General features: G+C 44.0%; 1 protein-coding gene across 1 annotated transcript; it reads left to right on the top strand.

The window, feature by feature from the left end:
* Positions 1–16,294: 16,294 nt before the first annotated feature.
* On the top strand, positions 16,295–71,789 carry SMYD2 (SET and MYND domain containing 2; the record flags this gene model as incomplete). Its single annotated transcript, XM_080698503.1, has 12 exons — positions 16,295–16,467; positions 39,246–39,309; positions 51,335–51,445; positions 53,828–53,888; positions 54,580–54,704; positions 59,584–59,651; positions 62,267–62,369; positions 64,636–64,746; positions 66,160–66,280; positions 67,552–67,729; positions 69,917–70,025; positions 71,709–71,789. 12 exons carry the CDS (start codon positions 16,295–16,297, stop codon positions 71,787–71,789), a joined length of 1,305 nt encoding a protein of 434 aa, XP_080554629.1.
* Between the last annotated feature and the right edge of the window lie 300 nt (positions 71,790–72,089).

Raw genomic sequence — 72,089 nt, 5'->3', positions numbered from 1 at the left:
ACAGGCAAAATCCCAACATGACAAAATCAGAACTAAAGTAATCGTGGCTGGGGGAACCTGCAAGTGAATTATTATGATCCCAGGTCCTAAAAAAAAATTATTCTTCTCTGGTTCTGTCATCTGACCCCACTGCAGACTGGCTTTTGTCCACTTCACAGCACTTGGGCCATTAATGATCTCCTCCAGGCCAAAATGAATGTTCCCTCTTCTCCCCTCATTCACTTTAATCTATTTGTTGCCTTTGTTCGACTCAACCACTATCTTCCTCCTCCTCCATAAGCCTCTCTTCTCCTAATTTTGTCTGATCCTTTAGTATTTCTTTTCTTTTCAATTTCATAACATATTTTTAAAATATAAAAATGAACATGATAATTAGAGAAGAAAGAGAGGGAGATAAAAAAAAAAGAACCCAATTCAAACACTATTATTTTATTGTATTTTTGCTTCATTTTTTTTCCTGGTTGGTTTTTATGTGTTATGAATAGGATTTTTGTATCCTTCTTTTTCTACTAAATATTTTCTTTTAATTATTTCACATGCTGCTATCCAGTCTTTTTAGCCTCCCTCCTTAGTTCCTCTTAATACTCTCCACTCTTTCTTTGACTCTTACTTTCTCAGTCCATTCTCTTTCCCCACAGGAATTCAGTCCTTGGCACCCACCCCCATCAAATCCACTGATAAGACAAAAGCTGTATCTAAAATTCTCCTCTCATGTATCTCTTTTGTTCTCATGATCTGGACATCATTTAAAAAAAATAGGAACCACCACCAACGTTCCCACCAAAATATTTAAACAAAAACACTACTCATTCTGGAATTTAATCTGGCAATTCACATCAGAGATAAATTCCCCGAAATGCCTAAAATATATCTTTTCTCTGAATAAGTCCCAAGCTTTTTCTTCAGAGTATAGAGAAAAGTGACAGGAAGGTATAGGCACTTAATTATTAGTTTTGAGCAGGATAAAAAATAGAGTACTATTTTTCAAAATCGATTCTAGATTAGACTAGTAAAATACTAGATGAAGAAGGGGGTGATTCCATGAAAACTGGTTGGTAAATCAGCTGAGAATCGTGGGACATGCCTGTAATGGCAGTACATGGGAAGCTGAGACAAGAAGATTGCAGGTTCAAGGCCAGTTTCAGAAACTTAGCAAGACCTTCAGCAACTTAGTGAGACCCTATTTCAAAATAAAAAATAAAAAGGGCTAGAAGTGCACCTCGGAGGTAGAATATCCCTGGTTTCCATCCCTAGAACAACAACAACAAAAAAAGTTGGGAAAACCTTAAATAAAATTAAAACATGTTCTTTAAGACTTTTTGCAATCATAAAATAATAATCCCACCACCTACATAGTTGGTAGATGTTCAGAAAATGTTTTCTTATTATATAAAATACACCGTGGATCTCCAGAAACAATTGAACCTATTATACTAATACTACTAATTGTACTATAACACTTACCAACAGAAAAACAGTTCGGTCATGAGCTATTTAAACTGGCTATTTAAAGATTGTTTTCTGGGCATGGTGGCACACACTTGTAATCCCAGCATTCGGGAGGCTGAGAATGAAGGATCGCGGTTCGCAGACATCCTCAGGTACTTAGTGAGGCCCTCAGCAACTCAGTGAGACCCGGTTTCAAAATAAAGAATAAAAAAATCGGGTAGGGGGCGTAGCTCGGAGGTCGAATACCCCTGGGTTCCATCCCCAGACTCACAAAAATAAACAAACAAACAAAGGAGAGGAATATACAATGAGTTAAATTATTTTTTCTATCCTTTCTATGGGCTGTAACTATTACAATAAATATGCAAATAAAAAAGATATATTTTATGTTACTTTTACAGGATGTATCAAGTTTATCAGTGTGTGTATGCTTTATCCAGCAATTTATTAGGATTTACCTTAATAAACTATTCGTGTGTGTGTTTGTGTGTGTGTGTGTGTGTGTGTGTGTGTGTGTGTGTGTAGTTTTAGAGATTAAATCCAGGGCATTCTACCTCCAAGCTACACCTTACTTCTTTTTTTTTTTTTTTTTTTGCGGGTCTGGGGATAAAATCCAGGGGCATTTGACCTTCGAGCTACACCCCCTGCCTTATTTTTTATTCTTTATTTTGAAAGAGGGTCTCACTAAGTTGCGGAAGGTCTCACTAAGTAGCTGAGGCTGTCTGCGAACCGCGATCCTCTGGTCTCAGCTTCCAGAATGCTGGGATTACAAACCTGTGCCATCAGGCCTGGCTTTACTTTCTTATTTTGAAGCAGGGTCTTATTAAGTTGCTAAGGGACTGGTTAAGTTGCTGAGGCAGCCTTGAAAGTATGTACCTCCTATCTCAGCCTCCCCAGTACTGGAATTATAGGCAGTACCATCATACCTGGTTTAGTCTAAAAAACTTTTTTTTTCTCTAAGTACTGGGGATAGAATCCAGGGGCATTCTACCTCCAGGTTATACCCCCAGTCCTATTTTTTTATTCTTTTGTGTGTGCGTGTGGGTCTGGGGATGGAACACAGAGGCATGTGACCTCCGAGCTACACCCCTTGCCCAATTTTTTATTCTTTATTTTGAAACGGGGTCGCACCAAGTTGCAGAGGGCCTCACTAAGTAGCTGAGGCTGTCCGCAAACCGCGATCCTCCAGTTTCAGCATCCAAAATGCTGGATTACAAGCGTGCGCCACCACACCCGGCTTATTCTTTATTTTGAAACAAGTCTCACTAAGTTGCAGAGGGCCCCACTAAGTACCTAAGGCTGGTTGGGAACCTGTGGTCCTCCTATCTCAGCCTCCCAAGTAGCAGGATTACTAGTGTATGCACCACAATGCCCAAATCAAACTATTAAAGAATGTAGATAATGCCTTACCTTGACAGAGATGCTTATTTCAATATCAAAATAAAATTTAAAAAGTGGAAAGCAGCACCATCCAACGAAAACAAAGTAGTTAAATAGATGACAGTACGTTATAGAATATCACAATCACAATATAAAGCCATTAAAATGATGTAGAAAAATATTCAATGCCATGGAAAGGGATTTACAGCCGCCTATTTTTAAATTGAAAAAGCAGGCTATGAAATAGTATGCACAATTTAATTACATTTTGTTGTAAAATATTTATTTGTGGGCGGCTAAGACAGGAGGATCACAGTTCATGGATAGCCTCAGCTACTTAATGAGGCCCTTTGCAACTCAGTGACATCCTGTTTCAGAATAAAAAATAAAAAATAGGGCTGAGAGTGTAGCTCAGATGTAGAATGCCCTTGGGTTCCATCCCAAGTATCACAGAAAAAATGTATTCATGCATAAAGAAAGTATAGAATAATCTGCAACAAAAACCTTACTTTGGCAATCACTGGGTTTTTATCTTTTTCAAACTTTATAAAATTCATATAGTTTATATAACTAAAACCAGTGGCCTTGTAAGTTTTTCTCATAGTTCCTTAGTACTCTGAGGAACAAAAATAGATCATTTACTGCTGGGCGTGGTAGCACACACTTGTAATCCCAGCATTCAGGAGGCTGAGACCAGAGGATTGTGGCTTGCAGATAGCCTCAGCTACTTAGTGAGGCCCTCCACAACTTCGTGAGACCCTGTTTCAAAAAAAAAAATAAAAAGAATAAAAAATAGGGCTGGGGGTGTAGCTCGGAGGTAAATGCCCCTGGGTTCTATTCCTAGTACCACCCCCCCCAAAAAATAGATCATTTATGGTCCAAGAAAAATAATAGAATTAAACTATATCAGTAAGTATTTGGTATTTGCTTAATATGGTAATGCTAGTAACACTAGCATGAAAAATGCCTAATCTCTTTTCCACAAATAAAAAAAGATGGTAAGGACAGAAATAAAAATCTAAAATACCTTCAAATAAATAATTTTCAACTTAATTGCATGAGGCCTTATATTTCTCAGTACATAGTAGTCAGATATATATTAAATCATGTCGACATATTCCAGTGCCTATGACTAAATCTTAAAAGAATTCAAGATAATAATTCTGAACATTTAGCATAACTAATTTGAAGATACAACAATCTGTGTCAAGAAATTATTGAGTAGTCTGTAACTCTACTACAATGTCATTTTTATCAACCATGCCATTCAAATCCAATGTATATAATGTGTATGTGGGAAGTACTAAGGATTAAACCCAGGGGTACTGAGCTACACCATCAATCCTTAAAAAAAACTTATTTATTTATGTATTTATGTATTTATGTATTTATTTATTATTTGTAATGCTATTTTAACCCACAGACATTTTACCACTGAGCTACATTCCCAGCCTTGTTTGTTTGTTTGTTTGTTTGTTTACTGTACTGGGTATTGAACCCAGGAGTGTTCTACTTCTGAGCTATATATATATATTTTTTTTTTACTTTTAGTATGAAACAGAGTCTCATAGTTTGCTGAGGCTGACTTCGAACCTTCAATGTCCCTATCTCATCCTCCCAAGTACTGGGATTACAGGTGTGCATCACCATAACCAGCCAATTTTATTTTTTATTTGGAAACAGGGTCTCACGTTGAAAGCTTTGCGAAAATGCTGAGGCTAGCTTCAAACTTGCAATCCTCTTGTCTCAGCCTTCCAAGTACTGGGATTATAGGCATGCATCACCATGCCTATATTTCTTTACTTTGAAATAGGGGCTTACTAAAATACTTTGCCAGGGTCTCAAACCTGATCCTCCTGTCTCAATCTCCCAAGTAATGGAATTACAGCTGTGTAACACCATGCTTGGTTAATAAACTACTTCTTTTTTAAGGTGGTGGAAACCAGAGAGGGTTGACAATTTCCATTTTGTCTAGAACATTGAAAAGAATACCATGTACAGATTCCATTATTTAAGAAGAAAAGACATTCTAATCTTGAAAATGTCTTGATCTCAGACTTTTTCTTAAAAAAAAAAAAACCTGGTAAAATGAGTCAGGTTAGCTTTATAAATATAAGTAACATTTTGTTCAGACTGGTGAAAATTTTAGCAAGGATTAGTATACCATTTCTTTTTTTTTTTTTTTTTAATGTGGTCCTGGGGATAGAATCCAAGGGCATTCTACCTCTGAACTACACTCCCAGCCCTATTTTTATTCTTTATTTTGAAATAGGGTCTCACTGAGTTGCAAAGGGCCTTACTAAGTAGCTGAGGCTGTCTGTGAACTGCGATTCTCCTGTCTCAGCCTCCCAAATGCTGGGATTATAAGCATGTGCAACCATGCCTGGCTACCATTTCTTAAGTGGCGCAGTTATCTAGTAAAAAAAAAGTTCTCATTAGAAAATGCCTCAGCCAGGTGTGGTGGTACATGTTCGTAATTCCAGCATTTGGGAGGCTGAGAGAAGAGGATAAAGGTTCACAGGCCCTTTGCAATTCAGTGGGAGCCTGTTTCAAAATAAAGAATAAAGCTGGGCGTGGTAGTGCCTGTTTGTAATCCCCGCGCTTGGGAGGCAGAGACAGGAGGATTGCGTAGGTTCGAAGCCAACCACGCATGCTGGTTTAGGAGACCCTGTTTCCAAATAAAAATGTAAAAATAGGTCTGGGAGTGTAGCACGGAGGTAGAAGGGCTTCCAGGAACCCCAGTACCACCAAAAAACAAAGAAAGAAAGAAAGAAAGAAAGAAAGAAAGAAAGAAAGAAAGAAAGAAAGAAAGAAAGAAAGAAAGAAAGAAAGAAAAATAGGGCTGGGGGTATAGCTTGGAGGTAGAATGCCCCTGGGTTCCATCCCCAGTACTGCAAATAAATAAATAAATAAATAAATAAATAAGGCCTCAAGAGCTGGGCTCAGTGGTTCAGGCCTGTAATCCCAACTACTTGAGAGGCAGAGGCAGGAGGATTGCAAGTTCAAGGCCACCCTCAGCAATTAAGACTGTGTTTGAAAATAAAAAATATAAAGATTTGGAAGTGTAGCTTAGTGGTAGAGTGCTCCCTGCAATCCCCTGTACCACAAGGAAGGAAGGAAGAAAAAAGGAGGAAGAAAGGAAGGAAGGAGGGAGAGAAGGAAGGAAGGAATTATCAATGTGAATGTTAATATAATGTACAGGAAAGGGGAGGGAGGGAGCTGGGGAAGAGGACCAAGTGCTGTGTGTGTGTAGTTCCTACACTCTGAACTACATTGTGATGTGAGACTACAATGCATCAATAAAAGTATATTAAAAATTAAAAATAGAGCTGAGTGTGGTGGCACACGCTTGTAATCCCAGTACTTGGGAGGCTGAAACAGGAGGATCTGGGTTCACAGCCAGGCTAAGCTACTTAGTGAGGCCCTCTGGCACTTGGTGAGACAGCCCTGTTTCAAAAATAAATAAATAAAGCATAAGCCGGGCATGGTAGCGTGGGTTTGTAATCCCAGTATTGGAAAGCTGAGACAGGATTCCAGTTCACAGAGAGCCTCAGCTAGTGAAATCCTTTGCAACTCAGTGAGACTGTTTCAAAGTAAAGGATAAAAAATAGGGCTAGAGGTGTAGCTCAGAGATAAAATGCCCCTGGGTTCAATCTCCAGTACCACAAAAATAAACAAACAAACAAACAAACAAATAGGAAGGGAAGGAAGAAATTAAAAGAAGGCAGAGAAGAAAAAAAGAAAACATTTCAAGACAGACACCATGCATATTTAGTCAAGAATCCTGAAAGCTGTTTATAAGCAATTCGTGTGAACTAGGTTTAATGTTATTTCAGTGGGGCAGAGGCAGGTTTACCTTCCTTCCCATGTTTCCCAGAGTTCAGTCATTCATGTCTTGTCTACACACCTTTGTCATATATGCATAACGCTTCTACTATTACTTATTCAATATTTTTTCCTTTAAGTCTACCTTTGGGAAAACAGTATTTATAAAATCAGGGGTTTGATGGGCTAGCTGTTCAATAATTCTGCCACTTCAAAGGATCCTGTAGATTGGACCTACAGACACTCTCTGGTCTTACTGCTGCATTCCACTGAGGCCCAGTGCATTAAGAAATGTGTCCATAGATTTATATGAAGAGGATGGCAAAGAAGTTGATGATTTGAAAAAAGAAACACACAGTAATGCCCAGGATATTCTGTTTCTGGACTATCAACTTATTTATCTGTGAGTTAAAAATACAATTCCAGTGATGCTGAAAGTTACCTGTCCCTACTATTACTACATTTGCATTTTTGTTTTGTTTTGGCAGTTCTCATTCTCATATGGCTTCACACCATTTGCTTTATATTATCCATCCATCCAACTAATATTTATTGAGCACCTACCTTTCATCAGGCACTACCTGGGGCTACAGCACTGAGCAAAACAGACAAACATCCTTGACCTGATGAAGTTTTACAGTATAGTCGATTTTTACAGCTAAGTATATAACATGTTTCTCTTCTAGATTAAAATTTTCTCTTCTAGATAAAAATGTTCTTGCTCTAATTTAATTTTGGGTCCTCCACAGCTCCTCATGGAGTATTTTGCAGCGTTAAATCAATAAACAAGCTGGGTATGGTGGTATACATCTGTAATCTTAGTATTTGGGAGTCTGAGATAGGAGTATCACAGGCTTAGGCCAACACTCAGCAGCTTAGTAGACTCTGTTTCAAAATTAAAAAATAGAGAGGTTTGGAGGTGTAGCTCGGAGGGAGAATGCCCCTCGGTTCAATCTTCAGTACCAAAAAAAAATCAATAAATGATTAAATAATGAAAGAATAGCCAATTTTTTCAGTTGTATTATCCTTTGACCTAAAAACTGCCTTATTATTTTTTATTCCTCCCCACATAACCTATTTTTTCTAGTTTTCAATTTGTCTGATTGCAGTTCATAAATGTGTAAAAAAAGAAAAAGATGTTGCTTATAATATCATTGCTTATAGCAAATTATAGTAAAGAAAAACTGGCACTGTGAGAAAGTTTTATCTGCTGCAGTCAAAGTGCTATATTTCAGAATCGTGTGCCAGTGAAATAAATGCTTGAATTCATTACATCTTATAAAAAGAATCCTTTAGAACATATTAAGGTAAAACATTTGTTTGAGCACTAATTTCCAAAACAATTCAAATCATTATTTTCGTAGCTGTTTTTATTTATTGATTGTTAATTTAATTACTTCATTTATTTGTTGTGGTACTAGAGACGGAACCCAGGGGCCTTCTGCCTCCAGGCTAACATTCTAAGCCCTATTTTATTTTTATTTTAAAACAGGGTTTTGTTAGGTTGATGAGAGTCTCACTACTTACTAAGGCTTTCCCTGAACTTGTGACCCTCCTGTCTCAACCTCTCAAGTACTGGGATTAGAGATATGCGCCACCACGCTTAACTCTATGTAGCTGTGTTTTTTGTTTTTTGTTTTTGTACTGAGGATTGAACCTAGATGCATTCTGCCTCCAAGCTATACCCCCAGCCTGATTTCATTTCTTATTTGGAAATAGTGCTCACTAGGTTGCCTTGCTAAATTGTAGAGACTGACTTGGAACTTGAGATCCTCCTGTCTCAGACTCCCAGGTACTTAGATTACAATCCTGTGCTACTACACTTGATTTATGTATCTTTATTTAAAGATAATATTGTCAAGCCAGGCATGGTGGCACATGCTTATAATCCCAGTACTTGGGAGGCTGAGACAGGAGGATCCAGGTTCACAGATAGCCTCAGCTACTTAGTGAAGCCCTTTGCAACTCAGTGAGACCTTGTTTCAAAATAAAGAATAAAAAATAGGGCTGGGGCATAGCTCCGAGGTAGAATGCCCCTGGGTTCCAATCCCAGTACTGCCCCCCCCAAAAAAAGATAATATTGCCAGACATGGTGGTGTACAACTATAATCACAGTACTTGGGAGGCTGAGACAGAAGAATGGCAGGTTTGAAGCCAGCCTCAGCAACTCGCTGAGGTCCTTTACAACTTAGTGAGGCCTTGTTTCAAAAATATATATATATTGGTCTGGGAGTGTGTAGCTGGAAATAGAATGCCCCTGGGTTGATCCCCAGTATCTATCTCTATCTCTCTCTCTCTCTCTCTCTCTCTCTCTCTCTCTCTCTCTCTCTCTCTCTCTCACACACACACACACACACACACACACACACACACACACACACACATATATATCTTAGGAGAAGGAAAATTTACAAGTCTAGTTCAGGGTCAAACATATTAGTAAGGGGGCTTTTACTTGGGTCTTTGTTGCCTTTTTATTCACTTTTTAGTATCCTGTCAGAACTATTATATTGCCTGAATTGAGGACAAAGTTGGCTTAAGCTTTTTTTCTTTTTTTCCTGCCAAATAAGAGAGAACACGGCCAGTACTTTAGGCATTGATTGACCTGCCCTCAGTTCGGTTATTTACGTACAGTTTCTCTGGCTTTTTCTTTTCTACTCCCTCCCTGATATAAGTGGTTTGTTCTGGGGCAGTTCTGCACCTGAGCGAGTGCTGCAGTGCAGCTGAGATGTTGGTGTTGTGAATTATGCATGAGGTGCTAGGCTCTTGCTGCAGCTCAGCCTGAAAGCAAAGGTTGATTGCTTTTTTTTTTTTTTTTTTTTTTTTTTTTTTTGCGGGTCTGGGGATGGGACCCAGGGGCATTCGACCTCCAAGCTACAACCCCAGCCCTGTTTTTTATTCTTTATTTTGAAACCGGGTCTCACTGAGTTGCAGAGAGCCTGGCCAAAGATTGATTTCTGTTAAGACCACACCTCTGCGTGCTGGCAGGAGAACCCGGCATGAGCACCACCAGCAGCGTCCTGAGTGGTGTAAACACCAGGAGAAACAAGGCCCCTGGATACCACCAGCAAAAAAACTGATGTCACTTTTTATCATTGTTGCTGCCTCAGAATAAAGATTCTGATGAATATTAATACCGTCTGTTTAAACTCTTCCTTGATTTGATACCTAGAATTGCTTCTTCATTGTTTGGATATGTTGTAATTATCTCATCTTAGTGTATTGTTTTGTTTGTGGTACCCAGGATGGAACCCAAGGGTGTTTTACCTCTGAGCTACAGTCTCAGCCCTACTTTATTCTTTTGTTTTGAAACAGGGTCTCACTAAGTTGCTGAGGCTGGCTACAAACCTGTGACCCTCTTGTCTCAGCCTCTGAAATACCAGGATTACAAACATGTGCCAACACGCCTGGCTACTTCCTTAGTGAATTTGCATGTTTACTCAATCCCACTTTGGGAGTGCTTTTTCTCTCCCTCGATCTCTGCTCTTTTTTCTAGAAAGAGCTAACACATCAAGTTCTCAGAGAAACTTCCCGCTGTTCTTTGCTAAGTCCTCTATTAAAATTGTTTTATAACCTGCATTAGTTTCTTGTGGCTGCTGTAACAAATTACCACAAACCAGAAAGCTTAGAACAATGGAAATTTATCCTCTCCAAGTTCTAGAGAACTAAAGCCCGCAGTTGGCATCACTGGGCTGAGATCAGGATTTCAGCAGGGCGTACAGAGCCTAAACCTGCTCCTCACCTCTGCCAGCTGCTGGTGGCTGCTGGCATCATTTGGTTTATCACCACATCAATCTAATCTCGGCCTCTCTGCTCAAATTGCTGCCTTCTCTTCTGTCCAAGTCAGATCTTCCCTCCCCTCTCCTCCATCCTCCTCCTCTTCTTCTTCTCTCCCTCCCTTTCCCCTCCCCACCTTGTGATTACATTGAGGGGCCATCTGGATAATCCAGGATCCTCTCACTATCTCCAGTCCTTTATTTCGCACATTTTTAAGAGCCTTTTAAATCATGTAACACTTATGGGTTCTAGAGATAAGGACCCAGCATCTTTGAATGCCTGATTTACTCCATGTCCCAACTATTTCCAGGCATACTGATGCTCTCACCTTTGCAGGACAGGTGCATCACGACTAAGCACAGAGTATGTACGGAGAATGTGAGATGTGGAGGCCGAGCCCTGTGGGTCTGAGGCGCTCCACTGCTCAGTGTAACCGGTATCTTTCTTTGCTAAGGCTCTACTTCTCTGGGCCAGGGTTATTTCTTTCATGTGCTAATCTGCAGTTGGAAGGATGCTTTGCTCAGGAGCCCATCCACTCCTAGGCTGGAGGAATTACCCAAAGGGGCCTCATCCTGATAACACTTCTCCCTTGTTTTGAGCAAAGTAACTTAGAATTTTTTTCAACCTCTTCTTTCCAAGTCCTGGACAGAAGGGAGTAGGAAATGTGGACTGTGGTCGAGCCCTGGCAGCTCCAAGGCTTCTTTCACGGAATGTGAGAAGGCAGAGCGGCAGAGTGACAAGTATGAGCTGCACGGTGAGTCCTGTCATCGGCTCGCCCCAGCCGCTTGCTGCCATCCCTCAGCCGTTTATTTTAAAAGCGGGTTTCTTCGTCTTTTAAGCTCCTGGATTCGTGGCTGTGGCTTTACTCACCATTTTCTTCTGAAAGGAGGCTGCTTCCTTTCCAATGTTCGCATAGGACAGTCACCTCTACCCGCAGGATTAAGGCTGTGGCAGCCACCGCTCACCGGGAAAAATAATTGTTCTTTTTTTAGCTGTGGAAATCTGTACCCACCCAAGAGCAAAGAGTTACTTGAAATTTAAAAAGTGAACAACTAGATCCCTTTGCACAATTAATGGCTGAAATAGTAAATTGTTTATAGTATGTTGTTTCTCCTCTTCTTCCTCATTTTCCTCCTCCCTCTTCATACTGGAGACTGAATTCAGGGGCGTGTCACCTCTGAGCAACATCACCAGCTATTTTTATTTTGAAACAGGGTTTCACTAAGTTGTTGAGGGTCTCTCTGGGTTTGCTGAGGACGGCCTCGAACTTGTGATCCTTTTGTCTCAGCCTCCAATGCAGTCCTGCATTGGTTTACTTCTATGTCAGTCTTTCATTTTAGTGCTGGTTCCAGCCCTCAGAAATACAGATGTCAAGCCAGGTGTGGTGGCACATGCCTGTAATTTCAGTAGGAGGATGCTGCTGAGACAGAAAGATGGCAGGTTCTCAGCCAGCCTCAGCAACTTAGTGAGACCTTGTTTCAAAATAAAAATAAAATAAAATAAAATAAAATAGTACTGGGGGAATAGCTAAGAGGTAGAATGTCTCTGGGTTCAATCCCCAGTATTACACACACACACACACACACACACACACACACACACACACACAGAGAGAGAGAGAGAGAGAGAGAGAGAGAGAGAGAGAGAGAGAGAAATGTTAAGAATTAAAGCTATACAGCCCAAAAAAGGCATCCAAGATTTGCCTAGGTAGGTGTTTATCCTTAAACTTTACATATCCACCTGTAATAAAACACAGTGGTCAGATAGTCTGTTCTCCATCAGTGTAACAGACACCTAAGACTGGGGATTTATTAAAAAAAAATGGGGGTGAATGGGGAGGGAATTGGGAGGGAATTGGGGAAGGGCTAAAAGAGCGATGTATGCATGTATGCCTCTACCATCTTGTACTCCATTAAGATGTATGCATGAGTACAATGCACCAATACAAAATAAAACTATTTAGAAATGAGAGAGAGAGGAGAGAGAGAGAGAGAGAGAGAGAGAGAGAGAGAGAGAGAGAGAGAAGCGCAGAGAATGCATGCGCAATCCCAGACATGGTGGTACATGCCTGTAATCCCAGTACCTGGGAGGCTGAGACCGGAGGATTGCAGACTTGAGGCAAGCACTGTAGAAAGATTCTCAGCAACCTAGCAAGACCCTGCTTCCAATAAGAAGTAAAATAGGGCTGTGAGTGTAGTTCTGAGGCAGAACGCCCCTCAGTTCAATCCCCTGTACCAAAAAGGAAGAAAAAAAAAAAAGAAAGAAAAACAAAGAAAAGAGGCTTATTTATCTCAGAGTTCCAGAGGCCCAAGAGCATGGCACCAGTGTCTTGTGGCTTCTGGTGAGGACCAGGCACTGCTCCTCATACGGCGGACAACTGGAAGGGTAGGCAGCGCAGGCAGAAGAGAGGTCACTCCACAAGGGGGTCCAGGTGATGTCCCAGGCCCACTCTCTCACAGCTTGCTCACACGAGAATAAGGATATACCCTCAGAGACCTAACTCATTCCCATGAAATATAATGCAGTCTTCAGAGAATCTAACTGAAAAATCTCGAGAAAGACATTAATTCATTCATGAGATGCTGCCCCATGGGCCTAATCATCTCCCAAAGGTGCCACTTCCCAACACAGCCACACTGAGAGGCAATTTCCAACATGCATGCGAATGGGGATAAATCATATCAGACTGCAACACAGCACGTGGCCAAGAAGATCTGATCTCACGTCATCTTGCACGACACTTCCCTTCCAGTTCTGTCCCTGTCATTCTATCTCTTAAGCCTTTCATACACGTCATATTTCTTCTAACCAATACATCTTTGCACATGCCAGTCCCTCTGCTTGGAATACTTGTCATCCCTCCCCTTCTCTTGGTTAAGTCCTGATCATCCTTTGGATCTTAGGTCAAATGCTTCTCTCTCTCTCTCTCTCTCTCTCTCTCTCTCTCTCTCTCTCTCTCTCTCTCTCTCTCTCTCTCCTAGGTTTAATCCTCCAAATGCTGCCTGAACTGTTGGCAGTTTGTATTTATTTCTGTGATGATCTGTCCGTCTCCTCTACTGGGCTGTGCAAAGCTCTTTGAGGGCAAGGAATGAGTCAGTTTTTATTACTGTTCTATCCCAACCCTTTATCCCTGTTCCTAAACCACTAAGTAAGCATGTCATCAGTGCTTATGGGTTGAGTAAATAGATCACAGAATCTTGAAACTCTCTCTGCTACCCTGTTCTCAGACAAGTTATTCAGTTTCATGACCTCATTTTCTTTACTAGTAAGAAAATGCTCCTTCCATCCCCAAATTCCAGGATATTTAGGGCTCTGATCTTGAATCCACATGACCGATCATGTAAACCTAAGAAAGCCAGCCCTCTCTGCTGTCGACCTGCTTCATATCTCCCATGCAATGAAACTACCATATATGCCGAAGACAGAAACTGGTGTTATCCTTGACATCTCTGCCTCTCTCTCTCTTGACTTTGCCTGGTTTCTCACTTCTCACTTAAAATATTTCTAAGGTTTCTTTAACCGGTGGTCCTGTGTTGGGTCTCTTCCCTTCAGTCCATCTGCAATGCTATGGTACCCCTCTGCTCAAACACTTGCAATGGCTCACAGTGGCCCCTGGTGAAACTAACGCCCTTTCAGGGTTCCCGCCTCACCTCCGGTTCCCTCCTCTACCGTCTTCTACTCAGAGCTGCTCAGGGGGCCCCAACTACGCACTCTGATCTTTGAGACGCCCTCTCTTTGTGTGCAGTTCTCCCTACTCAGGGCACGTTTCTGCACTCCTTCCTTTGCAGAACCCTGTCCCTCCTTTAGGCTCAGCCCCAACCAATGATACTTGAATATGGCGACTCCTTGAACACCCCCCAGGCTGAATTTGTCACTTACCGCCTGTATTCTCATAGAACAGTTTTTCACAGCCGCCATAAGATCTACTGGGGTAAGTCTATATCACTCACTTGTTTGCAAAAAGACATCCTGGTTAGGAACACAAGCCTCGAATTCAGACCAGTTTGAAATCAAATTCTGCAATGCCCAGTGTGGTCGTGGAAGACACTGTCTGAGTCTCAGGTTTCTAATGTTGGAATGGGAGACATAAGACCCACCTCTTTGGACTGTTGTTAATGACTTAGCACACTGCCTAGATCATAATAACTAACGAAATTATTATTTTGGTCTTTCTTTTTATCCCAGTGACTGGCCCGTAGTCGGTCAATGGTTTTTTTTTTTGGGGGGGGGGTTGGAGGTACTGGGGATCGAACCCTGAGAGGCATTCCACCTCCAAGCTACACCCTCAGCTCAATTTTATTTTTATTTTAAAACAGTCCTGCTAGGTTGATGAGAGCCTCGTTACTTGCTGAGGCCGTCCTTGAACCTGTGATCTTTTTGTCACAGCCTCCTAAGTACTGGGATCACAGGCATGGGCCACCATGCCTGGCTCTGGCAATGCTTTTTAAAATGCATAAAATAGTATCCTTGATGCCCTTTCAATGAAAGAGTGCTTGAAGCTTTTATTTTGTTATTAATAAAGAAATTTTATCGAAGTGTTCACAGTTCTACTGATCATGGCATGTGCCAAATCGTATCCATCTTTCACTTTGCTAAATTAGTCCTGAAGTTAAAGGGACAGGACAGTTTGAGGCCTTGGTTGTAGCATCTGCTATATTCACTCCTAAAACTTTTTTTTATTTTTTCTTTTAGGTACTGAGGATAGAACCCAGGGGCATTCTACCTCCGAGCTACACCCCCAGCCCTATTTTGTATTCTTTATTTTTGAAACAAGGTTTCACTAAGTTACGGAGGGCCTCACTCAGTAGCTGAGGTTGTCAGCAAACCGCAATCCTCCAGTCTCAGCCTCCTGAATGCTGGGATTACAAGTGTGTGCCACCACGCCTGGCTTAAAATTTGTGATTACAGTAAGATCACATTAATTTTACTTTTATGAGTAAGTAGAGCAGAGACCATTACGTGTGTGTGTGTGTGTGTGTGTGTGTGTGTGTGTGTATTACTGGGATTGAACTCAGAGACATTCTATCTTCAAGGTACACCCCCAATCCCTTTTACTTTTTTGTTTGGAAATAGGGTCTCATCCGGTTGCTAAATCTCACTACTTTGCAGAGGCTGTCCTCCAACCTGCAATCCTCCTGTCTCAAGCTCCCAACTACTGCAATTCCAGGCTTGTATTTTATTTGAAAAGAATAACAACTACGATGTGCACAGGCCTTACATGCCAGGCACCGATCCACCAGCTTCCAGTGTTTTAAATCCTGTGACTCATAACCTTACCGACTTCCCTAAGATCACAGTCGGTGGGCGATCAAGCCCATCAAAACCGCGGCCAACTCAGCAGAGTGTCCCTGCTACGCCTGGCCCTGGCCCCAGAGCGGGTCCAAGTTTCCCTGAAGGCCGGGTTCTGGGGTCCGGCGGGCGGTGTCAGTGTCAGGGGCCGCCCACTGCAGGGTGTACAGGCTCGGAGTTGCCCCGTGCACTTCCTCTTCCGTCCATACAATCAGCTTCCACTAGAGGGTTGGAGGGCGAGCCGAGCTCGCATGCACGCGGCCTCCGGGGGGGTGAGGACCTGGGCCGGCGCCTCTGACCTGGGCACACCAAACTTTTCCGCAGCGGCCGGGGCGGCGGGCAGGGGCGGGGTGTCTGCAGGGGCGCGGGCTGCGGCGCGGGCCCGGGCGCGGCGGGGGGCGGGTGCGGACCCCCGCCCGGGCCGGGGGGGGGCGGGGAGGGCGCCGGAAGCGGGGGGCGGCGGGCTGCGCGGGCGGGGCCTCCGTCCCTTCCGGGGCGCTCCCCACCCCGCCCGCAGCCGGGGTGACGCGTCTCCAATAGCAGCTCCGCGGGCGCGGGCGGCACAGCGGCCGGCATGCGCGCCGAGGGCCACGGCGGCCTGGAGCGCTTCTGCAGCCCGGGCAAGGGCCGGGGGCTGCGGGCGCTGCGGCGCTTCCAGCTGGGGGACCTGCTGTTCTCCTGCCCGGCCTTCGCCTCGGTGCTCACGGTCAGCGAGCGGGGCAACCACTGCGAGCACTGCTTCGCCAGGTAGGCGGCGGGCGGCCCCAGCCCCTGCCCCGGCCCACGTGCGCGGGGACCCCGGCCCAGCCCCCGCCCCGCGCCCCGCGCCGCAGCTTTGCGGAGTTGCCCGCGGAGACCGTGCCAGCCCGGGCGAGGCTCCTGCCCGCGCACGTGGGCCGCCGGCCGAGCCGCTCCCGAGGCTGCCCATGGGCGCGCCGGGCCCCAGGTTCGATCAGCCCCAGTCGGTCCCCTTTAATCGTGCGTCCTGCCGGTGCTTTGTCCCCCGCTGTCCAGGCCCGCCTCCGACTGGCGGTTTCCTCCCCAGGAATCTATAATGAGTTGACCGGTCCTGCGAAGTCCCTGGCTCCTCTGCTTTCCTTCGATCCTTTAGTACTGAGTATTCGGAGAGAAGCCCGGGGCACCCAGAATTGTGAGGGGCTGCGGTGATCAGATACACCCCTCTCTGGCTTGAGATTAGGAAAACGTGGTCGTTGGGGGATCAGGCAAATTGTACGCTTGAAACTATATTTAGTTGTAATAGCTATTGCTACATGTAGATGTCCTTATCTGTATGTATGACATAAACATATATGTTCACCTACTTATAATTAATGACAGTTTCACAGCTTGATGGCACATGAGAAAGCACCATACCGAAACTGTCTCCCTCCTTTTGCAGGTGACAAAACGAAAGCCCAGCAAGAAAGTCTGGCCCAGTGTACACACACCCACACCATCAATTAGGGGAACGAACCTGGCCTCGCTCAGTGCTGCCCCTTTTAAGTCCTTGTTAGGTGCTCAGTAAACTTGAACTCATGCAGGAGACCTGGTGTTGGGGGCAAGTTTGTACCAGGTCTTCCTGGTACAGGAAGGGACTTTGCTTTACTACTTTATTTGAATCTCAGTTTCTTCATCTTTGAAATGGAGATTTCTGGGCTAGATTAAGCAGACCTGAGATCCTGCAGGTACCTTTAGAATACAGGTCTCAAGCCCAGCATATGCTGAAGCACTTAATCTCTGAGACCCCTGTGCCTCACTCTACAATAAGACATAGCAAAAGAAGGGACAAAGGCTGAATATTATAGTAATCTTGCTGGACTCCCTGCCAGAACTGTCTTCCGCTTGGGGGGACCTGGAAAGGAACTAGACACAGAATCATGCCGTGGGCAGCTGAAGGGCTGTATGTGATGTGGCTCTTTGAATTGGTGAGCCAAGAGCTAAAGGGTCATGGCACCACTTTGCGACGTTTGAGTGAAGTGAGCATTGGGTTTTCCCAAAGTTAAAAAGGCTGCTGCGACTGGTCCCTTGATCTTCTGAGCCTTGCTGTGGCTCGGAGTCTGCAGCAGTGTGGGTGTCTGCAGTGGCTGGAGCAAAGCAGGTCACCCAGCACAGAAGGAGCCTCCGTGGGGGTCTAGGCGGATTCCTGGAAGCCATCTTGGGGGAAAAAAAAAGGAGAGTGCTCGGGCAGGTGCATAGTAGGTGCTCAGGTGATGGGTTGCCATTCCCCTCTTCCAGCGAATTAAAGCTCAAATCCCGAATGTAGAAGGGAGAAGCGGAACTGAGAGATGCTTCTCTTTGGTTGTGTGTCTATGACCCCCCTCCCCGCCTTAGACTACATATGTATTTCTTTTAGTTTTTTTTTTATTGGTGCATTGGAGTCATACATCTTAATGGAGTTCAAGATGGTAAAGCATACATACACACATCACTCATTTAGCCCTTCCCCAATTCCCACCCCGTATTAATGTACTGTCGGGAAACTTCACAGATGTATCTGCCTTAGTTATTCTGCCATAAGTCACATGATTTGTTGCCTTTTTTTTCCCCCTGATTGACATATGTTAGTGTTACTAACTGTCGTGTCAGGCCCCTTTCCAGGCTTGCCACATGCAAAGGGAGGGGGATGTGCTCCAACACCCCTACTCCCTTCTGTTTGGTTTAGGTGAACATCTGTGAACACCTGTAGTTCATTTTTCTCTCTTCCTGGAGTCATTCGAAACACAAGAAATCATATTCACAAGGTCCAGGCATTTAGAAATGTCTTTGTGCCTGCTCTATGATTTCTGTTGATTCCAATTCATTTAAAATGGTCTGATCATTCTAAAAGATTTATTATGGGTTTCTTTGTCAATATTGCATATGACAGAGGGGTCAGTCTGTCTAGTTGTATTAAAGGAATATATATATATATGCATATGCGCCACCATGGGTCTCAGAGGAGTAGGAGAATAAATTTATAATTCTTGTGTACAAATCAAAATCTACTACTTCCTGTACACACACCCCAAAGAAAACTACTCCTTATCTTTTGTGTGTGTGTGTGTGTGCCACAGTTTTAATGTCAGCAATACTGTTTGAAACAAATTAGCCATCGAAGATTTTCCATATCATGTTCATTACCAGAATCTTACTTATTTTGAAGGGAAACAATTTATTTCTTCAAGAATGAGTATATTTTGTAGGTTGAAAAATAATGGGAAATTTCTTTGCTCTCTGCAGAATAGCATTCTTATTGCCAGGACAAATGAAAGGCGTGTGCCTGAGAGTTTAAATTAGTATTACATTTTCTCAGTTTGATGGATAGCGCTTGGGAAGATGTGTATCTTTCCTCAGCTGCTAGAAGGCAGCTTCTAAAAATACACATTTCTTCCAGCTGGGAGCTGTCCCTCTCAGCTATCCCTCTTAAACATATTTATTCGCATGCATACCGAGGGCGTTTGGTCATTAACTTTTTGTGGCAATTTTTCTTTTAAAAATATGTAGATGTGTTATATTTCAAACTGAAACTTAGACATGTTTTAACACTTGACGCTCTTTGCCTGCTCTAACCTGATGAGCTGTTTGAGGATTCATTCTGCCTGTGGTTCCTCAGATGAGCATAGGTCTCCCTCATCTTTATTCTCTTGGCTCATGGGATTCCTCTTCTGAGCATGGTGAAAATTTGGAAGGCCTCTTGGCCTCCCTGGAATAGAGCTATTAGAACCCAGTTCCAGTGAATTTCTGTCATGTCTGGCTCATTTACAGTGTTTGTTTTAAAAACAAAAGTGTGTGTATAAGCAAATACTAGGATTAAGATAACCTGTTATAAAGACTTTTTCTTGCCTGGTGTGGTGGGGTATACCTGTCATCTCAGTACTTGGGAGGCTGAGACAGGAGAATTATAGGTTCTCAGCCAGACTCAGCAATTTAAGGAGGCCCTCTGCAACTTTGTTTCAAAAGAAAAAATGGGTGGGGATGTAGCTCAGAGGTAGAAAGCCCCTGGATTTAATCCTCAGTATCAACAAACAACAGTTAAAAAAAAAAAAAAGATTTTTTTCCCTAATGTCCTCCAGATTTATTCCCTAGCAATTTTTATCTTATATTTCCTATTGTTTCACCAAATTGGAGAAATTATTTTTTGCCAATCTCCATCATTATTTGAGGACCATGAAATTGTGATGCTGCTTCCTGACGTTCTCTGAAGAAGCTCTGTTCCTGGCTGCTTGAGGCCATGCACTGAAAATGTGCCCAGGATTGTTGTGATTCAGTTATTCTCTGAGAATTGTCTAAGTGTTACTATTACTTCTAATTTTTATATTTTTGCGGTACTGGGAATGGAACCCAGGGGCATTGTACCTTCAAGCTACACCTTCAGCCCTAGTTTTTAGTCTTTTAATTGTTGAAACAGGGTCTCACTGAGTTGCAAAGGGCCTCACTAAGTAGCTGAGGCTGTCCACGAACCGCGATCTTCCGGTCTCAGCCTCGTGAATGCTGGGATTACAGGCGTGCACCACCAAGGCCAGCTGCTTCAAGTGTTTTTAAATGATCAATGAAAAATTGGACGCATGCACTAATAGACATTGACCCCCTTCTTTTTAGATATACTTTTATTAAACAAGTAGTAAAATTAAAACATACACAGTTTTCACCCAAAAAACTACATTAAAGGATACAAAAGTCAGCTATCCATATATTCAGTAAGGAAATACTGTGTGTGAGTCCACCTAGTGTCACCGTGATGCATACCTGAGAAAGGTCTCTACAGAGGAGAGCGTTATTTTGGCATTGGGGTTCACCGGTCACCTGGCTCCACTGCTTTGGGTCTAAGGCTACTCAAAACATCCTTGTGGTCCTGCTCCCACCTACTAGGAGTCCCTTCAGCTATCAGTGGATTCCTCCGAGGATGAGGTCAGGTCCCTCATGATCCAGTCACTTCCCCAAATCCCCATCTTAACATTGCTACATTGGGAACCGAGCCTTTAACACCAGGAGCCTTTAGGGGACACTTCAGATCTAAACCTAAACAAATTGTGTTCTCACATTTAAGCTTTTCATTTATTTTCAAAATAGCCAAGGCAGGGACTTTGTGTCCGACTGGCCATGTCTGAGTTCCAGCTTCATCTCTTCCTAATGATCCAATGATCATCTTGAGTCAAGCTATTACGTAACCTCATTGAACTCCCAGGTTCCCTTATCTGTAAAATGTGCGTTCTACCTCCCACCTTACCAAGCTAGTCTGATCAAGAAAGAAGTACTTAGTATACAACCCTCGGACTTAGTAAACTGTCAAAATCAGCCTGGACTCTTCCTTCTTCTTGTCTTCTGAGTTCTGCTGGCTAAATGTTGACCTAATTGAATTGTGTTATAAAATATTATAATTTTGGGGACATATATATGATGGGTAGGGGATAATGGGAAGGATATTTGGGAAATGGTTGATTAATGAAATCACCACCAACCTGACCCAGAGCTAAAACCTGCAGTTTTCCACTTTGTGTTCCCTAGAATAATAATGGGTGTTTGAGATCAACTTTCAGTCGTTCTCAGAATTTAATGGAAATCCTACAACATACCTACACAGATAAAGCCTCTTTGAAAAAAAAAAAAACACCTAAAAAAAAAACCTTATAACTCTGAAGTGCTTAGACACTTTTTTAAACATAAAATTAAACAAGCATTTTTAAAGGAAAATGGAAGAAAACAGTATTTTCCTCATAGCAAAGATACCACAACTTTCTTCTACCTCCAGCATGATTTTCAACTCTAGCAAAGATCGATACTCTTAAGGCTTCAAATGTGCCAGGAGCCACAAAATGCACATTTTTCATATGCGGGGACATAATTTATAGAGACTCAGCGACCAAGGCACACGTAGGGAAGCGATGTCAGATGAAAGAGACAGAACAGCAGCAGGATATCCTGAAGTGAAATTCAAACCCCGGCGAGTTAAAGCCACCATCTAACACCTTTCCCTCCCGAAAGCGATTGCACAGAACCCTCTCCATCAAAAAACCCCCTGAACATCCCATATAAAATGGCATTCCTTTAAATCCTACCGCTCTTTGCTGCTCATAGAGCATTTCCAGATACATCCTTATCTTGATCCTTCCAAGGATGGCTGACACAGATGGGCTCTATCCCCGTTTACAGAGAAAGAAACTGAGCGGAAGAGGCTAAGTGATTTCCCTGAATTTCGATTTCACTGTGTTTTTCTTTTTCTCCTAAGGGGTCTGCCCTGTGACCTTGATGAAGAGAGCCAATCTTCCTACTCCCCGTGAGATTTTCTTTCCTGTGTCCCCTTTGGCCTGAGTCCACTGTGCGCTTCACCTGGGCCTTAATCTTATTTAAACCTACTGTGTGTGGAAATGGGGGACTTAACCCATCTCTCAAACCCCCTCAGCGAATACAGTTACTATTATTACCTCGTTTGCTTTTCTCCATTCGCTGATAGGTAATTCATACATTGTTTATGAAAGTTTAAAAAATTCCAATTGATTCAGCTGTCTTCAATCTGTATCTTATACTGATAGGGTTCAGAGATGTTAGTTTTATTTCAGTGCTTTGGAATTAGAGTAAGAGCCACATACGGTCTTTAGTATGTATCAGCTACTGCATAATAAAATGTAAAAGGAACATGAAACTTTGGTCCTTTAGTGCATTTGGACTATTTTTAAATATTGTGCTAGCCGGGCTTGGTGGCACACGCTTGTAATCCCCACGCTTGGGAGGCGGAGACAGGAGGATCGTGCAGGTTCGAAGCCAGCCGCGCTGGCGTAAGAGACCCTGTTTCAAAAATATAAAATAGGTCTGGGAGTATAGCCTGGAGGTAGAAGGGCTTCCAGGAACCCCAGTACCACCAAAAAAAAAAAAAAAAAAAAAAAAAAAAAAAAAAAAAAAAAAAAAAAAAATTGTGCTAGAAGTAAGGCACAGTTCATCATCTCAGTCTTTAAATCGTATGCAAAGGGTTCATTTCTGTGCCTTCTCCTGGGGCAACATCAGCAAATAACCATCTTTTCCTTCTTAAACATATCCATTCCTTAGAATGTCTCTCATTGCACAAGTTGCATAGGTGAGGTTTGGCAATGGAATTTGTGGTACAGCTGTGCCATGAGGCCCCAGTGGTATTATTGTAGGATAAATGTGTTGCATATATCCTGTCAGAAAAAATTTTTTAAATAATGCTTTTAAAAAGCTGGTGTGGCCGGGCATGGTGGCGCACGCTTGTAATCCTCAGGCTTGGGAGGCGGAGACAGGAGGATCGCACAGGTTCGAAGCCAGCCTTGCTGGTTTAAGAGACCCTGTTTCTAAATAAAATATAAAATAGGCCTGGGAGTGTAGCCCAGAGGTAGGAGGGTTCCATCCCCAGCACCACCAAAAAAAAAAAAAAAAAAAAAAGCTGATGTGGCCAGGCATGGTGGCACACGCTTGTAATCCCAGCATTCAGGAGGCTGAGACAGGAGGATCCGGTTTGCGGACAGCCTCAGCTATTTAGTGAGGCCCTTTGCAACTCAGTGAGTTGCAAATTTCAAAATAAAGAATAAAAAATAGGGCTGGGTGTGTAGCTCAGAGGTAGAATGCCCCTGGGTTCCATCTTTAGTACTGCAAAAAAAGAAAAGAGAGAAAGAAAGACAGAAAGAAAGGACAATAAAAAGCTGATGTGGTGGTGTCCACCTGTAGTTCCAGCCACTTGGGAGGCTAAGGCAGGAGATTTAGAAGTTTGAGCCAGCCTGGGCAAGTTAGCTAGAACAAGTCTTAACTTTGTTTTAAACTGGATATGGTAGCACATGCTTGTAATTCCAGTAGTGGGGAGGCTGAGACAGTAAATCAGAGTTGAAGGCCAGTCTCAGCATCTTAAAAATTTAGCAAGAGCTGGGAGCGTGGTGGCTCATACTTGTAATTTCAGTACTTGGGAGGCTGAGACAGGAGGATCATGCAGGTTCAAAGCCAGCCTCTGCTCATTAGTGAAGCTCTCAGCAACTTAGTGAGACATTGTTTCCAGATAAAATATAAAGCAGGTCTGGAGGTATAGCCTGGAAGTAGAAGGCCCCTGGGTTCCATCCCTAGTACCACACACACACAAATTTTTTAGTGAGACCTTGTTTCAAAAATAAATACATAAAAAGGACTGGGTGTAGTTTGGAGGTAGAGCAGCCCTAAGTTCTATCCCCAGTACCAAAAATCCAAATCAAAACAAAACAATTTTTTAAAAGGAAGCTGGGGAATATGGCTTAGAGATAGAGCACCCCAGATTTTAATCTTCAGTACCACAACAAAACAAAAGCTAAAAATAAATTTTCTTTTAGAGAACTATTAAGGCTTACTGCCATAGCTTGGCGGAAATCTGATCTTAAGAATGACTCAGAATTGATGAGATGTTGGAGCCAGGCGTGGTGGCACAAATTTATAATCCCAGTACTCAGAAGGCCGAGACAGGAGGATTCCAGGTTTGAAACTGGCCTCAGCAATTTAGCAAAAACCTGTTTAAAAAAAAGAAAAATTAAAATAAGACTTGGGGGTATAGCTCGGAAGTAGAATGCCCATGGATTCAATCCCCAGTACCACAAAAAATAGCCCCCCCCAAAAAATTGATGAGAAATTGGTACAGCAAAGTTCTGTTTAAGAATTTGAGATAAGTAATTGTAAAGAAAGTTTCTACTGCCAGGCGTGGTGGTGCACGCTTGTAATCCCAGCATTCGGGAGGCTGAGACAGGAGGATCACAGTTCGTGGAGAGTCACAGCTACTTAGTGAGGCCCTCCACAACTTAGTGAGACCCTGTTTCAAATAAAGAATAAAGCCAGGTATGATGGCGTATGCTTGTAATCCCTGTGCTTGGGAGGCGGAGACAGGAGGATGCTCAGGTTCGAAGCCAGCCACACTGGCTTAAGAGACTCTTTCCAAAAATAAATAGGTCTGGGAGTGTAGCCCGGAGGTAGAAGGGCTTCCATGAACCCCAGTACCACCAAAATAAATAAATAAATAAAAATAAATAAATAAATATAAAAAATAGGGCAGGGGGTGTAGCTTGGAGGTAGAATGCCTCTGGGTTCCATCCTCAGATCCACCAAAGAAATGAAAGTTTCTACTTTATTTCAGTGTTACAGATTTACCTGTTTGGCTTAGGTTAATATCCCATTTCTTTTTTATGTTAATATGTAAAAATGGAAATAACCACAAGTTTAGACAACTTCTTTCCTGCCTCCCAAAAAGGCAGTAGGTAATTATAAGCATCTTTTATATCCATGGAGTCATAAATAACTAAATTCATTTTCCCTCTTCCTCACCTTCGTTTTGACCTTCAGATGTAGAGTTGAGGTTATCATACTTCCTAGTTCACGGCACCTCTTACTGACAATCTGCCCCCCACCTTGTGAGTTTGGCTACCTGTCTTTGGAGATTATACACACACACACACACACACACACACACACACACACACACACACACACACATATATGTATATATACATACATCTGTCCTAATCACCCCACCAAGGACTAGACAAACCTAGAACGGGCACCCTGAGTGTACTTGGCTGCGCCCAGCCCTCCTCTGGTGAGCCTGGCAGCTTAGAAGCTTCTCCCTGGTGGAGCCAAGCAGGGACTGCAGGGGACTGCTGGGAGAGGGGTGTGCTGAGGTCTCCCCCTGTCAGGGACTTGCAGGCCGCCTCTGTACATCCCCTGCGCCTTTCCCACCCACATCCCCAACCCTCACATCTTTGAATTTCTAGAAAATGTGCAGTAGTTTAGGGGTGCAGTTCTCTGGCAGGGAATTGACTGAAGTCCCTGTCTTTTCAGGGTTGAACCCCTGACCTTGGCCTCATTAGCGCTCTCTCCAGTCACAAAGCCACACACCTCACTTTGTGCAACTTCTGCTGACTTGCCTGTGCCACCCTCCGCGGCCTCCTTTTCAATTGCAAAGGCGTTCACAGCCACACAATAGAACAGAAGGAAATCAGATCTCTTCAAGACCGCTCTGAAGGACAGGAATATGCAATTTCCGCAGGAAAATAATATCCCCCCAAAATCTCGAAGGTGCGGGGAAACAACTTATCTTTTTAGGGCATGCATTCATTAAGAATCCAGCTGTGTCCCTCAGCATCTTCAATCAAAAATTTAAAAATAGTGTGAAACTCCTTGTGCCCATTTATTAACATAAAGTCTGGGGAGTTTGGTACACAAACTGGAAGGTTTCAGATGACTAAGTAGAAGTCTTGCATGTTTATTATTAAAATGGTCTAGGTTGGCTCTTAAAGGAAACAGCAGGTCTGAGAATTCCTACGTATTTATTTTGAGCAAGTTTAGTCTCTCGAGACCAAAACAAGCGCTTATGCTTACCAAAATAACTAAGATAGCGTTTTGTATTGGCAAGGACATGCTGATAGCACAGGCTTGTCAGTGCCTGGGGATGGGAGTCACCTGGAGGAAAGGAGAGAAAAGGACAGCTCCCTGGGTAAGGGAGTCCACACCTGGGTATGTGGACGTGGGCCTGTCCTGGGGGCAGGAAATATGTCCTGGGGGGACAGAAGGAAATGTGGCTCCTCAACAAGATGAAGGTTTCAACCAAGCCAGATAAAAATCTCCAGGATTTTATATCCTGGCACTTGACAGAAGTTATATTAAAATCTGTGACAAAATTAAATATTTTTGGACAGGAAGGACTTTTTCCTTTTTTCTTTTTTTGATTTTGTATGTGGTACTGGGGATAGAACCCACGAGCATTCTACCTTCAAGGTACCCAAACCCTTGATTTTTGTTGTTGTTGTTGTTTTGTTTTGTTTTGAAATAGAGTCTTGCTAGGTTGCCGAGAGTCTTGCTACATGTTGAGGCTGTCTTTGAGCCTGTGATCCTCCTGTCTCAGCCTCTCAAGTACTGGGATTACAAATGAAGTCATCGCTGTGCCTGACTGTCTCTTCAATATTTGAATACCAGGAATACCATGTTTTGGTGGTATTTCTTACTGGGGTAATGTTTGTGTAAAGAAACACTTGCCCTTTGCCACCTGAAACATTTATTTATTTTTATTTTATTTTTGAAGTGGTTGCTGCATTTACCCTAGAACATATGACTGAGAGTCACTGCAAAGGGGGTCAGCCCCACGCCTGCCTGGATTCTCTTGGGTGTTGAACATTGGGATAAGCATGTCCAGAGAGAATCCTTTTTCTTCTTTTTCAGTTGCTGTGCTGGCAAGCTCTGGGTTTCCACAGGAGTCAGAAATATTGATAGCTAACATTTGCACAGAGCTTTAGAGCTTATAAAATACACTCACAGATGCAGTCTTACTTCGTCTTCTTCAAAGCAGTGATCATAATTATCACCATTCTTTCACAGAGGAGGAAACCGAGGCTGAAAGTAACTTGCTTGAAGATACACAATGAACCTCACAGTAGGGAGGCCGACACCTCTCTTCTCTTTTTGCAGAGGGAGTGTGTATGGCTTCCTCCGCCTCCATCTCTGCTGGGACACGATTCTTTCCTCTGCAACCCCAAAGCTGATAGTAGCTGTGGCTTCCCTCCTCTCTGGGAGAAGCCGGGGCTCCCACGCGCACCCCGCGCAGTCAGTCACACAGGCTGCAGGCCCGGGAGGCGAGGAGTTATTTATTTATTTATTTATTTATTGTGATACTGGGGATTGAACCCAGAGGCATTCTACCTCTGATCTCTGTTTTGTTCTTTATTTTGAAATAGGGCCTCACTAAATTGCAGAGGGCCTCACAAGTTGCTTAGGTGAATCTTACCTTCCCAAGGTAAAATATAATCCCAAGGTACTGGGATTATAAGTATGTGCCACCACGCCTGACTGAAACATTTCTTTAAATGTCACTTTTTGCACTCAAGAATTGAATAGTATGGTATGCTGACTATTGTTGGCAGGACATATTCTTAAAACCTCAGTAGTGATGGACATTTCATTATGAGTACCTGCTAAACTCCCTGGAGCAGGGATTCTGTTTTTTAACTTATTCAAAAATATTTATATTTTTGGAACACTTACTACTGGGTTCTAGGTCCCTAGTAAAAATTGTGGAAAAAAAGAAACAAAAAATCTCATTATTTCTAGATTTTGTCCATCTTTGTTTTACCCATACCTTGGACTTAATGATGTTTCAGCAGATGTTGTGTGGATGGCAATCAGTTGGAAACTGATAGCTGGCCGGGCATGGTGGCGCACGGTTGTAATCCCAGTGCTTGGGAGGCTGAGACAGGAGAATCCTACAGGTTTTAAGCCAGCCTCAGCTACTTAGTTAGGTTCTCAGCAACTTAGCGAGACCCTGTTTCCAAATAAAATATTAAAAAAAATAGGTCTGGGATATAGCCCAGAGGTAGAATGTCACTGGGTTCCATCCCCAGTACCACAAAAAAGAAGAAGAAGAAGGAGAAGGAGAAGGAGGAGGAGGAGGAGGAGGAGGAGAAGGAAGAAGAAGAAGAAGAAGAAGAAGAAGAAGAAGAAGAAGGAGAAGAAGAAGAAAACTGGCAGCTGGGCATGGTGGCACATGCCTGTAATCCTAATACTTGGGAGGCTGAGACAGAAGGATTTCAGGTTTGAGGCCAGACTCAGCACTTATCAAGGGCCTCTGCAACTTAGTGAGACCCTGTTTTTAAAATAAAAATAAAATAGGGCTGGGGGTGTGACTCAGAGGTGGAATGCTCCTGGGTTTAATCTCTAGTACTGTTGGGGTGTCTATTCCTCGACTCAGAAACTCAGGATCAGCAGGGTCCTTGGCTAATGGGATGGGAAAGAATTTCAGCTGGAGTCACTCAGAAACATAGATAGAGGTTAATTAGGTAAGTAGGAAATGCACATTAAAGGGAGAATACGGGTCATCTCTAGAGGAAGAAAGGCCTTTTGGAGCCTGCGGGGCTCTTTTCTTACAGGGGAATTTCTCTAGAGGAAGTTGGTGAGGTTGATCTCAGTCCGGCAGTCTTGAGTCAGTGTCTGGTCATCGGTGGTCTGGTCAGCTTTAGGGAGGATGACCTCAGTCTGGGAGTCCCAAAGTGGTTTCTGGTGATCTGGTTGTTCTTAGAGTTTTTGGGCTGATTGAAGTCTTCATTATCTGATCGACAGGTAAGCTGGAGAGTATCCTAAATTATATGTTTCTCAAGGTATCATATCTGTCTTGTTTACAGTACACAGGACAATTATATATATTATACTTTATATTTTTTTACAGTTCACTCTAGGATGTACAGATTTCCTAGAAACTTGGAAGAGACAGGCCCAGGAACGAGAACTGGTTCAGGGGACTTTAGCACCAGTTTCCTATATTAAAATTGTCATTTACCTTTCGTTTCTGTTCTTGTCTGTCTCCTTTTTATCTATTTATTTCTTGTATCCTACATCAGTACCACCACCACCACAACAACAAATTGTTAATCCATGGATGTCATGAAGAACGTTCTGTTAATTAGAGTGCTTAACCACCACACCCTGGCCCCTGACTTACACAAACTAAAAGAAAGCTTTAATCAGATAGCACTTAATTCTGATAAAGTTGTAACATTCCTATAACACCCCTAAATTGTGTTAAAATAGCAGCAGCTCTGCATAGACATATTTTAGAAGGTAATAAAATGTAGCTTGCCCATTGCACATGAGTAAACTTTTGTGTGTGTGTGTGTATGGTATTGGGATAGAACCCAGGGCCATTCTACCTCTAAGCTACATCCTCTGGGCCCTTTTTTTTTAATTCATTTTTTGGAAACAAGGTCATATACACACACATACATATAAAATAAATAAATTAAAAATGGCATAAGCTGGGCATGGTGGCACATCCTTTGTAATCCCAGTACTTGAGAGGCTGAGGTAGGATCGCAGGTTCATGGACAGCTAGTGAGAGCTTGTTTCAAAAATAAAGAATAAAAAATAGGGCTGGGAGTGTATTTCAGAGGTATAATGCCACTGGATTCCATCCCCAGTAACCCCCCCCCCCCAAAAAAAAGACATACATATAAAATAAAAAGAGAAAGACCCAGGTGAAATTGCATTTCTTACAAAATTTTCTTCTCAGTATTCCAGCTCACAAACTTTATTTTATTTATTTACTGCTTATTTTTACAATAGCTTACTCCTTACATTTATTGAACATGCTGTTATTCTGGGACTTATGCTTTTCAGGGACTGAGAGACAAAAAAGACAAACGCATCTGTAAGTGTTCTTGCCCTGTGTCCAGGAGTGACTTCCTGCATTCGGTGCTGAATCGTTTTGCCTGATATTTACTTACTTACTTATTTATTTATTTGTGGTACTGGGTGTGGAAACTTTTCTACCTCCAGGCTGTACTCCCAGACTTATTTTGTATTTTATTTGAAAACAGGGTCTCACTGAGTTGCTGAGAGCCCCACTAGGTAGCTGAGGCTGGCTTCAAACCCGTGCGATCTTCCTGTCTCAGCCTCCCAAACACTGGGATTACAAGCGTGCGCCACCACGTCCGGCTTGCCTGATGTTTATATTTTCCACTCTCATGTTTCCCTAAATAGTTTATGTTTCACAAAACTCATTTCCAAGAGCCTAACACAGTACTTTGCACATTGAAAATAATACTTTCTGAATAGAAACTACTTGGCTATGATAGAGTACTGTTACCTTCTTACTGCTTCCTAAGTAGTTTTATATAGTATAAAAATGTTCTCCATTCAGAAGTACACATGAAATCAGTAAAGATTAAAAAAAAAAGTTTGTTAAATCTATTGAAATATGTGATAAGTTTGAATTCTCTCTCTCTCTCTCTCTCTCTCTCTCTCTCTCTCTCGTGTGTGTGTGTGCACGTGCGTGTGGTAGTGGGGATTGAAGTTAGGCCCTTACACATGCAAGGCAAGCTCTATCATTGAGCTGCATCCCCAACGAGTTGAAAGTTTGAATTTCTAAGATGAAATTCACAGTTGGGGTGATTCACCTAAACCAGTTGGTGATTCAGTATTTTATGATTGGTCTATAGGAAAATAAAACCAAGGAGATCAGAGTGTGTCAATTCTTAAAATTCTTCACATCGTGATTTAAAAGGTCTCTTTTCTTGAGAGTAAGACTCAACAGGTCTGCCTGGAGCAAGGTTAGTACACGTGTTTGGCTGCAGAGAACTCATCCACGTTCTGGGAACTCACATTTAGCATTAGGTTACGAAGACATTTTTATGGCAGTCTGTGTCTACTTTGTGAACAGAATGTGAGAAACATCACTGGGAATATTTTGAGTTTTAAAAGAATTACATTCACATTACTTTTTCCTTGATACTTAATCAGTTGAATTTTGTGCAGGTTGGATTAACAGTGGTCATAAGAGAATCTAATAACTTGGCATTCATTCCAGTTTGCTCAGGGTAACATTTATGATTTATGGTACCATTGGAAGAAATGGTGGGTGTTACTTATTATTCCCTTTGTGAGATAACTGTAAAAACAGACTTTACTCTTCTCTTACCTTTCGACCACTTCATCAGTACACATTAGAGAAGTAAAAAGTAGCTAAGAAGCATCGTTCTGATCACCAAAATGAAGACGCAGAGTATTTACAGAGGAAAGCATGAACATTTAACAGTGCACACCTTCATTTTTTGAGCAAGCTGTAATCGTTCCTGAGATTACATAGGGCCTACAAGATGAGGTTTGCATGTAGGCATCATCCCATGGCTGAAAAGAGTAACTTAATGTTCAGTGTTCCATAGGCTAAATATCTCTCTCCTTTATTTGTAATTTTCATGGTTTTTTTTCCCCTAAGACAAAGGCAAATTTCCTCTCGGCCATAGCCTGTATTAAAATAAATTCTAAGGCAGAATCATCATTTTATAACAAGGCCAATCTTTACCCTGACCACCAAGCCCAGCTTTAATTCCAATAGTTGGGCAAACCTATTAGTTGCTACCTTACTGTCCTAAATATTTCCTGCCTCCCCTAGAGGACGTGGGCTCTAACTTTTTAACAAGCCTCAGAACAAAGCGTGGTGCGGAGCGAGCTAAGGTTTCGCACGGCTCTGGAAAGAAGCCCTGCTGCGCATGGGTCCTGTTCACCGTACATGGTGGATTAAAGTGATGTGTGGAGCATCTTTCTCTGTCACACAAAAACCTGTAGTCTGAGTGTTATCCTTGTCCCCTGACCAGGGTTATAATAGGGTTCTGCCACAATTCCTCCAATTTTTATTTCTCTCCAACAAGAGTGGAGGTCTTGCTGGTGTGGCCACCCTCGCGGGGTGGGAGGCTAACTTTGTTTCTGATGGTCTTATTTCAGCCTATGGTGAAGTTATATTGCGCTGCTGGGCATTTTCCCCCCCTCCCTTTCTCTCTTTCATTTGGTTAGGGCTGCCTCTGTTCGGCAGAGCATACTTGTTACTTCTTCTGTTACCGCTAGTTAAAAGTAATTGTTATTGCAAGCCCCCTGTATGCCAGTATCATTTTCTTTCATGGTGAAATCCACTAAGCATTCAGTAGCTGAAAGTAGGGAGCTTATAGAATCAAATCCTTTTTATCTAAACCAACAGCCCCTGCAGCAGCGCATTATTAACTAGCAGGAGTTGTTAATTACGTTTCTAACTTGTTGATCTTCATGGCTTCTGATTTTAAAGGCAAGGAAATTAATCACTGTGTGTGTCTCCTCCAATAGAAAATAACAAGAATGTGCTCCTCTAAGTTCTGTCTCCATTGCTGATCATCAAACCCTTGCATTTTTCTATAATACTTCTTTTCCCCCTTTGTGGACACAGCCATTTCTTAAGTTCAAAGAGCCTTTCTATTCGCAGCAGGATAGACGGTTGCCCATAAAACAAAGCCTTCAGAAGCAAATCCTCTATTCCTGAGTCTGAATGAGCTTGTATTGAAGATACGTTAGCAGTTGACATTACTTTAACACACACACACACACACACACACACACACACACACACACACACCTAATTAAAAGTGCAGTAGTAGTACTCAACATTTATTGAATATTTACAGGGGTCTAAGCAATGTATTAAACACTCTGCTTTTGTTTTTTCACTTAATTTCCATAGCAAACCTACGAGGTCTGAGCTGTACCTTTATTTTACAGTGGAAGAAACTGAGATTGAGAAAGGATTGATAATTTGCCCACAGGCACAGAGCACATTCAGCACCAGAAAGAGAAAAGGATTAGAGAAAGGGAGGTAGAAGAGTAACTCAGCACATTCTTTCTGAACTGTGAAGTGGCACTAGGAAGAGGGCTCACTTTCCTAACACTTGCACCTGGCTTCTAGAATACTTTCTGTTGTGGTTAGAAAATACGATGTCAGCCACTTCATCCCCACCTAAACATTCATCATTGAGACAGACGAACAACCAGATACATCCCGTGGATGCCGTTCTTTCTTAAGAAGTGTTACACAGAGAACAGTCTGCACCAGTACACCACTCAGCCGAAAGCTGGCACCACAGGCTGGTGGCTGGGCATTCTGGAAACACATTAGAATTTCCTGGGAAGTTTAAAAATCCCAAAGCCTGGCTCAACACAGACCAGCCACTCAGGCTTGATGTGCCCTGTCCCGGGCTGCCAGGGCCGAAAAGGCCTGGGAAAGGTTATTAGAGATTCACTCTTTTCATTTGGGGGTTACTGGGAATGGAACCCAAGGACATTCTACCTCCGAGCTACACCCCTAGCCTTATTTTTTATTCTTTATTTTGAAACAGCGTCTCACTGAGTTGCAAAGGGCCTCACTAAGTAGCTGAGGCTGCCTGAGAACCGCAATCCTCCTGTCTCAGCCTTCCAAGTACTGGGATTACCACATCCGGCTTAGTGATTCACTCTCAACTTTTTGGTTCCATTTCTTTTACGTTATTTTATTTATTTGTTTTAGGAAAATTTCATTTTCTTTGTTTGGCATAGCCTTTTCCCAAACCTTTTGGACAAATCCCATCAGGTTACATAGCAGATATAAGTTTCAGGGCTGTGTCTTCTGTAGGCACAGGGTTTATTGCAAATGTCTTATGTATTCCTTGTTGAAAATAGCCCAGATGAAGTTTCTCTCTGGCTAGAATTCCTTAGTCAGCAAGAGTGAGACACTTACAGTATCTCCGTCTCTTTTCTCTCAAGCACCAAGCACATACATAGTCACAATGAAGCCACCAGCCCAGCAAAGTTGGGTTTAAGTTCAACCCTGAGACTTTTGAAGAGTTTGTGTCTCTTCCCAGTTCTGGAAATAACCGAAGCATTTATTTAGATTATTCAGAGATCCCTTCCCTACTCTACACCACAGGATCTAGAATTACTCATATCAAAATAGATCAAAGTAAATTCTTACATTATTCATTATCAGTACCGGCAGCTATCAAAACTATTGGCTTTTGGGTTTCTTGGGCTGAAGTCTGGTTTGCTGGCTGGCTCACAGACTCTTTGTTAAGAAATTCACACGTAAGCAGGTAGTTGACACAGTGAGCACGCATATAATAAAATATACCTGAGAGCCAAGCAAGGATTTGCAGTTTTGACTGAGAAGTACAGCATTCTCACCGGGTTCTGAAAGGACATGATGGGGCTTGAATTCTCATCGGTTTCCCACACTGGATTAGAGGGAGGGACCTTTTTTGCACGGAAAACACATCATCCTTTTCCTTACAATCCGTTTCAAGTGAAATTGATTCTTAGGTCACAGTGGTTGAGAAATCCTCCTTGTAGGGATGCCGTCTCCTCAAATTTCATTTTGAAAAATGATCTTGGGTCCTCCTTCATTGGCATCTTTGATGCAAAGTGACATTAACGGGATACTATTGAAGCTGGGACAGCATGCAAACTGAAGAAAAGAATGCCTCTTCTTATGTTTTATTAATTCAACTAATCCAGACTATGCATAGACTATTTTTGTATCATGGACTCCTGGACAGTTTCCTCAGGGAAGAATATTTTCTTAAGAAGAACAAAGTGTGTGCATTCAGAGTCTGCTGTCCACTTAATAGCCATTAGCGGCTATTTCACCTGTAGGCCCTCATTCTCTTTCTTTCAAAATTAGGCATCGCAGCTACCTCTTCATAGATCTGAAGGATTAAGATAGGGGAGCAGTCTTCAAGCTTTTTGTTTCATACTTTGAAAAGTGTAGGTCCCAAAGAGCTCTTCTTCATATGTCTATCATCTTTTGTCATATTTGAAATTAAAGAAGAAATATTAAGCTGGGCATGGTGGTGCATGCGTATAATTCCAGTACTTGGGAGGCTGAGACAGTAGGATCATAGATTTGATTGAGGACAGCCTCAACAAGTAATAAGACTCTGATCGACCTAGCGAAACCCTGTTTCCAAATTAAAAAAAAAAAAAAAATAGGGCTGGGGGTGTAGCTTGGCAGTAGAATGCTCCTAAGTTCAATCCCCAGTACCAAAAAACAAAAGAAGTAGTAAGTATTCATTTTAAAGTGATTACAACCATTACTGTTGCAGTAAGTTCTTTTATGAGAAGTATTTTCCAAAATTAATTATTAGTGAGAATAGTTGTATTGTCTTCACATTTTTGCAAATCTCTTCCGTGTCTGGATTTCAGTGTCAGAAGACAATTGGGCAATTGGAATCCCAGATATGCTTCTGAAACTATTCTGTGGCATTATTGTTTTGATTGAAGTATGTGGAAAAAATCCAGCTTTGCATAGATAAACTTTTGGAAAAGAAAGGGATCTCAATAACCTTTGGATTATATGTGGATATTCTTCTTTGATTCAACATTAAATTCATTTAGTGATATTATCTTGAAGGCTAGTTGTAAGGTACCATCTGAAGTCCTGTTAGTGGACTTTATGCACTGTTAGTATTAAACTCCATGGGTTTATGTTGCACTCTGAATGACTCTTAGCCATGCCTAATTTTTAAAACATTGTAATTAGTCACTTGGAAAATATTAGTTCACTAACTGATACAAGTCATCTGAAACTTGACACAATTCTTTATATTTGAAAAGTGCAATTGCCAGGCATTGTGGCACATGCCTATAATCCTAGACCTTGGGAGGTTGAGACAGGAAAATCACAGGTTCCAGGCCAGCAACTTAGTGAAACTCTGTTTCAAAATAAAAAGTAAAATAGAGCTGGGGTGTAGCTCAGAGGCCAAATGTCCTGGTTTCAATCACCAGAGCCAATAAATAAAAATCACAATTATTAATATTACCAACCATTTCATCTAACATGTGTTACCTGTTGACAAGTTGCTAAACTCAGGGTAGAAGATATGTTTTCCAAAATTCTGATTTTAGCTTTAAAGCTCAGGTTATTTATTTATTTATTTATTTATTTATTTATTTATTGGTGGTACTGGGGTTTCTGGAAGCCCTTCTACCTCCGGGCTACACTCCCAGACCTATTTTTTATATATATATATATTTTTTTTTTTTTGGAAACAGGGTCTCTTAAGCCAGTGAGGCTGGCTCCGAACCTGCGCGATCCTCCTGTCTCCGCCTCCCAAGCGCAGGGATTACAAGTGTGCGCCACCACGCCCGGTAAAAGCTCAGGTTTTAACAAATATTGTTTTCCTGGAAGTGATAGGCTCACTTTGTTCTTTTCAATAATGTATCTGCCAAATGTCCTAGTCTGGGGAAAAAAAAAAAAAAGTACTTCAGAGAAAAAGTGGCTAGTTGAGTTGAGGATGCCAACAAACTGCCACAGGAGTGCCTTCCCAGGAGACACAGTCCTGGGCACTTCAGTATGAAATGGAAGCCCTGTCTGCCTTCTTCTCACACCTTCATAGAAGCTCAGAAAGATACAGACCTATAAGGGTTTTTTTTTTTTCCTTGTTTCTTTGTGATACTGGGGATTGAATCTACCTCCGAGCTATACCTCCAGTCTCCACCGCCTTGTTCAAATGGGATCTTGCTAGATTGCCGAGAGTCCTGCAAAGTTGCTGAGGCTAGCTGCAGATCTGCAATCTTCCGGTCTCAGACTCCCAAGTACTGGGATTATAAACATGTGTCACCATGCCCAGCAAAAGTTGACATTTAATTAAAGTAACTGGTTTGGCTGCACTGGGATGCTCTTTAGTGAAACTGGCTCCCCTGCTTTGACTTGTGCTAAGGATCCTGAAATTCTACTCTCCCGGCTTCTTTACACCTTACAAGGTTCACAGTGCAAATGTCAAGACAGTGGGGAGAAGAACATGCCTTGTCATGGTATTATTTTGAGGCTAGTTTTGACCCCATCAATTCCCTGAAAGGGCCTGAGGGACCCCAGAATTATGCAGGTCCACACCTTACAACCACAGCAAGAGGGTAGAAAATAGAGTGTCTTGCCAACCCGGGAAGTTAGACTTTCCTTCCGTTCTTCCTTGTTGTGGCTTGTGGCCTTGGCAACTAGCTGGTCTAATGAGGCCATCGTTTGGGAGACTGGTTATTTTGACGAAATCCCACTAGGGTTCTTTCCAAGCTCATTAGAGCTCCAATGCTTTTTCTCTTCCTGGGATGTATGTTGATGCTGAAAACAAACCATGGTGACTTTACTGCTGGCTTCTTTACAAGAAAACCCAGATAATCTCTGCATATATATACACACACACACATTGCAGATCTAATAAGTATATTCTAAAATGTGATACTTTAGCCAGGCGTGGTGGTGCACGCTTGTAATCCCCGAACTTAGGAGGCAGAGACAGGAGGATCGCGCTGGTTTAAAGCCAGCCGCACGTGCTGGCTTAGGAGACCCTGTTTCCAAATAAAAATGTAAAAATAGGTCTGGGAGTGTAGCCCGGAGTACCCCCAAAAAATAAAAAATAAAAAAATGTGATACTTTCCTGATTTTATATGTGTGAAGGTCTCAACTCTGCTTTTAGAGGTTTTCTGGTGATCTAAATAAAGGCTTTAATGTGACTCATGAACCCTTGAATTTTTAAAAAAAAGTTTTTGCTGCTTTTTCCCCCAGTAATGAGAAGGGGACAGTAATGAGAAGGAAGGTTGTTGGGCAAAATTAATAGTTTCAGTCAAATTGACTCGAAGAGGTTTCTGACCTGTCTCCTTGCAAGAAACAAAACAAAATTTTAAGAAATGACGGCTTCTGAATGACATTTTTATGGAGTGGCATCTTCTTAGCCGTTATTCATTTCCTAATGTGCTTCTTCTGGAAAGAATTTGGAAAGCTGGCTCCCTGGCCTGGCTCCTCTCCTTTCCAGTCTCTTGGCATTTCTTCCCAGTCCACAGCACTCACGCTGTGCTGACATGCCACTTGAGTTGTTTTTGAGTGTCCCTTCTGACCTTTTCTGCCCTGGTATAAGATATAGACCACAGCTACCACGCATCTCATTTCTTTTACGTTCCAAAATGCAGAGTCAGAATTTGGATCCTTTCAGAGGTACCCTTGGGGATATTTCAAACCAGAGAATACTCTTGCTAAATTAGTGGGTCCCTTTTTGAACTGTCACGATGTGCAAACTTGCAATATTTATTTATGCCTCAACCCCGAGGTGCTTTTTTCTTCCACATATTCTTCAGTCTGCTTCTTGGAATCCAAGTGTTGCCACGGCATCTTCTGCGTAATGCCAACAGTAGAATTTTTGGATCATTTTCTTGATTCGTGGGAGGAGTGTGGTGACTGCCGCTCGCTGACAAGAGGCAGCGGGGGACTCTGCAGCGTGAGGCTTGTGCCTCTGTATTTTGAAATGTCAGCCCCTCTGCACACCGCTCTCCTGCGTCAGCCGTGCTGTGCTGCAGAGGAGGAGACACGGGGCAGCTCAGCAGCACGTAGCACCCCCAGCAGCAGCAAGAACCCCTCAACCCCTCATACTGTTGGCTTCTTCTGGGTGAGAATTAGAACAAGACTGCTCCTTACTACATAAAAACGTTAAGAATTTTGTAGTGTGTGGTGTAATTCAGGGCCTTTGCTGTTTTTGAAAGGGCTCTGACTTGTCTTCCACTGGTTCCTGAGAGTTAGGAAGCCGCACTGTCCTTGTCTTTTGTGGGAGGCAGGAAAATAATATAGATATGAATAGGATGAGCAGATCTGGTTATGAACAGGTGGCAGAGTCACTACACTGCACACTAGATGAGGTGGGTGTGGAAGCCAATCAGATCCAGTGATACCATATTCAAGAATATGTCTCTGGTAGCCAGGTTGCTTTCTGGACAACGTTTGAATTGTCGTGGCATGCTAGATTGTATTTCTTTATTACCTGCACTCCCTAGAAGCACATGCTATTCACACCAGTGTAAATATGCCTTAATGCTCCCATCCTCTGGGATCCAACCTATAAAATGACTTTGTCATGAGCAGACAAGACAGACAGGATGTACCAGAATTTAACTTTCCCCAACAAGTTGAATAAAAGTAGAGGCGATGGATTTTAGCATCCGATGGGCCCAGGTCATGGTCCCTGAGCACTGTCCTTCGTGTCTTGGGACGGTGCCGGAGCACTGGCAGGCCTGGCTGAATGTTGGGCGTGTGTGCTCTTTGACTAGTTCACTTCTCCTCGGGGGCTGAAGCGGGTCAAAATCTTCTTTGGGGAAATAGCGCTTTTTCGGGGGAGAGTCGGGTCAGGTACATCTTGGCCCTGCGTTCTGACTAGACGTCGTCTGTCACTGCATGATCAAATGTGCCGCGTCACGCCTCTGCCTCTCGCCACTACTACAGTGCCCTTTCTGTTTTTAAGGAAAGAAGGATTGTCGAAATGTGGAAGATGCAAGCAGGCATTTTACTGCAATGTGGAATGTCAGGTAGGTGCGGGCCAGCCGGCAGGGAGGGCCTCTGTCCTCTGAAGATCAGGTCCCCGGTATCTTCCTCTTCTGGTGGTGTTCTGCAGCATGCTCCTGCAGCCAAGGACAGCCCTGTGTGTGCTGCCTGCGACTGACAGGCAGCCAGGGACAGGCAGTCACAGTTTGGGGCCACATGCAGGACTGAACATGGGGCACAGGAGACATGCGAAAGACACAAGGAAAACAGCAGGTATGAGGAGGGGCATTACCATGGTTGACAGTTTGCCTCCCAGGATGCCAGCAACAGATGGAAAATGCAGATGACAAATGGAAAATGTTAAAATGCTGTCTCTAAAAGGTTTACATTTTGTGGGCAGGAGTCTGTAGTGCTCAAGATCTCATATAGTAAGCTGGGTGCAGTGGCATATGCCTGTCATCCCAACAACTCAGGAGGCTGAAGCAGGAGGATCGTAAGTTCAAGGCCAGCCTGGGCAACTTAGTAAGACCTTGTCTCAAAATAAAAAAATAAAAAAGGGGGAGCTGGAGATGTAACTCAGTGCAACCCTGGACTCAATTCCTACTACTGGGGGGGAAAAAAGAAAGAAATTCCTGTATTAAGCTGCCCTCAGCCTAGAGATGTATGAGGCTTCCTGGTGCACTGGGCTGGCATGGCCAGTCTGTGTAGCCAGAGGGAGGCTGCTCTGAACTTGTACCAAGCCAAAACTTGGAAGCAGCCAGGGCCGAGGGTTAGGAGGTGAACGCTGTAATGTGGGCACGGGAAGGTAAATACAGAGGAGTTGGGGGAAGCCTTGGGTGGCTTTCTGAGGGGCAATGAAGGGTGTCTCCCGTTACACCAGTTCCACGGAGTGTTGCTAAGTATCTCACAGGAAATGCAGTACATGTCTGCTTAGGCAAACATGGTCTTTTTATTTCAGAACCTTTCATAGTCTTTCTTATGCTAATATGCACTAGGAATTGCTAAGCCTTCCTGTTTGACCTGTATACCCTCCTGTCTTTTTTTTTTTTTTTTTTAAGATAACCTATTAATACATCTTGGGAAGGGCCAGCACTATTAAAGGATGGCTCTAAGTGACAGGGAAGATTTTGCTCATATCTGTACCTCCTGGTAGTTTTTACACTCAGGTTCATCTCCCACCCACATCCGGCTTCACCTGCTCTAACTGCGATGACTGTTTGACCTGTGATGATGTACTGTTTTAGTTTTTCCTCCTCACCTCTCTGTGCCTGTTGGCCTCTGAAATGGCTGAGCATGGGAGAACCAGCCACGCCCTGGTAGCTCATCTGACCACAGAGCTCCATTGACAGCAGCCCCTTGCTAGAGTCAACACACATGGTGATGCTGGTTCGGAAGCTCAGAGTCCCTTGGCTTTAAAGGCCCAGAGCATAGTCTCCTGGCCTGGATCTACCACAGAGGCTTCTTGAGGGACAGCCTGTGGGACAGTGAAGATAGAAATGTGGCTTGGAGTTAAATTTTGGGTAGTATGCCTTCTTTAGAAGAGACCGTACTTGCTCCTACCAGGTGTGGATAAGGTGTTCTGTACATAGATTGCCATGGGATCACAGAGACTAGTGGCCTTGGGAGATATGTGATTTGACTTACTTTCTACAAGTGGTGCCTATCTTTTGTGTGTTGTACTGGGGATTGAACTCAGGTGTTCTCTACCACTGAGCTATACTCTCATCTCTTTTTATCTTTTATTTTTTATTTTTAGACAAAGTCTCTCAAAGTTGCCCAGGCTGTCCTTGAACCTGTGATCCTCCTGTCTCAGTCTTTCAGGTACTGGCATTACAGATGGGTCCCACCATGCCCAGCTACTGGTATCCATCTTTATGAGTTGTTGGAACCAAATGATATCATAGAAGTGAAAGTTCTATATAACCTATGACACTCTAAACAGATGTGAGATATTTTTATAAGCAATGTTACAGCCTACAGTTGAATTTGTATTAATTCAGACTGGACTGAAGCTTATTAGCTTTGTGCAAAGGATAAGGTAAAACAGTATAGTTTTGATTTAAGGATCTTGGTTATTTTTAACTTAAGAGAATGGCTGTCTTCTAAGGACTTAAGGGTATTGGGAAATACTTCTTAACAAAATGAGTCTTCACTCCTCTGAGTAACTGTGAACAGTTCCTTAATACAGAACTTTAGAACATGTGCAGCCAGACCTGTAGCTCTCCTGGGCGCCTACTCAGCTGTGTTCTTTGGGCCTCCCTGTGTGGCAGCACATTGATGAATTGCCGTGGCTGGTGGTACACTGACAAATTGTCATGGTCCGAGTTGGGATTTTGAGTTGTCCATTAAGGTTCCTAGGACATAGTCTTCCAGATTTGTGGAGTTAGAAACCTCAGTTGTAGGCATGCCTGCTCCTGAGGAAGTCTCACATTAACTATATATCCCAACCTGGATGTATCCCAGTTTGTACTCTGTCTCCCCATAGAGAGACTATGCAGGTGGTCATGTCATAATGAGACAAGTGCTTGGGTGGCAAGGTCCCAGATGGTGGAAAGAGTTGTGGGGTTGTAGAAAAGCTTGGTGGCCCCTGCCTGTATTCTAGGACTTGGGAGGCTGAGACGGGAGGTTTGCAGGTTCAAGGTCAGCACCAGCAATTTAGTGAGACCCTGTTTGAAAACAACACAATAATAATAATAAAGGGCTAGGGATGTAGCTTAGAGGTAGAATACCTTGGGTTCAATCCCTAATACCCCCCCCAAAAAAAAGAGTTGTGAGATTGTAATCTTAAAAGGCAGCAAGTGAAGACAGCCTCCTGATGGGGAATTTTTCCTATTGTGCTTTGGTTCCTGGGCACAGGCACCCAGAGCCCCTGCGGTTCTGTTTTTTCTATGTGTCTCTTACGTGCCTAGTGACCAGAGTGCCCTTCCAGGTGGCAAGAGATGACAGAGCTTCTAAAACCTCTTTAACCAGAGATGACAGGCTGGGTTTGAGTTGTTAAGTTTCAGCTGTCTTCCATTGCTGAAGGAAGAGGCTAATGACCCATAAGGTTTTTCAGCCTTTAGTAGCGAAGAACAAAATAAGTTGGAAGAGAAAAGTAGGGTGGTGCATTATAATGAAATAGAGTGGGCAGGAAGGCTTTTAATACAAGTGACTGTATAGAAAAGGAGGGTGGTCCAGGTGCTTCATGCAGGAAATCATTAGGGAGGAAATCTGGGGCATCTGCTCCAGATAGATAGGTATTCATGGTTAGACTTGGGGAAAAATTTGCGTGGGCTCAAAGTGGAGGCTCTGCGTGACCCAGACGTGAGCAGCTGTGGATGAGAAGGGAGACATGGGGATTCTCTGGGCTTTCTTCAAAGGCAGCCCCACTCACCTGGGCTCTGCAGACAGGACAGACAGGAATGGAGATTGTCTAGTGCAATGCAGCAGCAGATAGGAACGCAGCATCCATAGCAGCTCGGTGACCCGCCCAAGGTTGATGGGACAAGACTGTACATTTTGCTAGGGGACAGCAGGAGTTCACTTGGGACTCACTAGGAGAGGAGGCGTTGTGGGAGTTTGTAAAAAAGACAGAAGTGACCTTTAGTGGATGTGAGAAGGGCAAACCTTGTCCACTGTCACTGTTTTGGTTAGAAATGCCCCCAGGAATGCCAAGGGACATGTTCTTCCTGGGGTTTCCTCTTTCCACCAAGCAAGGCATCTTCAGGGATGCGAGTCACTGCGTGTCCTCTCACCCCCTGCTCTGTGCAGTTTTAGGACTTAGCTCCATTTGCTCTACTTGGCTCTGCCTTGTCTGGTTTACTCCCTCTTGTTACAGTGGGTGGGTGCCAGAGGAAAGATGAAACTGATGATGCTTGGATAGAAAGGTAATGACACAGAAATTCCTTTTGAGTTAGGCTGATATTTTGTGACCTGTTTTTTGGTGGTACTGGGGATCCTGGAAACCCTTCTACCTCCGGGCTACGCTCCCAGACCTATTTTTATATTTTTATTTGGAAACAGGGTCTCAAGCCAGCGAGGCTGGCTTCGAACATGCGCCATCCTCCTGTCTCCACCTCCCATGTGCGGGGATTACAAGTGTGTGCCACCACGCCCGGCTTACCTGTGTGTTTTAATAAGCTATTTGTGTATTGTTTTATAGGTCTGGTTTTTGGTACTAGAGATTAAACCTAGGGACATTCTACCTCTGAGCTATAGCCCCAGTCCTATGTATGTATGTTTGTTTGTTTGTTTGTTTGTTTGTTTGTGTTACTGGGGACTGAACCCAGGGATATTCTACCTCTGAATTACATTCCTAGTCCAATTTTATTTTTTATTTTGAAACAAGTTCTCAGTAGGTTGCTGGCCTTTTCTTTTCTTTCTTTTTTTTTTTTTTGTGGTACTGGGGTTCCTGGAAGCCCTTCTACCTCCGGGCTACACTCCCAGACCTATTTTTTATACTTTTTTTTTTTTTTTGGAAACAGGGTCTCATAAGCCAGCGCGCGCGGCTGGCTTCGAACCTGCGCGACCCTCCTGTCTCTGCCTCCCAAGCGCGGGGATTACAAGCGTGCGCCACCACGCCCGGCCGAGGCTGGCCTTTTTAAGTTGCTGAGGCTGGCTTTGAACCTACAATCCTCCTTTCTCTGTCTCCCAAGTATTGGGACATGTGCCACCACAACCAACTTGAACTATGTTTATTTTTATAAATGTGCCAGAAAAGCTAAGGAATATTATTCACTTAGACTTTTTCATTAAATTGTACCATGATGTGCTCGAAAGAATAGTTTTAGAAAGTTTTTATGTAAGATAATCATTGTGCAATAGAACAGTGTGGAAGATATTTCTTCACTTAAAAATAGAAGAAAAAAAAGCTGATTTGTGGCATTGCACACTTGTAATCCCAGGGCTTGGGAGAGTGAGACAAGAGGATGGCAGATTGAAAGCCAGCCTCAGCAGTTTAGAGAAACTCTGTTTCAAAATAAAAAATAAAGTAGGGCTGGGGCTGTAGCTCAGAGGTAGAATGTCACTGAAATCAATCAGCAAAAAGATAAAATTAAAAAATAAATAAAACCTATTTTATAAATAAAAGTGATAGGTTACAAGTGTGCGTTGGAAAATATAAAGGGGTATATTCTGATTGGGATTTTTTTTAAAAAGCATATGTTAAGAGCATGTGAAGAAAGATGTGGGGAAATTTTGGACTTTTATTATTAATTAGAAAATAGCTGAAGTAGCCATGCGTGGTGGCATGCATTTGTAATCCCAGCACTTGGGAGGCTGAGACAGGAGGATTAGGGTTCGAGGAGGACAGCCTGAGCTACTTAGTGAGGCCTTCTGTAACTTAGTGAGACCTCATTTCAAAATAAAGAAAAAAATAGGGCTGGGGTGTAGCTCAGAGGTAGAATGCCCCTAAGTTCCACCCCCAGTACCATGAAAGAAGGAAGGAAGGAAGGAAGGAAGAAAGGAAGGAAGGAAGGAGGCAAAGCTGAAGTATAGGGACTTACCCTTCCTCCCTCCCTCTTTCCTTCCTTCCTTCCTTCCTTCCTTCCTTCCTTCCTTCCTTCCTTCCTTCCTTCCTTCTTTCTTTCTTTCTTTCTTTCTTTCTTTCTTTCTTTCTTTCTTTCTTCTTTTCCAGTACTGGGGATGGAACCCAGGGGCATTCTACATCCGAGCTATACCTCCAGCCCTATTTTTTTTTTATTCTTTATTTTGAAGCTGGGTCTCACTGAGTTGCAAAGGGCCTAAGTAGCCGAGGCTGGCCGTAAACTGCGATCCTCCTGTCTCAGCCTCCCAAATACTGGGATTACAAGTGTGTGCCACCACGCCCGGCTTGAAGTATAGGGAATTTCTAATCAGTCTCATCAGCCCCTGTCCTTGTCTGGATGGCTAGTAAATGGGGCAGGGTTCCTAGCTTCAGTCCTGGTTTAGCTCATGGTGGTCTCCTAGCCCAGCCAAAGGGTGCATCCTAACCCTGGCCCACTGTGTGTGAGTGACAGAGTAGGCCCCAGCCCTCTTATCAAGAATGCAAAGCCAAGCCCACATCCTAGTGATGGTGGCTCAGAGAACGGGTCCTGTTCCTGTGAGCTGGTCAGTGACCACCTGATGCTCCTCCCTTCTTTCTCTCAGATAATGATAGTGCAAAAGTAGAAATCTTGTGACATTTTCTTGCTACACACATTTTAAGAAACCATTTACACGTGTACTAGTGCACTGTGTTTGTTTCAAAAGCTTCATTGCAACAATTGAACCCCCAAATGTTAGACTTTGCAAAGAGGGCTTTGTAATGAAAATCCAGTTTCCTTTCTAAGAAAAGCAGATTTCATTAAATATTCTCTCTTTTCTTCCTGCTTGGAAGTGCTATTTACCATGAAACAATTTTGCAGTTCTTTAAGCATCCTTAAGCATTTTAGTCTATGCACAAAAAATGACAGTCATTCATAGCACTACTTGAGCTGAAGATGAATTTGGAGTTTAAAAAGAGAACCATTACTACAAAAAATGCTGGCTTAATCTTATATAGATTTGATTTCTTAAGTTTATTACATCAACAATATGTGCTTATTATAGAAAAATCAGAAAGTTACCAACTAAAATAACAGAATGAGTATTATCCCTTAAAAGAAAACTGTTAGTAACATCTATGTTGGTACTTGTCTTTCAGAATCTTTTTGGTGCATGCATTATTTTTTTCTGGAAAATGGATACGAGGTTACATAAAATTTTACAAGGATTGCAATTAGGGAGCAATAGCTTGAATTTTGGAAAAAATAGTATTTTTAGAAAACTTAAAAAAATGTTTAAAAGGCATAAAGAAGCCAGGTATGATGGCACATGCCTGTTATCCCAGCACTTGGGAGGCTGACACAGGAAGAGTGCAAGCTTGGGGTCAGTCTCAGCAACTTAGCGAGACCCTTAACAATTTAGTAAGACCCTGTTTCCAAAATTAAAAGCTGGATGTGGTGGTGCACGCTTGTAATCCCAGCATTCTGGAGGCTTGTAATCCCAGCATTCTGGAGGCTGAGACTGGAGGATCGCAGTTTGCGGACAACCTCAGCTACTTAGTGAGGTCCTCTGCAACTTAGTGAGACCCTGTTTCAAAATAAAGAATACAAAAATAGGCCAGGGGGTGTAGCTCACAGGTTAAATGCCCCTGGGCTCCATCCCCAGACCCACAAAAAAAAATTAAAAATAATACAAGACTTTTTAAAAATATAAGCATCATGTGGCTACTCACCATCTTACAAGGATAGGACCAGACTTCATTTTTTTGGGTGGGGCATTGAACCCAGGGGCATTTGACCTCTGAGCTACACCTCCAACCCTATTTTTTATTTTTATTTTGAAACAGGTTCTCGCTAGTTGATGAGAATCTCACAACTTCTCAAGCTTACCTTGAACCTGTGATCCTCTTGTCTCAACTTCCCAAGTACTGGGATTTCTAGCATGCACGCCAAGCAAGAGCATGCTTTTGAACCTCCATCACTCAGATGCAGGTTGTGTTTCCAATTCTCAATGAAATAAGGTGTAGCTCAGAGACGGAATGCCCCGGGGTTCAATCCCCAGTTACACACACACACACACACACACACACACACACACACACACACACACAGCATAAAGAATTGCAAAGTTACTCTGTACAAAAAAACTGCCAACATTAAAGACAGGACTGTTAATTAATAAAATTCATTCTTAAGAATTTTATGTATTTATTTTTAGTTTTGTCAGTGTGATTGTTTATGGTTTCATGTGTGTGTGTGTGTGTGTGTGTGTGTGTGTGTGTTACTGGAGATTAAACCCAGGAGCATTCTATTTTCAAGCTATATCTCCAGCCCTATTTTTTATTCTTTATTTTTGAAACAGGGTTTCACTAAGTTGTGAAGGGCCTCACTAAGTAGCTGTGGCTGGCTGCGAACTGCAGTCTTCCTGTCTCAGCCTCCCAAGTACTGGGATCATAAGCATGTAAATTGCTGCTGTCAGGTTCTCTAGGATCTATGGACCATCTCTGTGTTAAAAGATAGTGTATAAAAATATATTTAAAATAGGAGTAGAGGTTCAGCTCAGTGGTAGAGTGCTTGTCTAGATTGTATGAGGCTGTGGGTTCAGTTTCTAGCACTTTGGAGAAAAAAGCTGAAAACCTATCTGATATTTCTTTTTTTTTAATTTTTTATTGGTGCATTATATTCATACATCATAATGGGGTAAAACGCTTATGTGGACATACATGTACCCATCGTCAATTTAGCCCCTACCTAATTCCCATCTCATTTCCTCCCCATCCCTCCTTCTCATGCTTGGCTTAGTGGTGGACTTCAATATGTTTAAGTACATTGTGTGTTTTAGAGATTTTCCATCTTCCCCCCTTTTTTCTCCTCCTTTAGGTTGCCTTGTTTGCTCCTCTATAGGATTTCCTTTTTCATCTAGAGTTCCTCCTATGGCCCATTTCTCCTTAGCTTTCACATATTAGGGAAAGCATCCGATTTCTTATTTTTTGTGATTGACTAATCTCGCTTAGCATAATGTCCTCCAGTTCCATCCATTTCCCTGAAAATGATGTAATTGTGGTTTTTTTTATGGCTGAATAAAATTCCATTGTGTACATATCCCACAGTTTTTTTAATCCATTCATCTGTTGATGGACATCTTGGCTGGTTCCATAGTTTGGCTATGGTGAATTGTGTAGCTATGAACATAGATACACATGCATTAGTTTGGTAGTTTGGTTTCCTATCTTTTGGGTAGATACCCAGAAGTGGTATTGCTGGATCAAATGGTAGCTTTGTTTCCATTCTTCTGAGGATTCTCCATACTGTTTTCCAAAGTGGTTGAACTAATTTGCAATCCTACCAACAATGTTTTAAAGTTCCCACTTTGCCACATCCTCGCCAGCATTTGTTGTTGTTTGTGTTACCCTTCTTTTCATTTTCCTTTCTTTCTTCTCCCTCCTTCACCCTCCTTCCCTTCCTACTTCATTCCTTTTCTTTCTAAGAATTGGAGCTGAGCAGTACTGTTGTGGTGCACCTCTTCCTTTCTTATTCCATATTTCTCATCACCTTCAAAAAAGAAAGTGATAATGATTATTATTAATAGTAGTATGAAGGCAGATCTTCCTCGGTGGCACTTACATAGTCTGCATTTCCTGGCATTCATCCAGTTATCTGACGTAAGTGCTGTGTGGAACTGTATCTAATTATAGGTCTCTTGCTTTTTACCTTGTGTTCCAATCTGGTCATAAACTGCTTGAAGTCAAAGACTTGATCGCCTCCTTGCCACTGGGATCAGTCGGTAGTTCTCATTGAATGATTGAACCAATACATTGATTCCAACCTTTTTTGAGAGTATACTATGTGCTAAAGTACTGTTCTAAGTGCTTTTCCTGGATTTGTTTACTGGTTTCTCACAAGGACCCTTTGTGGTTGCAAAGATGCCTGATTATCCCAATTTGAAGGGCCTGCATTTGTTGGTAGTCTCTGAGCTTTGCATCTGATTCCTGGAAAGTGTAAAATCATAGACTGAGGACTCTGGACTGTTAAGTAACTTAGGCTCTGTCATTTGCAGGCAAGGAGATGGGCAAGGGATTGTGAGGCCTGCCTGGCATCACACGGCAGCTAGCTTTGCACAGCAAGGGGACCGGTCCTATCCTCTGCTCTCTTCCCAGAGCATTTGCTGCTGTTAAGTCCCTTCCCTTGAGGACATTGACATCCTAAATATCAATATTATGTGTTACTTGCGGTAGCATTAATTTAAATTATATTAATAAATGATAAATTATATTAGTCAATGTTGTTGGTAAACACGAAAGCACTATCTACAATTCAGAAAACCAACAACGTAACAGCCCATCAAGACAGAGATCTTGGCTTAATTTGGATTTTATTCTCATAGTTACTGGGGTCATAGTCTTGTCTTGTTGATTGTCACTCTGCCTCAGGTAGTGACCCTCCCTCCCTGCAGGTCTGCAGAGAGCATCTTGTCCTTTTCTCTTTGCTTTGCAGCTGGAAAGAGCTGGTTTGTCAGGCAGGCAGGCAGGCCCCGGACCCCAATCTCACTCCTCTGCTTCACACCATGATCGTGCTTGAGACGCCGGCTAAAAACAGACCCTCTGCTCCCTTGTGCACATCTTGTCGTTTCTTCTCTCCCTGCTCTCGGTTATATTTGGCATGGTGTTATTTAACTCTGCGGAACATCTTGGCACAGAGCTGGAGCCCTGGGGTTGGGCCAGGTACTGCACGAAATCATTAGTGTTCTTATGTCCCTCCTTTTCAGGACGGAGGTGGGGGGAAGACGGAAGGAGACAGCTTCATTCAGCAGCTCTGCTGAGTGCCCCGTGAGCGACAGGCGCAGGGATGGGTTCTAGGGTTACAGCTACGAACAAAACTGGATCAGCTCTTTTATTTTAATGGGAGGCAATAGATAATAAACCAAAGAACTAACCTAGTGCGTATGTAATGTGTCAAGCGATGGGAGGTGGAAAAGAACCCCAGAAGGGAGGAAAAGGAAGGTGCTGGGGAAAGGGCTGTTGGGGCCAGGAATGAGTATGGCAGGCATCTTGCACAGGTGACCCGAAGGAGCCAGCTGTGGAGAGCCGGGGGAGCCAGCGCTAGATAGGAAATAGCAAGTGCCCAAGGTCTTGAGGTGAGAGCGTGGCTCGGTGCGTTTGACAGAGCAAGGACACAGTTGTGGCTAAGTTGGAAGGCTGGGAAGAAGAGGTGGCGGGAGAGGATGGGGCCGAGGAGAGGGGGAGCCCCTTAGCCTGTGGCCTCGATGGTCACCTGTTGGATGGAGCCCTTTTGTCTGAGATGAAAAGCCCTTAGAAGTTTCTGAGCTGAGGCCTGGCATGGTCTGAGTTTTGTTTGGCAGCATCCCAGTGGCAGTCCTCCTGAGGCAGTCTGGGGATAGGGGAGGGTAGAGATGGGCTTCCAGCAGGAAGGCAGTGGCAGTAATCTTGAGAAATGTCAGAGCTGCAGCAAGGTAGAAAGGTGACAGGAAAGGCTCAGAGTCTAGATACCTTCTCAAGGCAGAGGCTAATGATTGCCAGGGAGTTCAGGGTTGGAGTGTGTGAGTGTGGCATTCTGGACCACTCAAGGTTTCTGGCCTGAGCATCCGAAAGAGAGGACTTACCATTTTCTGAGCTGGGGAAGGCTGAATGAGGCAGTACTTCGTTCCCTTGTGCCAGAGTGTCCGAGGATTCTGTAATCCATGTACAGACATGCTCTGATGCTTCACATCCAAAAAGTAGTTAGTTCCCCCCAACCCTTCCACATGTAAACCTTCACCCCTTCCCTCCCGCTTTCCACTGCCTTCCATCCACTCCCAGCAGCTTCTCACCTCATCACTCCGCCCAACTGGCTTTTTATCTGGGTTGGCACTGACCTCCATGAGGCCGTACTGATTTCCCGTCGTGTCACACAAGCCTGTCACTAGCTTTGGTGACACCATTGCTCCTCATCTTCAGAGTGCTCCCTCCTTTTGGGCTTCACAGTACCATGGCGCCCTTCTCTTCCTCTGCCTCTCATCTTAATGGAGGGATGGCATCTCCACCCTCCCAGTAATGAGAGATTCCCCTTTGTACCCCATATGGGCACAGAAGCCTCAGGATGCATGACAGAAATAACAGGTTGATTATTATTATTTTTTTTTAGTCAAATGAATCAGAGAAGTCTGTATCCTCTGTGTTCCCAATAGTTATGCCAAGCCCTTGACAAAGCCATCTTCTGTACTTTCTGTTAACAATCACCTGTTTACCCTGATGTGAGAACAGAGCCAGGCCAGTACCCCAGTCACTCACCCCTATGTGGATGGGCCCATGTGTGGTGCAGAATAACCAGGGTCTGCAGAAAGAGGCACTGGATGAAAAACCCAGAACCACGCCTCCTCGTCCCAACAGCCTTGACCAGGCCTGGGTCAAGGTAACAGATCTGTCTTAAAAGGTGATTCTAATCTCTTGCTTTTGTGAACATCCTCATGTTTTCCAAAAGGAAATGTTTCCCTTGACCTTAGCTAGGCAGACTTATTGCATCCTTTCTTCTTGGACTTTGTTCCACTGTTGTGTGTGTGTGTTGAGAATTAAAAAAAAAAAAATCTTTCCAGAAAGAAGATTGGCCCATGCACAAGTTGGAATGTTCTCCCATGGTTGATTATGGGGAAAACTGGAATCCGTCGGAGACTGTAAGACTAACAGCAAGGATTCTGGCCAAACAGGTGAGGAAATGGGTAACGCTCAAAGGCATTTTATAATATTTCCTTCTCCAAGGTCAAGAAAATAAGGGCCTGACCGGTGATGATCGTGTCTAGTTAAAGGCTCTTAAGCTCCATCCCTGCGCGTCCATGTGGGTGGGGCAGGAGCGTGTACACTCAGTTTGTTGTCGGCCCCGTGCAATTAGGATGTTGCTTATCTCAGACCAGGAGCATAGCCATGGCCATTAAATTCTAAGCTTTTTTTTTTTTTTTTTCCAAAACCAGTTTACAAAGAAAACCTGACCGAAAATATTGATTAGAACTTCCTGGAAAACCAGGCTGCTCCGAGAAGCTTTGCAATTCCCCTCTCTCCCTTCTGACGTGGAGAGCTCACCCTGTCTGTCCCTTTTCCTGTGCAGCATCCTGTGCTTCCCCTTACGCTCTTGCTTGTGTGTAGACAGGCAAGAGCGTGGAAGGGTCAGCCAGGATGATGGCACGTGCAAAGAAGAGAGAGAAAAAAAGTAGAAACTGAGGAAAGGAGGAGGGGAAGAAGATAGGAAAATGGAAAGGAAGAAAGAAGGAAAGAGATACCCCAGCGGGAGCAGGTGGTCACCAACACACTTCTCCACAGTTGATGTGGGACTGCTTCCCCTTGCTCCGTCGGTCCTTCCTGACGTCATGGTCCTTGGACATCTGACCTCTGAAGGCCAAATTCAACGGAGGATAGGAGAACACTCTAGAAATAGGCAGTGTAAAACTTTGGAGCGTATCTCCATGGACGTCTTGTCCTCTGTGTGGATAGAGAAGTTGGTGGCAAGGCCTCTGTAATATAAATCAAGGCTGAAACTCTTCGTCTGCCTCTTCCTTCCACATAACTACCGACCTGTACCCACTTCCCCTTACAGTTTGTCTATATTTGGTAGTCTAAGCCAAACGTGAATTTGATGGTGGGTATGTATCTGTCCCCCGACGAAGCCAGGATTCCGGGTGTATAAACGGCAGGAGAACATTTCCCAACCCTGAGGTCATTGTTCCACTACGCTGAGCTGGGTTAGGTGCTGCCAAAGGCAATGCTGCCAGCTCAGAGCAAGCAGAACCATTGTGGGGGATGCCTGTGGAGTGAGACTGGAAAGTCAGAGTTGCTTGCCCCTGGACGAGGCTAACCTTTGGATTCTTAGTTATCTTTGAAATTACACAGAGTAGTTGGCAGAATAAAAGGGTACAGGGAAATGGTGTGCCTCGGTGAGTCCTCAGAGTAAATAAGCCATCCAGTTGATTGAAACTGTGCGGATCTTGGGGGGATTAGGAGACCAGTCTTCTGGCTCTTCTTTCACCCTGACTTACTGGCGTTGTTTATGGTGTTAAGAATTTGAAGAAGCTGGTCTCCTTTCCTGAATGAATCGCTTTCCTAGGCAAGATAACTTATTAATCTTACAGAAGTGCATCCTGTGAATGGAAGATTTCTGCTTCAGAAAAAAATGTTTTGACACCAGGAGGAGAGCCGGAATACTATGATGAGTTTATACTAGTTCCATTCAACTTTTATTATAATTACTGTGACTGCTAATAGTCTTTTAAATGAAAAGTTACCTGACTGTCTTTTCATCTCTATAGGACTTGATGATTAAAAAACCAGACCATTTGTATTCTAGTAGCTTGCAAAGGATTAGGGGAGACTGGCTACCAAACCACCAAGGGGAAGCTTAACATGTTAACTAGGGAGGTGAGAGCGCCCTGCTAGACCACCTGTATCCCCAAATTGAATAGCCAGATTACAAAGACGAGGCCTCAGGCCAGCTCCTGAGCGCTGCGTTTGAACTCTTGTCAACACCAAGTTTATTCATGTTCTCAAAGCCTGGCGGGTTTACTATTGTTAGCTCCTCTTGGGGTGTCTAGAACAAAGCCAGCAACACGTTTAAAGTGAATCTGGGCCCACGGATACAACCAAAAGTGTTCTTTTTGAAACACAGAATTTGAGATCATTTTAGCCTATGCTTAAAGAAAGTGTAAAATGGATGGGGGGTTTGATTTTGTTCCTTTTTAGAAGGAGAAATAATAAATAGGATGGTTTGTCTGTAGACTCTGTCCTTTTAAGTAAGGGCCCTAAAAGTTGTTTTCTGGCCCTGTTCTTTTCCCAGTAACAAGCATTTCTGAGCCTACTGTGTGTGGAGTATTCTCAGGGTGGTAGAAACACAGCAGATACTTTAAAAGCCTTTTTAAAGAGCCCTTTGGATTTGGACGTTGGACACATGCTCTCAGAGCCCAAGTGCTGGACTCCTTGGGTAGCTTTCTCTACTTCCTTGAAAATTGTTGCTTTTTCTTCATGTCGAATGTAAAAGCGAAAGCGCTACCCTATATCCTGGTTGTTAACATCTGTATCTGTGTGATTTCTTCCCCAATTACTAGAAAATCCACCCAGAGAGGACACCTTCAGAGAAATTGTTAGCTGTGAAGGAGTTTGAATCACGTAAGTCTTTTTATGACCCACTGGGCAGTTATTTTAGCTACAAGTTTAACATGGATTAGGCAGGATTGTGGCAAGGAAGAGATAGCTTATTCTCTTAGTAGGGATGGTGATTTTTAAATTATACGTTATATTTTGACTTGAGTGCTATTTTGAAAAGTGCCTTTGACTTCTCTTCTCTTTAAATTTATAGGTTTGTTAGGAATTAATTAAGGGGAGGTAGGACCCCACAAGATGAATATTTACCCTGGGCTATGGCCTGCTGACTTCCCAGTATGAAAAATATTTTCGGACCTTCACTGAATTCAGTCTGCAAACATCCAGTGTCCTTACCCAAAGGCATTAGGTTCAGGGGCCATCCAGTTGCTTGGCCAGGACACAATCCAGGGCCCTTGACCAGACTGAGGCCTCTTATCAGCTGTCGCCCCTCATTCCTGACCCCATTGCTCAGTATAGATCAGTATAATTTCAAGTCCTGAGTGACTTCAGTTGTGAGAGGAGGAGAAGAAAGAATGGAGGGTCTTTTTCTCCCCAGGGCTCGTAGCCAGACTAAGCATTGGGGGGAAATATTCTCTGGGGACTGGACACATTAGGTTTCTGCCCTCTCCTCTGTGCCATTTATAGCAAGAAAAGGAGATAGCAAGCAATCTGCTGTTTCCTACACAGTGAACAACAACAGGTTATTACTCCACAGATCTGGACAAGCTAGACAATGAGAAGAAGGACTTGATTCAGAGTGATATTGCTGCCCTCCATCAGTTCTACTCCAAGCACCTGGAACTCCCTGGCCACAGCAGCCTCGTCATGCTCTTTGCACAAGTAAGGGTGCCGGTGCCGGGTGCCGGTGTGGCCTTTGCCTCCCCCAGGCCCCATCCTCAGCCCTGTCCCTATCCCTGACAGTGCAGCCTTTCCCTCTCCCCAGTCCTTGTCCCCAGCACACATTTGTGAGGTGAGCAGATGGGGGCGGCATCTGCCCATCAAGGCCCCGGCCCTGCTGCGCCCTTGTCAACCTTGCGAGGTGACCTGTGCTGCTCACTGCGGGTCTGAGCGCAGGAATTTGTCTCTGCCTCTCCCTGGAAGAGTTTATGAAAACAAGGGCGCTGCCTGTGCTCCGGTTCTCTGACACATGTTAAGCTGTTTGCAAAGAAAAGAACTTTTGGAGTTTCTACATTAAATTTACTTTTCCTCTCTTCAACCTTCCTCTTGGACAGAAATGTCCTGCTGACCATGCTGGGTGTTTTATATTTTCTCTGCTGTACTGATACAGCAAAGGGTATAAAGATACCCCAGGAGGACAGCCCTCTCTGGTGACTGAAAGAGGACAGACCCGAGCCACTGGGTCCACCTGCATGGAGTCTTTTCTGTAGTTGTTCAGGGGCCTTGTTTAGAGAAACCCAGGTTTTTCCCAAGCTCAGATACAACAACAACAACAACAAAACGTTAGGCTTCTTAACAAGAGTAACTTAAAGAATTGGACACTAGGCCATTGCAAAGGCTCAGGCTTAGGTATTGCAGGGTCAAGAGGAGAAAGCCATCCTGGGTCAGGATCTGCGGATGCACGAGGGCTGGTCCTTGTGACCTGACTTGCTATGCCAGATTTCTCTCTCTCATGTGATCTATGTTTTCCTGTACAACGTGGGACTCTCATTCAAGGCTACCTTCCCAGAGAGGGAAGGACTGCATGCTGGGTGCAGATAGCTTCAGGGACCTCCATCAGAACCTTCATTCTCTAGGTATGTGTGGGGAATAAGACATGTTTTTGTCTTATAATGTACATCACCGGTATGCCCTTTGACCTAGTAATTCCATTCCCTGGAATCTGCCCTATAAGGAAAGAATCGGACTTTATCGAGAGATTAAACAAGCTGTTTATTATTAATGTTGTTTAGAAGCAGTAGAAAGGAAGGAATGAGCCAAGTGTGGTTGTCCACGCTTGTGATCTCAGTACTTGAGAGGCTGATACAGGAGGATCACAGGTTTGTGGCCAGCCTCAGCAACTTAGTGAGGCCCTCTGGGACTTAGTGAGATCCTGTTTCAAACTAAAAAAATATAATAGGGCTGGGGTGTAGCTCAAGGTAAAACGCCCCTGTATTCAAATCCCAGTACCAAAAAAAAAAAAAAAAAAAAAAAGGAATGGAGGGAGGGAGGATGGGGGGAAGGGAATAAGGAATAAAGGAAATTTTGGAAATGGCTAACAGTAGGAGTTTAATTTAATAAATTGTGGCATAACCACCTGATGGAAGATTACATGTTTCTTTTTTTTTTTTTTTTTTTTTTTTTTTGCTGGTACTGGGGGTGGAACCCAGAGGCTTTCTACCTCCGGGCTATATTCCCAGACCTTTTTTATATTTTTTTATTTGGAAACAGGGTCTCACTAAGTAGCTGAGGCTGGCTTCGAACCCGTGCGATCCTCCTGTCTCAGCCTCCCAAGCGCAGGGATTACAAGCGTGCGCCACCACGCACAGCAGATTACATGTTTCAAAGACTGCCTGAGGGTGGGGGGAAATGTCGATGATAGAGCATGGTAGACCAGAGCAGGAAGAAACAGTACGGAAACACATGCACACTTACAGACTGCGTGGAGGTTCACAGTTGGTTATCTTCTGAGTTGTTGGGAGTTTCTGCTTTTTCGATTATCTGGATTTTCTACAATGAGCATGTATAACTTAAAAAATGGAAGGAAAAAAGTTAAGAAGCATACTGTATTCTAAAATACACACCAAAAGTGACATCACAAGCAACTCTGAGTCATCCGCCCCTTCTGCTCACTCCCTCGCCCAGGAGAATCACTGTTAAAGGTCCAGTGCATTCTTAATAAAAGACTTTATGTAGGTATATTTATCTCTGTGACTTGCAATCAGAACAAAGTACTATTCCTTGTTAGAGGAATAACAAAAAGTAGTAAGAAACCTTCTGACTTTCACATTCCTCTGAATTTACACATTTTCCCAAGGATGGGAAAATGGTGGATGGTGGATTTTGGTGACAGTGCGAAGTTGAATAATTGATTTCTCTTATATTTTTTGAAAAACTGGGTACATGATTATTTTTCCCCTTTGGATGAAATGAGAGGTGGATATATGACACATAAGAGCAGTAAAATAAGTGTCTTCTCTTAAGTGGTGAAAAAAGCTTATTCTATCATAGTGATACATGCTGATGGGACTTCTCCATGTTGAGTGGTAGATATGGACCATATTTTCTTAACAAAAGTAAAGGCTCTAGATCTCACAAGTACAAGTGTGTTTGTGTTGAAAATTAGTCTGAAATTTGGACTATCTCAGAAAACCCAGCACATTCATGTTCTTAAGAGAAAAAAATAACACATGTACACATACACACTTAACTGTAGGCAGTTTATTCCTTTATAAACTATGTATTTATCAAATCATAGAATCCATTCTAAAGCTGGGCATGGTGATATACACTTGTAATCCTAGTACCTGGGAGGCTGATACAGGAGGATCAGCTACTTAGTGAAGCCCCTCATAGCTTAGTGAGACCTTGTTTCAAAATAAAGAATAAAAAATACCAGAGCCGGGCATAGTGGCACATGCTTGTCATCTCAGCATTTGGGAGGCTGAGACAGGAGGATTGCAGTTCTTGGCCAGCCTCGGCTACTTAATGAGGCCCTTTGCAACTCAGTAAGACCCTGTTTTAAAATAAAGAATAAAAAATAAGGCTGGAGGTATAGCTCAGGTACCCCTGGGTTTAATTCTCAGTAACACACACCCCTCTCCCTTGGGTCCCATCCCCGGTACCGCAAAAAATAAAATAAATAGGGCTGAACATACAGCTTGGAGGTAGAATACTTCTGTGTTCAATCTCAATTCCACAAACAAAAAAAGAATCCATTCTAAGATTTTATGTGTACATGCAAATACATAGCACTTTTTCACATGTAAATTTAAAGAGGGGCTTTCAGTGTCCCAAGCAAAAATGAGAAGTACATTTCCCCCATGCTGCCCCCTGGTCCTGTCTCCCACTACCTTGCTGCCCCTCCGTGCCCAGCCTGAGCCCCCTCCTCAGTCTGGTCCAGGGGAGGCTGCTGGGTGAACACACAGCCCAGCAGCAGCTGGCAGCCAAAGGCGACCACACTCCTTGAGAGCATCGGGGTACGTTTTAATCACTATGAACATATGCATGGTTGGGAAGGGTATTTTTGGTGTGTAGCCTACATCTAGTCTAAATGCTAATTATGAGAATAGAGTTAGCAAGGCACTTATGCCTGATTTGACTTGAAAAAAAGGACTGTGACCCAAGCATCTTTCTTAATGTGCAAGTACATTTTTCTTCCCTAGGGATATCTCAGAAGGGAGGGAAAGCTGGCAGGAAAATTGCTGTGCAATTTGGCTTAAACACCATCCCCACCTCCCTGAAAGGAACAGTAATGACACTCATGCTTATAGGAGCCTTTGCTTATGGAGAAACCAGGTACTCCTCCACAGTGAGGAGAGGAGGTAGAGGGAGTAAAGAGACTTTATTGATGGTCATACAATGGCCAAGCTGGAAGGGACCTGGAGCCATAGAGGAGAGGCCAAAAAGCAAAGGAGCAACAATCCCATCCTGCAAGGTAGTCCAAGCTATCTGTCCCTGGAATGAGTGGGAGTCTCAGCCTTTGCCACCAGCTTGCCTTTTGACTAGGCCAGCCACTGCTCCTGTCTGACCTCAGATTCCTTTTGCAGACAGTGAAGAGATGGAGTTCCTTTTTGGCTCTGATATTTTAGAAACACATGAAGAACACCCACTGAGTTAATCTCCCAAGAGACTGGGTGTTCTTGGAGGCCACAGTTTTTGGCCTCTTTATCTTTCTGTGCACAGTGCCCTGAACATTAGGACTCTCAATAAATATTTGTGGAAAGAACACCAATACAGAGCACAGAAGTTGGTATGTATAGGACCTATTTCAGCCTGTTGGTTCCAAGTTAGATCTCTAGAATGGTGAGAATTGTCCTTGGTATTTCTATCTATCTATTTATTTATTTATTTTGGTGGTATTGGAGATTGAATCCAGAGGCATTCTACCTCTGAGCTATACCCCCATCCCTATTTTTATTTTGAAATAGGGTCTCACCAAGTTGTGGAGGGATAATTTTTTTTTAATGCAACATTTCTTTTCAAGGATAAGAAAATGGCCAGTGGTTGATTTGACCCAGATTCGAGAGACAAGGTTGTGTCTTGCCTTTGGTCCCTCTGCCTCTTAATGGGAGGGACAGAAATCAGAGTAGACAAGGATTTTCATAGCTATATAGTAGGATTAAGCAGTCCTTTTTTTTAAGGGTTGAGGACTTAGCAAATGAGCTCCAGATCAACCCGAAACGTTGCAGCCGAATTTGGACTAGACTCTAGACACCACGACCCCAGGTGTGTTGCCTCCTGTGTCCACATGCCAACTCTGGTGTGTGGAGTCACAGGCTGCTGGGATATTCCTGGGCTCCTGAGCAGGTGGTGCCTCAAAGAGGTGCTTCGTCTCTATAAAGTTTTGCTTTTATTTGTTTAAACATGAGACCAATGAGCAAATTTTGTTTGAAGAAAGGATACTATAGCAAAAAGAAAAAAAAAAAAATTAGAAACCACCAAACCAGAATACCTTCCTAGTTAGTTTGTTGAAAGTCAAGATTAATATCCACATCCAGAGGGAAGCTTTAGCTTTTCTCTTCTTTTAGACTTTTCTCTTTCTCCCCCTTTGTCACTGCAGGTTAACTGTAATGGCTTCACTATTGAAGATGAAGAACTTTCTCATTTGGGATCAGCGATATTTCCTGAGTAGGTTGAATTTGACTTCATTTCTTTGTACTTACTTAACGGTAATTTGCTTTTAAAAAATTTTTTTTATATAACCCACCTAACTGCATGTGGCAGACATGAAACTCCAAGTGAATTAAGACAGCTTTTTAATCTGCCAGATTTCAAAATATTTCCCCTACACTTAGGATTTGAAGGTAGTAGTTAAGAGAACAGTTGCTTGTTAAGTCCTGCTAGGCAGAGAGCTGTTATTAAAGAATATTTTATAGTGTGCATGGAAGGAACAGCCCATGCCCTGCTGAGAAATTAGCTATCTGCATCTCTGTGGTTCTCGAAATCTTTGGGTTTCTTAAGCTCAAAGTGAAACATTAATTGCTAACCAAGAATTGCTTGTATGCTTGTGCAGAGAATACATTCTTGTCCAGTAGCCCTTTTTGGAAAAAAAAAATACCAGCATAAAAATAGCATAGTTCAGAGGGAGACTCTATGGAAGTAGTGACTGGAGAAAAAAAAAAAAAAAAAAAAAAGAAAAACATCAGATTTTTCTCTCTAGTTCAGGAATATTTGAGTAATTCTAGATAGGCTAGTGATTTAACAAATGGAGATCCTGAGAGCTCTGTCTAGTGGGTTGCCAAAGTTGACTTTGCTCTTGTCTCTCTGATGGACTGGGTATTTCCAAAATGACTTAGACCCCTGACATCTGGACCTCACTTCACACATGGAGTCAGGGAACCCTTCTTGCATTTCGTCTGAATTCATTCACATCGTAGATTACTTCCAACTAAAGGGAGGTGTTCAACTGATGCTCGTGTAGAAAGCCCCTACCTGCAGCTTGCTGTGTGTGAAATGCTAGCTCCTGGTGTGTGTGCACACCGTGCGTGCTGCCAGGCTCCACACCTCAGTTGGGTCAGAAAGAGAAGACTCTGGTCAGGTTACTTGGAAAGCTAAGACCAGAGCATCACAGGTTTGTGACCGACTTCACCAACTTAGTGAGGCTCTCAGCCACTTAGTGAGACCCTGTTTCAAAGTAAAAAATGAAAAGGGCAGGGGCGTAAAGGGAGAAAGCCACTGGGCTCAATCCCCGGAACAAGCAAGAAAGAGGAAGGGAGAAAGAAAGGGAAAGGAAGAATCCATGGGTTTATTTGAATCAGAAACAAAAAGTTTAATCATGTAACATTTCTGTCCCTGAGACCAAAGTCTGCAGTTTGAATCCTTTTTTTTTTTTTTGGTACTGGGGTTTGAACCCAGTGTCATTCTACCTCCTAGCTACACTCCCATCCCTCTTCTTTATTTTGAAACAAGGTCTCACTATGTTGTGGAGGGCCTCACTGAGTAGCTGAGGCCGGCCACGAACCTGAGATCCTCTTGTCTCAGCCTCCCAAGTATTGGGATCACAAGCGTGCGCCACCAGCCTGGCTCTGCAGTTTGAATTCTGACAGGAAAGAGGTATATTGGGGGAAGAGATGGTTTTTAGTGTAAATTTAGTCCTTGGGAAAAGGGAAAAAGAGCACTGAACCCTGTAAGAAGGGTTGCAGCTATGTAAGGACTGAGATGAGCCCTGCCGTTGTTTTTGCTCCCAGTATCCGGAAGAGGAAAAGAAAGACCAGGTGGTGTTTGAAGCCTCGCCCTGTGCTTGCCTGGAAAGTGGGGATCCCAAACACTCATGTTGTTCCAGGCTCCCTGAGGAACAACCGAGAAAGTCTGAGCCAAGTGTGGCTACACGAGGAGGCCATGCCCGTGTGGACACAGCCCACCCGGGCAGCGGGTCCTCAACAGGCTCCACAACCCCTTTTGTGTATCCCGGCAGGCAGGTGAGAGACAGGCAGGTGGCACCAGCCCTCAGAGCGGTGATACCTAGGGATGTGTGTGCCCGGAGGAGCTTGAGCCCCAGTTCCCTGGCATTTTTAATTGGGGAAACATCCCCTCGGGCAGAAGTCATACTGGCATTGCGATTTCAAAGGCAGTGCTTTCAGAGATCAAGCACTTTTTCCCTGGAGTTTAGAAATTTCTGTTCTCAGAACTTTGACCTTGATATAATCAGAAAGCTCAAAGCACCTCACATAGGCGACTCTCTCCTTCTCGCTGTCCCTGAAAAGCAGACAGTGAGCAGCAGGAGCAGTAATGTCCCAATTTTCCGGATGAGGAAATTGAGGTGCAGAGACTCAAACGGGCTCCTGCGGGTCCTCGGGGATCACACCCTCCCTCACTTAGCAGCTGGTATTTCTCAACATCTGAAGGAAACGCAAGAGAAATGAACCACTAGACAAAAAGCCGCTTGCAAGAATTAACCCATTTTGCGTGTTCTGGGTACAGTGGAGTAGCCGTTAGCCCTGGGTTCTGGATTTTGAGTCCTGCATCTGCCAGCAAGGAATATTACTGGGGTTTGATGTTTTTATGGTTGTGCTTTGTTTTTAGCTTAGGCAATTCTGTTTTGAATGGTGGATGTAAAGGTTCAACATAGTTAAAGTTTAGGAGATTGGATACTATTCTAGTTGTATGCAGAGCAACCTCCTGGAATAGTCTGAGCTGGCTAGTATGTATGTTTTTCGTGTCTTTAACCCCTCTGACTTCGCAAGCCACCTGTACAGTCTTGTCTCTGTCATTCTGGAAACTGGGCTTTCTCTTCTGCTTCGCAGTGTCGCACTGATGAATCATAGCTGTTGTCCGAATGTCATTGTGACCTACAAGGGGACCCTGGCAGAAGTAAGAGCTGTACAGGAAATCAGCCCAGGTGAAGAGGTGAGTGTGGCCACAGGTGGCTGCGGCAGTGGGCGCGGGACGGCTGCGCTCAGAGGCAGCGCAGGCAAACCGGGTGGCGGTGCCGGCCAGGACTGATGCCGGTGTGACACTGCGGCCGTCCTCAGGCCTTCCAGGGATCCGGGATCAGACTTGTGACCTGTGGCTTGGAGTCCTACACCGTGGCGTCCATCGGGTACTTGCCTTTTCTTTCTTGGGTGAAGAAGAAACGGAAAAGGATACATTTGAGTTAAATTCTTAACAAAGACGCAGAGAGAGGTCTAGAGAAGGGAGACTGCCAAAATGACCAAATTGAAATTGCCGATTCTCTTTGGAACTTCTATCCATGTTGCTCAGCAGTTGACTAGGGAATTCCTGCTGGTTTTCCTTTCCCCAGAGGCCCAAAACATTATCAAAAAGAGAACTAGCAACCCAGCAATGGCTAAAGAGCCACCAGCCCCAGCGACACCAGCACATGTCCTGTCAGATCAGCTGCATACCTGTGCTTCAGACGGCCAGTGTGTGCACCGACCGGGAAGTAGAGCCAGGAAGGGGCAAGAGGCACCATCCGTCCCTCCCTAGCTTAGGTCCGTGGAGACACCAGGCCTTCCGCCACCTGCTCTGCGATCCCTGTCCTTTCCCACTGTGATAGCCTGGAGATGTCTCGCCCGGAGAAGGCTGGCCCGCAGGAATTGCTGTGTGAGCCCTCTGTGTTCTCCAGTGACTCCCCACAGAACACATGAACTTTTAGGGACTGTACTAATACATTTTAAATACAATTTCAGTTTGTAAGGCTATTTTAAGATACATGCCTGGACACTTAAAATCTTAAATATAATTGTTTTGGTATACTAAATGATAAATGCTTAGAATTTTATTGTAAAGTGTTAAATAGTCCACAGCTGAACTAGACCAGAATCCGAATGTACAGCTTAGCCTTTCTACCCTTGAGTAAATCCAGTCTCATTTAGGGCTGGGCTGCCTGGGTTTCTGAATGTCTTGGGGAGACCACCCTGATGCCTCTTTGTTAAAACAGACAATGCAGTGAGTTGGGATGTAATCACAGGCCATGGTCCTGCGGGCTGACTGCTGAGATGAGGGGTTCGGCTCCTAGACAGGCTCAGCTTGAGCAGTGAACGGTGATCTGCAGTGGCCTCTGTCGCCATCTTCTGGAGCTCCTGTTGATTGCACTGTGTCCATGAGTCATTTCAAAGGAAACCAGGCTGGGTCTTGGCCACACTGCATGTTGTTGGCCTGTATGCTCCCTTGGGTCTTAGGTGCATTCACTTAGGTTTGGTGAAGGCAGTGCTTTGACACTCACTTGCCTTTTAGGGAGAAAGGAACCCATTCCTCCACGGGCCAGAATGAGCCACAACATACCCAGTCCTGCCCTTTGGGTTGGGAGAGGCTGACTGCCCCTGCAGCCCCCAGCCCCGTAGCTGCTCCCTGCACCCTGTCCTGCCAGTGTGTGAGGCCACTGACACACTGGCAGGTTTGTGAAAACCATCTGTCCCAGCAGCAGCCAGTGCCGCCAATGAGTAGATGGTGGGCATCCAGAAGCTGGCCATCTCCAGATACTCCACATGTTAGTTATAAGCCGTTTTACAAAAGAGCAAGGACAAGAGAGCCTGGTGAGCCCCAAGGTGAGACTTCTCACATCCCTTGGCCTAACATGATCAGGAGCTGCCTGCTGGCTAAGGCCATAGCAGAGCAGCGTCCCAGGAGCTGTTTCCTATGCATGACTCCTGGGGCCGCCAGAGCGGCTGGTTCCGCCTGCAGAGATGCACCCCTGCTCTGCTGACAGCTGGTGTCATGTCAGGAGGAAGGATAAACCTGGCCATGTACGCGCATTCATGCTGTCCCCTGCACTGCACACACCCAAAGATGACGGCAAGAACACCTGAGTAAGACCAGGCAGAGGCAGCACAGGCCTAGTAGACTTTGTCCCCTGGGACATCTGTTTCTGTCCTGAGACCAAGGACAGATCAGCAGCCTGCCCTGTTTGGTCAGGAAGGAGAAAGCAGGGAGCCTTGAAGCCCTCAGTGTACTGGATTAGGGGCTCTGATTCTTTATACTTTCTCTACCTTGAGGAGCTGAACATCCTAAGGTGGATGCTCAGTTTCAGAAGCTCCGTGCCTTCCAGTCAATAGCACATTGCTCAGCATGGCCCTCCTCGCCCTCTGGCCCTGGAGCAGGCACCTGTTCCACTGTTCACGGAGCCACAGTGACTCTCCGCAACAGTCTCAGGCTCTGCCTTCTTGCCCCATAGGTGTTCACCAGCTACATTGACCTCTTGTACCCCACAGAAGACAGGAATGACCGGCTCAGAGATTCCTACTTCTTCACCTGTGAGTGCCAGGAGTGCACCACCAAAGACAAGGTATGTCTGCTGGCCGTGCCAGGCACAGCCTGCCCTCCAGCCCAGGACCTCCTCTGTGGACACCCTTCCACAGTTTTTCTGACCCTTTCAAACTTACGAAGACAGAGAATCCAGTCTGACTGGGTTCTTTGGACCAGCTCCTCGAACCCGGTAGCTACGGATATTTTCACTCCACTGTAGAAATGAGAGAAGGATCTGTCAGGTTCCTGATTCTTGAAAAGAAAGTGACTCAAGTGCTCAAAAGAAGCGAGGGGAAAAAAACATACCTGAGAGTCACAATTAGGCTCGAGTTAGAGCGTGTGGGACTTTCCTGTTATCCCCCACATTCCAGTTTTGTCAGTGATACCGCTCCTGACTCTCATCTCTTGATTTGTTGCTAGGAAGACACACATATCTGCCCCTAACAAATATATTCCTGGTGTCCTTCTCAGAGAATTTTGTCTAGAATATTAGTATCTTTGTTTTTGTAAAAGGTAATGGAGTGCCAAGCACTGTTCTAGATCCTGTGCATATAGCAATGAACACAGCAAGTTCGGTACCCTGCTTATAATCTGATGTTTTAAGCCAGGCGTGGTAGCACATACTTGTAATCAATTCCATCTACTCTGGAGGCTGAAGCAGAAAAAATCACAAGTGCTAGGCCAGCCTGAGAATCTTAGCCGGACCCTGTCTCAAAATTCAGTTCAGAAAAGGCTGGGGACAGAGCTGAGCAGAAGAGCACTTACCGGCATATGGAAAGCCCTGGGCTCCATCCCCAGTAGCATACATAGCCACATAGTGGAGTATCCAGTTCCACTTAGATGCACTGCCTGATGTCCTTTTGTTTTGTTGACACTTTAGAATGGGCCATGCCGGGCATGGTGGCACATGCTTGTAATCCCAGCATTTGGGGAGGCTGAGCAGACAGGAGGATCGCAGTTCATGGCCAGCCTCGACTACTTAGTGAGGTCCTCTGCAACTCAGTGAGACCCTGTTTAAAAATAAAGAAAAAAAAAAAAAAACAAGCTAGGTATAGTGGCTCACGCTTGTAATCCCAGCATTTGGGAGGCTGAGACCAGAGGATCGCAGTTTGCAGACAGCCTCAGCTAACTTATTGAGGCCCTCTGCAACTCAGTGGGACCCGGTTTCAAAAATAAAGAATAAAAACAGTGCAGGAGGTGTAGCTCGGAGGTCGAGTGCCCCTGGGTTCCATCCCCAGACCCACCAAAATAAGTAAATAAATAAATAAATAAGTAAATAAAATAAAACAGGGTTGGGGGTTTAGCTCGGAGGTAGAATGCCCCTGGGTTCCACCCCCAGTACCACAAAAAAAAAAAAAAAAAAAAAAAAAAATTGGGCCACCCTTTGCCTCTGCATGGGAATGTGTGGTTTTCATGGTAGGTAAGGCCTCACATTTGTGGATATTTCCCTCAGGATAAGGCCAAGGTGGAAATCCGGAAGCTCAATGATCCCCCGAAGGCAGAAGCGATCCGTGACATGGTCAGATATGCCCGCAACGTCATTGAGGAATTCCGGAGGGCCAAGCACTACAAATATATCCTTTACAACTGTCCCTCACTGGCAAGAGGTAGCAGGAAGCCAGGAAGAGAGAGCAGGAGGAGGATGGGTTTAAGATTCTGAATTGAAGGAAGAATGTCCTGGTGACTGTGCAATATTGGCCGCCCATGGTGTTGTGCCAACATTTTATGATGCTGTTCTAATTTTTCCTTAGTTGACTCGTTTGGCCAAGCGCTCCCTTTGGTGGGAGACCAGTCCTTGCAGGCTCTTTTATTGAGTATCGTACTTTGAACAAAGCACGGTACCAAGAGCCCCGTTTATCTCAGCCCTACTCAGGGTAAGGGCTCTTCTCCACAGGAGAGGAGGAAGCAGGTGCAGGGGTATCAAGTAGTAACTCGCCCAAGGGACACTGTTAGGATTTTGCCACGGCTCTGCTGACTGCCAGAGTCCATGTTTTTTTACCACTACACTGTAGCATTGGGATTTTAATAAGGATTGGATTTGTACCTCAGAAGGTAGACTTAATGTCTAACAGACAGAGAAAGAATATAGGACATTTCTCTGCCAGAGAAAGGAAATAAGAGGGCACATTGTTTCTCAACATAAGAAAGAATTTGGAGGGGTCGGAGTCTTAACTCAGTGGTAGAGCCGGTGCTTAGTGTTTTCCCAGACTTGACTTCAGTCCTTGACACCAAAAATGAAACTAAGAATGAACTTTGTCATGGTGGGCACAACTTCCTTAAAAATATCCCAGCTGCCAGGCATGGTGATGTACACCTGTAATCCCAGTACTTGGGAGGCTGAGACAAGAGGATCACAGGTTCGAAGCCAGCCTCAGCAATAGCAAGACCCTGTCTCAATAATATAGGGTTGGGGGTGTAGCTCAGAGGTTAAATGCCCTTGAATTCAATCCCCTGTAACACACACACACACACACACACACACGCGCGCACACACACACACACACACACACACACACACACACGCTAGCCTGAGGAACTAAGTGTGTTGAGTGAGGATTTGAGTTTAATTAAGACTTGGAACTTGTGATTCTAATCAATATTGTTTATATCAGAGCTGAGGGGTCTATACCCTGTAGCTAAAATTCTTTAGTTTTCTGTAGCAATCAATTGAGGCCTTCAGGTTTAATTCCTTCCGCTTTCACTTGTTGAAATTTCTGTAACTTACTTTTTCCAGGGCAAGGGAGTGGAGGGAGGGAGTGGAGTGGAAGAGAGAACTTGACTAGGCCTGGGGTAGAACCTAGCTGCAGGGCCCTGCCTGTCACCTGCAGTTTCCTTGACACCACAGCACCCCCTAGTGAGCTGCTGGAGATCTGCGAGCTCAGCCAGGAGAAGATGAGCACCGTGTTTGAGGACAGTAACGTGTACATGTTGCACATGATGTACCAGGCTATGGGCGTCTGCTTGTACATGCAAGACTGGGAAGGAGCGTTGAGATACGGACAGAAAATCATCAAGCCCTACAGGTGATTGCAGTGGCTGTTCTGCTCATCCTAGTGTGGAATGGAATTTGGTGGTTCAAAAGGCAAAGGGTTAGCTATATTATCTTCCTGTCCTGTGTTAGAACATGCCCAGGACAGCTACTGCCGGAGGTGCAGGTGCAGGGCACTGCTCCACTGGGCCAGTTTTGCTTCCTCTGCCATCCCGCAGAGACACCAGAGGAGGCAGGTTGAGGTTACACAGGGTTTAAGTCCCTCCCAGGTCTCACCCAGGACCTGTGTCCATAGTACTTAGTTTAGGCTAGTATTAATTTCTTTACCCACCCACTCCTCCCATATTAAATGACACTCAGGAATTACTAAGTGGTGATCTCAAAAAACTGTTTTCTCTATCAATACTCACACCATCCTCTTCTTTTGCTATTTCAAGTTGCAGCCCTAGCAGGTTGGCCATAGTTATTTAATGCCTTCTCCTTAGGTGTGAATAAAACTGTTAGGTTGAAAATAGAGTTTTAGGGGGTTTAGGAGGGAGGTAAAAACACCAACCCGGTTATCAGAGACCGCTGTTTTATCCGGACCTGGCCCCTCCGGAGAGTCAGCCGGCCGTGGGGGAAGGGACGGACCGGCTACGCGTCTGGAGAGTTGCGCATAGTCCTGATGGGCCGGCTGAGTCACGTGGTGGATCAGAGGCACCGATGTTTTATAGGCATGCCGATTCTCCCCCTACATCTGTAGTCTCACGATGTTTGGAGTCTCAAGGCACCTGGATTCTTGCGATATTTCTGCTTCTTGCTTCTGGGGTTCCGCCACGTGGGGGAGGGACCCAACTTATCAAAAACAACTGGTTTTAATTCATAGTAATAATGATGTAGCTATAAGGAAATGTCCTGTAACCAGAGGCTGATTAAAACTTTAAGTAGGTGACAGAAGGAAATAGTGGCATTGTCTTCTGGGTCTCACTGGCCACTTCAAGGCTGGGATGCGCTAGATCTCCTTGGAGCACTCCCTAAAGCCTGGGACATTATACATTTATAAGGTCTGACTAAGACCAAGTGGATCAAAATCTCTGGGCATTAGGTTCAAAAATCTCTGTGTTCCAGAAGCACCCCAGCCATTTTTCATGAGTTTGAAAAGCTCTCAATGCCCCCTCAAGTTCTAAGGTTGAGGAATTAGAAAGTTTGTGTCTGAATTTCCACTGCCACATCTGCCATCCACTTAACTATGCCAAAAATGGCCAGCAGGGGGAGCCCAAGAGGAAGCCAGCTCTTCAAATCTGCTCTTGGCAATAGAACTTGTTAAACTGGACATAATCACACAGCTTGCCTTTTCTCCTGGAACGGGCAAGGAAGTCCCCTGGTTTTGTGCACACCTTTCTCTGTGCAAGAGAGACAGGAATCCTGCAGCCTATGAAGGTTATCCCAGCAGGGCCTTGTGGGGCCAGACCCTCCCCTAGCTTAGCCCTTCTAAGAGGCCCTGCCTAGCTCTTAGACAGGTGGAACAGAGCAGCCTGTAAATAAACAACTTTTACACACTAAGCAGACACACTCACCCAAGAGCTGCCTCTCAGGCCTTGTTCCCAGAGAAAAGGCTTTTTGCTAAGAGATTTCTATCAGTGGGCTTCAGTTCAAACCTGAGAGAATACATAATGGATACAAAGCTTGCTCCTGGACAAGAGTCTCTCGAAGAAATAGGAAGTCTTCCCTTGACTTCTGAGAGCTTATAGTTTTGCTAAAACAATTTATATCACAGGATGTAGCAGAAAGCTGGAGTCTTAGACACATTGTGTGTGTGTGTGTGTGTGTGTGTGTGTGTGTGTGTGTGTGTGTGTAAGGGTATTGCCTTTCAAATGGGAGAAGGTAGACCTAACTGCTACTTTCATACATAAGGTATTTTCTTTAAAAGATGTCTTCCCTGTGCCTCATCTTGTGCCTTAACAGAAAACTCTGGACTGGGATTGAATGTTGTATTTACAAACGTATTTGTGTAGGATTTCTCCAGCAGTTTTGAGGTAGGTTTTCTAGAACCTACAAACTGCATTAACCAGGCGGCATCTTGATAATGAGGCGGTATCAACTCGCCCACACTCCGCCCAGAGTCCAGCAGACTGTGCAGGGGCCTGGAAGCTTGGAGCATGTGTCCAGGGGCTCAGAAGCCAGCCATGAGTGTCCTGTGCACAGCCTCTGACGAGGGCCTGTTGTCTTTCTCTCTTCCCAGTAAGCACTATCCTTTGTACTCCCTCAACGTGGCCTCCATGTGGTTGAAGCTGGGACGACTGTATCTGGGCCTAGAGAACAGAGCGGCAGGAGAGCGAGCCCTCAAGAAGGTAGGTGTGGGGCCGAGCACTGGTGTCCCTTGGCCACGAGGCCACCTCAGCACACACACTATGCCCAGTGAGGCCAAATGGATGTAGGAGCGGAGTGAGGGTGGCTACAGGCAGGCAGGGTACGCTCAGCAGGTAGAGTGGGTGAGTGGCTGGCTCATGCATTCCTGAAAGGAAATGGGCAGCCATAGTAAGAGGGTTCCCTGGATCACAGCCCTGCCCCTGGCAAAGCCATGGAAGTAGACAGAGGCCACTGGCCGGACCATTTACCTGCCATTCAAAGAAGGATCTTTCTGAGTTGAGAGCTTTGAGCCTCTCCCAGTCTGGCTGAATCTAAAACACCTAGGGTAGCTAGGCGTGGTGGCTCATGCTGTAATCCCTGCACTTGGGAAGTTGAGACAGGATGATCGCAGGTTCTAGGAGAGCCTCAGCAGTAGTAAGATTCTCATCAACATAGGGAGACCCTGTTTCTAAATGAAAAATAAGAACAATCAGGCTGGGGGTATAGCTTGAAGGTAGAATGCCTCTGGGTTCAATTCCCAGTACCACAAAAAACAAACAAACAAAAAAACACCTGGGGGGGAGGACTGGAGCCCCTGGCAGCAGTTGCCCTTGGTGTTGACCTTGGCTTTTGATGACTTCCTGTGCTGCCCTTGGGCCAGGGGGCAAAGCCCTGACCTTTCTACCTTACAGCAAATCAGACTCATATTCCTGAGTATTCATTCTCTCTCTTCTCTTTTTTCTTCTTTTTTTTTTTTTCGGTTCTCATTTTAATGTTGAAAAACACAGCAAAATTTGAGGGAATCTATATGTTTACTCCTGTAGAGACTGTTTATAAATGTTATAGTCACAAACTAGGACTGGAGGCCTAACTCTTCACATTCCTGGGTTTCCCAGTGACTCTTCAGGAAAATGGAGTCAGGCCCCACGTCCCAAATAGAAGGGTCAAGCCAGGCATGGTGGTGCACACCTATAATCCCAGCATTCGGGAGGCTGAGACCAGAGGATCGCGGTTTGCGGACAGCCTCAGCTACTTAGTGAGGCTCTCCACAACTTAGGGAGACTGTTTCAAAATAGAGAATAAAAAATAGGGCAGGGGATGTAGCTCGGAGGTTGAATGCCCCTGGGTTCCATCCCCAGACCCTCAAAAAAAGTCAGAGCCCGGTCAGGATGGAAGTGTGAGTTAAACATGGCATTGTCTTTTTAGATCATTGAATCTGTCATTATATTTATTCAGTGAAAATTATCCAGTTTAGGTCATAACTGGAAAGTGTGGGGAAGTTTAGAAATGTCTAGGATATTGGGGCAAAGAATTTCATGATATCAGTTTCTCTACATCATTTTTCCAAATACCTGGATATTTTGCAGAATGTTTGACTCAGTAGTAGAGATGGGACGAGTAGTCGATTACCAGATAATCTTCTCTTTTTGTGTGTGTTTGTGTGCATAGTAATTTTACATCATCTTGGGTACAATGTCAGAAAAAAATATATGCACAATTCTTGGTTTTTGCTTTTATTTTTGTTTTTAAATAAAAAAACGAGGCTGTGAAGAAGAACAAAAGACTCTAAAAGTCAGTTTGCATCCTGTTCCTTAGAGTAGCCCAACTTGGATTCCAGTTTGCGGTTGGATGTGAGGGATTTGGCTCCTTGGTTCTCATCTTCCCTCCGTCTTACTCTTTCCTAGGCCATTGCGATCATGGAAGTAGCTCACGGCAAAGACCATCCATATATTTCTGAGATCAAACAGGAGATTGAAAGCCACTGAAACAATGCAGCATTTCAGTTTTCATCCAGCAACCTTAAAGGATTCGGACATTTCAGATCCCGCACGTCGCTCCGGCATTGCTTGAAAGTGCTTGGAATGGGCCACTCCTTGCACCCGCCTTGCACGTGCTGTACTTTCAGGGCTGTCTGAGACTTTAACCTCGATACGTTGAATGCTTTCTCTTTTTTAAGAAGCCATGACATGGTTTCCTATATGATGACATACGTTAGGCAGATCAAGTTTTTAAAATGGCATTTACTTTTGCCTTCATGCCTGTTGTAATGTTCTGAATAAACTTGA

The sequence above is a fragment of the Muscardinus avellanarius genome (genome assembly GCF_963383645.1).
Source record: "Muscardinus avellanarius genome assembly, chromosome: 7".
Lineage (NCBI taxonomy): Eukaryota > Metazoa > Chordata > Mammalia > Rodentia > Gliridae > Muscardinus > Muscardinus avellanarius.
This window is presented reverse-complemented; position numbering and strand designations above follow the sequence as displayed.